Genomic DNA, 60,948 nt, shown 5'->3' on the forward strand with positions numbered 1-60,948 from the left:
CCACCTGGGGCCAACTCAGAACTACCGCTGACAGCTTCTCCAGTGACTCTGTCTTACTTCACCATTTACTAACTGCCCTGACTCTGATGTTGCCACAACCCCCTACCTTTTCATATCACCCTCTTTGGGTGGCAAGCTGTTTCAAGGCATCTGGGACACACACATAAAAGAAAATATATTCTTTTATGTTTGGGTGAAGTGTAAGAATTCTAAGTTCCTTAGAATGTAATAAAACTGTAATCCCTAATGCCTCATCTCAATCCCAATGCCCTACTGCTAATAATACCTCAATTCTTTGTGGCACTCAGATCTACCATCATCTGTCTGCTGGTTGGTCAGGAGTTTGCACGCTTGTGCTCCTCTTCCCTGAGCTGGGGCTGATAAATGAAAAGGAGCCCCTACCAATCCCGGTCATGGAATCAAAAGCTGCCCAGCAGGATAAGAGGACAATTCAAATCTTGCCCCTCTTGGCTGTTGCAGGAATCATGGCAGCTGTCGGGACTGGGATAGTAGGATAGCCATTTCACTAACTTTGTATTATCAGCTTTCTTCCCAGTTCATCCAGGACCTTCAGCAAGTGGCTTAGACAATACTAATCCTCCAAGGACAGATTGACTCATGGATTGGATCTCCTCACAGCTAAAGAAGGTGGCCTTTGTATCTTCCTCCAGGAGGAATGCTGTTTTTATGTCAACCAGTCCAGCATAGTAAAAGACAAAACCCAACAATTCCAGACAGATCTACAAAAGAGAAGGGAACAGCTCGAGGCCTCTAGATCTTGGGCCTTTGAGAACCCCATATGGAAATGGATTCTGCCCTTCCTCACACCTCTTCTGCTTTTGCTTTTTGCACCCTGCTTAATTAACTTCCTCTCTACATTCCTCCAACAACAAATGCAAAAATTCTCTAACCAAAACATTAATTAGTTACTCTTACAGGGTTATCAACCTCTGTCCACAGAACCGAATGACAATGACCCTCCAATTGACCCTGATGGTGGGGACCAGCTATACCCAAAGAATGACAATGTCCCTAGTCAGCAGGAAGTAGTTTGAAGAGCAAAGGTTGCCCCCATGCCCTCCCCACCATTACCCCTGCCTAGCTCCTCACTTTTTAATAAAACAAAAAGGGAGGAATGTTGGGGTCTGTAAGCAGGCATCTCTGCAGCCAGCATCAAGGGACCTGACAACCGGATACCAGGCATCTGTGAAGCCATCTGCGGACCTGAAACCACCTGCACATGCTCTGGGTCACCTTATAAGAAAACTCGAAGCTCCTCCTCTTCTCTCCCTCTCTCCTTTCCTACCCGGAGACGGTTTCTGTGACCCCTTCCCCTTTCTCCTTCCCTTACTAAACCTCCCACGTGGAGCCAGTCTAGTAGTGTGATTTGTGAACCCGCCATGTAACTATGTTGCACAATCCTATCACACACGGAAGCTAAACACATCTCTACTCGATGACAGCTGGATCAAGGAAGAAATAAAAAAAAGAAATTAAAGACTTCCTAAAATTCAGTGAAAGTGGAGGCACAACATACTCAAACTTATGGGACACAATGAAAGTAGTGCAAAGAGGAAAGTTCACAGCACTAAGGGCCTCCAGAAAGTTCGAGACAGCTCATAAAAGCAACCGAACGTCACACCTAAAAGCCCTAGAAACAGAAGCAGACACACCCAAGAGGAGTAGGCGGCTGGAAATCATCAAACCCAGAGCCGAAATCAATGAACTAGAAACAAAGAGACACTTCAAAGAAATAATGAGACCAGGAGCTGGTTCTTTGAGAAAATCAACAAGATAGACAAACCCTTAGCCAAGCTAACTAAAAGGCAGTGAGAAACTGTCCAAATTAACAAAATCAGAAACAAAAAGGGGGACATAATGACAGACACTGAGGAAATCCAGACAATCATTAGGTCTTACTACAAAAGCCTATATACCACAAAATTTGAAAATGTAAATGAAATGGAAAATTTTCTCGATAGATTCCATTAACCAAAATTAAATCAAGATCAGGTTAAATAGTCCTATATCCCCCAAGGAAATAGAAGCAGTCATCAAAAGTCTCCCTTCCAAAAAAAAGCCCAGGGCCAGATGGTTTCAGTGCAGAATTCTACCAGACCTTCAAAGAAGAGCTAACTCCAACTCTCTCCAAACTATTCCACAAAATAGAAACAGAAGGAACATTACTAAACTCATTCTATGAAGCCACAGTCACCTTGATACCTAAACCACACAAGACCTAACAAAAAAAGGCACACATGCAGGCTGTATACAAAATAAATAATCCTAAATTGATGCAACATTTCTCAGGATGGCTACTGCAGGCAGGACTAGAGAAGGAAGCCAGAGAGTTCCCCTCATCCCAGGGCCTGGCTGTGGACAGGGTGGTCCAGGTCTGGGTTAGCAGTGCCTCTGCGGAGGTCGGATCAAGGACCAGGAAGTTCCTAGCAAATGTTTCAGCAGGATTAAAAGGTGAAAGCGTGTATACCTCTGTGTCCCTAAGTGCTCTCTCGTGGGATCCCAAGATTTTAGAAGACAAAGAGTCTGAGAGCCACGGGAAGCCAGAGATTGCTCCCCTTGAATTTCAGATGCAAGGAAAACCCATTGCCCAACCTTTTAGGGACCAACACTGCCTTCCTGTTTGGGAAGGTCTCCCTGGGTCACTGAGGGCTTCCTGAACGCACAGCCGGCACTCTTACACACGAGTTAGACTGGTAGCCCAGAGCTCTAGCCCATTCTTAAATCTCTCCGGAGCGCAGGGGGCTGCTCCCACGCCGGCACTGCATCCTTTTTATTCACACGGAGGCAGAACACGGGCTTCCCTGTATCCCCACCCTAAGGACTCGTCCCGACCACAGCTACTGGCCTTCCTAGCCCCCTCTACCCAGTTTCTAATTCCATTGTCAGGCTTGAACAAAAGGCCCGCGGGGGCATCCTGGATTGAAAGATTTTTAACTCTGCAGTCCCAGGAGGCTCCAACGTGCAGCAGCTTCCTGCTGACTGAGATATCTGCCCAGGCTACCGAGGTTTGAGTGTGTGAGTCCTGTCCGCACCCCCTCCACTTACACCTCGCGCCCGAGACACGGTTCCTGTGTATAGTTCTGGCTGTCCTGGATCTCGCTGTGTAAGCCAGGCTGGCCTCGAGTTCAGCGAACTGCCAGCCTCTGCCTCCCTGAGCGCTGAGTTTGAAGGCGAGTGCGCCACGCCCGGCTTTGTTTTTGATTTTAAGAAGTGAAACAAGTTATCAATCGGACACTCCCAGGATGTTCCCAGAAAGGTCTTGAGATCTGGATGACATTCGTGGCATGAGGCTCTCGGGTCGGGATTCCCACAGTGTCTGCGGTCCGCGGTCCAGCTCCGTCTGGGACACACCAGCAGGGGGCGTTCTGGAACCACTGCATTGGTGAGCAAACCCTGCTCGTCCGCCATGGCGCTAAAGTTACCCTAACCTCACCCTGACCCCCACCAAATTCTCCACTAGACAGACGCAAGCGGGGTAAGAAACGTACTGGGGTAGGGGTCCACGGTGCAGGAGCCGCGTTTAAATAACACAAAAACTGCCCAGCCAGCGGCTCCTCCAGGCGGCGGCTCCGCGCCCTCTAGCGGCCGCGTGAGGTTTGGCGAGCCCGTCTCTCGCGATCGCCACCCACGCAGAGCCTGGGGACCTGGGGCATCCTGTGGAAGAAACAGCTTGGGGAAGGGAGGGGAAAGTGTCCAGTAAGTTCTGAGAAATACCAAGGGCCAAGGAAAGGGGCATTTCTAAAGCTTTTTAGCTTTTTTGTTTTGGTTTGGTTTTGGTTTTTTGAGACAGTTTTTTCCTGTTCAGCCCTAGCTGTCTCAGACGACCAGGCTGGCCTCTGCCTCTCAAGTGCTGGGATTAATAGCGGAGCTCCTTGTTTCTTTTTCACTGGATCTCTGAAATGGTACTGACACAACATCACCCTTTACCTACAGTTTGATTTCCTTTTATTTATTAAATAATTTATTTAATTAAAAATTATGTCTATTGGTGTTTTACCTGCATGTGTGTCTGTGTGAGGGTGTCAGATCCCTTGGAACTGGAGTTACAGGCAGTTGTGAGCTGCTCTGTGGGTTCTGGGAATTGAAGCCCAAGTCCTCTGGAAGAGCCATCTCTCCAGCCCCTTGATTTCATCTTTTTAAATGCAGGTCTTGCTGTGTTCCCTAGCATGGCCTTGAACTCCTGTGCTCAAGCAATCCTTCCACTTCGGCCTGGGTGGAAGTGAAGTTCATGAGCTCTGTGGCCATGACATTGAACAATAATGTTTAACCGTCTTTGTAGTTCAAATACCAGTGTGGTTTGGAGATCCCCACCCTTGGCCAACCTCTCCTTCTCTGCTGGCTTTGAGTTTGCCATCCCTTGTGCTACCTACACATTCCTCTCCTTTTCTCATGCTCAGTCAGTAAATTGTGGACTGTTAACATCCTTGTCATAGCCCAGAGCATTGCAGCAGCCCACTGGCCTGTCTGGACCTCTCCTATGGCACTCAGGACCCCAGTGGGATCCACGAGGCCTCTCTCAGGTCCTTTAGGGCCAAGTGAGTACTTCCGTCTGCCACCAGTGCTGGCTGAGGCCCCTTTTGCTGTGATGACAGTGTTCCCTGCTTTCAGCTTTCTCTCTCTATCTGGACTTTCTCTTCTCTGGCCACTCCTCCACTGAACCCAGGCAACCTCTCCCCACCTTCCATCCTAGTCCCTCTATTCCCAGCCTAAGGTTCCTATTTATCCAAAGTGTGGTGGGAATTCCTCCACTGTCATCCCTTCCTTCTCTTTGAGGTGTCTCCTGTGTTATCAGTTAGATGCTGTCACATAGCAGGCCACCACCCAGGGGCTTAAACACGGCAGCCTCAAGCAGTGAACATCTATTTGCCCCAGAGTCCGTGGCCAGCTGCTGGGCCCTCCAGCCTGGCCCTGCTCCTGCCTCTGGCGTGTATGGGGAGCTGGCAGGACGTGGCTGGTGCCTGGCTAACTGTCCCCTAAAGTGAAAAGGTGGCTGGGCCCACATGCCCCCCTCAGTAGGCTGGTCTGCCTCTGGCTTCTTCCCATGGCAAGAGTTCAAGGACTGAAGTGTGAAAGCTAGTTACAAGGCTTCTTGAACCCCAGGACTGGAACTGACACATGCTTCCTTCTACCACAGACAAGTCACAAGGCCAGGCCAAACACAGGACTGAGCAAAGAGACTTTGGTTCTCGCTGGAAAGAACTGTGGAAGACAGCAGCTGTAGTCTGGAGAGGTGGCTCAGACATTCAAGGACAGGAGACCTGCTGCTCTTTCTAAGGGACCACCTGGGAATGAGAAAAAACAACTGTGATTCTTTGAATTGAAGCCAGGTGCAGAGAGCTCTTGAAGGGTGGGGTGAACTGTTCTGAGAAACAACCAGATGTAAACTATGTAGAACCAGCTGTAGACTATAGAGCAAAGTGACCTGATTCTCAGGTATAAAAACCCTGTGCTTTGCATATTCGGGGTCGTCTCCCGATTTTGGAGGGGCAACCCTATCGAGATAGCAATACAACCTCTTGCTTTTACATGAGTTGTGGTTTGTGAGAGTTCCTGGGAAGGGTGAGATCCTGAGCAGTGAGACTCCAGGTCTTACATTTCTACACTTTCCCCTTTCTTGAGGCTCATTGCTGAGTCGCACGTTTTTAGTAAATTAATCCATGTTAAATACTCAGGTAGCATCCAGTACATAGTGTCCAGCTCAGCCTTATGCTCACAAAGAGATGGCAGGCTGCCTACCATGATTGCTGAGCTCACCAATACAACCATCGTGGCTGGTACTAGCAGACCCACGTCACCCACAACACCGGTGGCAGGGAGCATTCATATGCCCCATGGAGGCACCAGGGTAGTGGCCTTGTCTGTTTTCCAGTTCCCTCGTGGAAGCCTGCCCGGCTGGAGCTGGGACTGCTTTGCTGTCCCAGGCTGTCTGTCGCTGATCTGAGGATAGCTGCTGGCGCTTACTGTGATGTCTGAGTGTGAACAGTGACTTCTCAGCTTCCTTTTCTTGTCTGTAAGTGGGAGTGGCCGCAGATCCAGATGCAGCTCCAACTGGGAGGCTGGAGAGCCCGTGTTTAAAGGGCTTTGGAACCTGGGAGGTTGGAGAGCCCGTGTTTAAAGGGCTCTGGAACTCGTACATGGGGAGGCACCTGCTGTGGAGGAACCCCCCACACACACCTGAAATGTATGTCACTCACACAGCCCTTTCATAAACTCTCCCCTCTCAGCCACATAAAATGTCACAAGGAATGCATTACAGGGAAGACTTAGGCCCTGCAGAGGCTACTTTAAAGTTTACCCTGACTACACTTCCTGGCCCTGCACCCTGGTTTAATTTTAAACCCAGCAGCTCTAATGTTTAACTCAGGGCTTGGCGCGGTAGGTATCTGGTGGCCAGTCTCCTGTTAGCTTTGACACAAGCAGGGTCGTTTGGGAAAAGGGACTCTGAGTTGAGAACAGGCCTCCATAAGGTTGGCCTGTAGGCAAGTCTGCAGTGTGCTTTCTTAATTAGTGATTGACGTAGGAGGGCCCAGCTCGTTGTGGGAGGGGCCACCCCTGGACAGCTGGTCCTGAGTGGTATAAAACAGCAGGCTGGGCAAGCCCTGGAGAGCAAGTCAGTCAGGAGCGCTCCTCCACAGCGTCTGTTCCGGTTTCTGTGCTGCTTCCCTCGGTGGCGGAATTATCAGCTATAAGGAGAAATAGGCCCTTTTCTCCCCGAGCTGCTTTTGGTCACGGTGTTTCTATTGCAGCAATAGAAACCCCCACTATAACGGTGCCCAATAAAATCCTGAGTTTCAGGACAGCCAGAGCTACGTAGTGAGACCCTAAAAAAGAGCCACCCAGACCAGCCTTGCTGATGTCCATGCACCATCTTGCCTCTGGGGGCCATATTGATGTGAGTAGACTACACCACCGCCCGAGGCCATGGTGCCGTCCCCTGGGCTGACACAGACCCATGTCTGGGTCGGAGTCCTACTTCAGTGGGGGCCGTGTTAGGTGTTTATGCAGCCAGAGACCATTGGAAGCCCATGCTCCCTGCTCCCACTGAGTGCAGGCAGCAAGGAGGCTACTGCTGCGATGATATCAATGACTACCGAGGCATAGCTGATAAAGAGGGGCGAGGAGGGCTTATTCTACCCCAGTAAAGGAGAGCCTAAACAGGAAGTCATCGAAGAGAACTCTAAAAGTGTGAGCCAGGCAGTGGTGCACGCCTTTAATCCCAGCACTAGGGAGGCAGGCGAGCTCCGTGAGTTTGAGGCCACCCTAGTCTATGAGTCCAGGACAGCTAAGGCTACACAAAGAGAAACCCTGTCTCAAAAAAAAAAAAAAAAGTGTGATAGGGACACTGAAGAGTAACTTTTCACAACTGATGGCTTCTGGTGGAGTGCAGCGGGGAAGGACTCAGTTCTTTCTAAGGGACAGGCCACTGAGAGTTTGACCATATTTCAGTGGGTATATAACACAAATTGGACGCTTTTGTTTTATTTTGGGGGGAGGTCACAAGGGTGGGAGGCCAGATATGGAAGGACTGGGAAATGAGTGTGATCAGGGTGCATGATGTGAAATTCCCAAAGAATCAATAAAAATACTATTTTGAAACAAACAAATAAACAACAACAATTCCGACCTACCTAATCTCTAGGTATAGGGTTCTCGAATAAGCTTAGGAAATTCAGGTTTAACTTGTTTGTAAGATTCGTTTTGTTTTTAATTGTGTGTTGGGGCTTGTGTCCATGTGAGTAGAGATGCCCCAGGAGACCAGCAGAGGATGCTGGATGCCTTGGACCTGGAGTTACAGCCTGCTGTGAGCTGCTCAGCATGGGTGCTGGGAACTGTATTTGGGTCCTTATAAGAGTGGTATATCCTCTTTAACCACTGAGCCATCTGTCCAGCTTGAGAAATTCAGGTTTTAAATGTGTGGCTCAGGTGACCCCTTAGGGCCCAAGATGACTTTAGTTGAGTGGATAGACTGAGGGAGATTCAGCCCTAGGCACCCGAACTTGGGGTATCAGAATGGCTGAGGGTCTAAAAATCAGGTTCTGGCCCTTTGTTGATCCAAGGTGGCCCAGGGGTCAGCAGTGTCAGGAATTTGCTCAGATGATTATGATGATCACTTGGTATTGGTGCTCTGGGAGGGCATTAGCAGAAAAGCAAGTTTCTAACCTGTGTTGTCTCCCTTTCCTCCCTTTGAGAGTCTGTCTTCTCTAGAGTCCAAACTCACTTTGAGCTGGATTCTCTTGTCTTCCCCCATCCCCCAGAACCACCATGCTTTGTGACACAGCCTTTTAATGCTCTGCACAGGGAACCCAAGCGGGCCTTGGGGAAGGGAGGTGATGGTGGACACTGTTTCAGAAAGCTTTTGGACTGATGAGAACTCACCAGGTGAGTTCTTCCATGAACTGAATCTGAAACATTTCCCCACAAGCTCATGTGCCGAATGCTTGGTCCTCAGTCGGTGGCACTGCTGTGTGCAGTGACTGAGACTTCAGGAGGTGAGGCCTCAGTAGAGGAAGACAGGACTGCATTCTTCTGTGGGTTTAACCTGGTCCCGGGTCCCTTCTTCCCCTTCCCAGCCTACGTCTTTCTCTACCTTTTGCCACCGTGATGTTTTTACAACGAGTCAGAGTCAGCAAAACCAAGGACTATGGACTGAACCCTCTGAAACTGTGAGCCAAAATAAATGTTTCCTCCTTTATGGTGTTTGGCTGAGACATTTGGTTACAGTGACAAAACAAACAAACAAACAAAATAAACACAGCAAGTTAGCTGAACCAACCAAACAAAACTCATCTGAAAGCCTTCTTCCCTCTCCCTTACATCTGTCCACATCTGCCAGCTGCTGTAAGGCCTTAATCCCTGTACTCCAGAGACAGAGGCAGAGACAGGTGAATCTCTGTGAGTTGGAGGCCAGCCTGCTCTACAAAGCAAATTCTAGGACAGCCAGGGCTGTTGACACAGAGAAATCCTGTCTTGAAAAACAAAAACAAACAAACATAAAATGTGAGCAGACACAGGGACAGAGACCCACCCTTTACCTGCAGCCCAAGCCTACTGCCGGGCCGGGCTGTGCCTGCTAGCCAGCACCCTGGCTCTGTAGGCTGCATTTCTCATGGTGATCCCACTTCAGGGCAGCCTGGCTCCCAGCCCCTGGTCCTCAACCTCATGGGAAAGAATGTATCTCTTTCCCATGTAAAACAGTATCTCGGTTCTTATCCAGAAATAACACTGGGTGCCATTTATAATCCACTTAATATAAAAAGGGGCAGAAGTGTGGAGCTAAGAACTATTTTCATAATAAAATATATTATTTTATTTATACTTCTCCACTCTTATCTTTCCCTTATGGGTACAAAGCTAAGTGCTTTGGGAAAGCATAGTTGATAACACAATGGACCCGAATTGCAGAAGCAAACAGGAGACTCCATCTGTCCTTTATTAAGCTAGACTGTAAGAAAAAAAAAAAAAGGCAGCAATATAAAATAGTGCCATACTTAACATTTTTTTGTTCCACAAAAGATATTTTTCTAAATAAACACACATGTAGTGGTTTTATTATTATAAGCAGTAACTGTCTCCTAGAGTCTCAGTTTTCACTCCTAAACTGGTAAATGTTGAGAGGTACGACCCCCACAGTCCTCTCAGAGGTCGAGTATAAAGCATCAGTTCTCAACCTGTGGGTCAAGACCCTTCTGGGGAATGTGTGTCAAACAACCCTGTCACAGAAGTTGCCTAAGACCAGCCAAAAACACAAACATTTACCTTATGATTCATAACAGGAGCAAAATTACAGTTATGAAGTAGCAATAAAAATAATTTTGTAGTTGGGGGTCATCATAACCTGAGGAACTGCATTAAAGAGTCTCAGTGTATATACCACTGGTATAAAGGGTTCCTGAAGTTGAGAAGTTTGAGCAATGACATCTCACTCTGCTCTCTAGCAACGAGGGACTCACTCAGCTCTTTAGAAAACCTAGGAAAGGAGCAACGTAGCTCCAAACGCTGGAAAAGTCAGGGATCTAAGCCACAACACCTGCTCTCAGGGGAACCCTGGTTTTGAAGAAGATAAGGACAAGCCAGCTCTGCACATGAGATCTGAGACAGCAGTGACAGCAGCTCCCATCTTCCAGCTCCCGCTTTCCAGGATCAGCTCCCTTCTCCTTCCTGGTGGTAGTTAGCCTCTGTGTAGTCTTTCTCCCTCAAGTAGCTGGATGCTGGTCCAGCATGATGGCCTCTCCTTGGTGAGGGTAAAGAAAGGTCCTGGATAGCCTAGATAAACCTTTCATAATGTTTATCTCTTGGTAGTTAACTACTGATCATCCCTGTTCCTGTACCTGCCCTTTAGCTGGGTTAGGAGTCCTTCCCTTCACTAGCCCCTTTGTAAGTGGCATAGGGAGCCTGTGACAGTGGGTAGAGCCTGGGACTCCTATCAGGGCCAGAGAGCCTAGTGGGCAGAAAGCCCTGAGTTCAGTCACCAGAGAATGGAAGGGGGTGAGGGGGAGGGGAACTAGAGGGGACAGAGAGCAGAGCGTATTCCAAGACCTCCAGTCTACACAAGCTTTGCTCATCCCCAGGACAATGTTGACTTTACAAATTAAGCGCAGTGAGAGGTTAGCTGCCAGAACTACTAAGAACACCGTAACAATGTACTGCTGTGAAAGTAACGTCTGCCTGGAACCGGCCATGGTAAGTATTTATGCTTGGGGACCTTTGGGGACCTCTGGTGAGTGAAAGAGAGCGCAGAGAATGCCGTATGTGGAGCCTACTGAGTGTACCGAGCCAGGATCACACTTCTTGCTGATGGGCTCTGCAGTGAAGGTGATGTTCAAAGAGCCCTGGGCGTTGGGAGCTGAAGGGTGATCTACACGGGAGTCAGGTTCTTTTAAGAGGGAGTGAAACACCAGCCCTCCGAATCTCTTTGGCTCAGGCTGGTCACGTGTTCAGTATCCTGAGGTTCTTTCAGCGATGTAGGAGCCTCTCTTGGTTGCAAACTGGCTTCAGATTGGGAATACAAAATCTCAGAATTCCTCAGGGTGAGTCTGCTGGTTTACATTTCATGGGATCAACAGAAACAAAGTGAGCCATAAACAGAGCCCTAGAAACTCAGAGCAAAGATATCTTCAAACCAATCACAGTGTTGAAAGCCAGAAGGGAAACTCAGAAGCAATGTAATCCTGGGGACCAGCCTGTGGGCTTTCCTACAGTTCTGACCCAGAGCCCACTAGAAGGAATTGCCCCTGCCCTTTATGCAAATCCAGCTTAGAGCTGTGGTTTCCATGGTAACCTTCAAAGCACAACTTTTCTACAGATGTTTCTCTGGTCACTTTCAGGCACAACTTTAGAACTACATTCTAAACCAATACCATTCCCAAACGCTTTAGTGCCCCCTTTCAATCTATGTTCTTAAGAAAGTACAAACTGTCAGGTTCAAAGGAAACTCTATTTCCCCAAATTCTGGCAGTTAGACGACAGCCAGAATTCCTCAGGAACTTGTGAAGCTGGTTCCCTTCTATCAAAAGATGCCATTTCCCTTATCACTGGCAGAAGGGACATCTGTGGTGTCTGTTAGCATACAAAAGCACATGCTGGCCTCCAGGCTGCCTCAGAGACGCAGTATTACACATACATACATACATACATACATACATACATACATACTACATACATATATACATACATACTACATGCAGACAAAAGGCATATTCAAAATTTGTGTGTAGAGGGGTGGGAGTTTGGTTAGACAGCTCAGCTCTTGAAGATGCTTGCACCACACCTGGTGACTGAGTCGAACACTTGGATTTCATGCAGTGGAGGGAGAGCTGATTCCTGAAAGTTACATGCAGCAGCAGCAGCAGCAGCAGCAGCAGCAGCATTATAGCAGAGCCATTGTATTCTGGAGTGATGGCACCTGGGCTTTAAAACAGCCTTTTGTAAATACAGTCAATAATTGCTATTAGATTTTATGAAGTTTCTCTTCCTGAAGGATTCACAGATACACAGGGCTAAATTGTGTAATTTAGCCCTGAGACGTAGATGGCAAACCAGGAAGTCTTACATGGCTGAGAGTTGCTTAGGTTCCTTCAGACAAGCTCTAGATCAGATAGGAGGTTTTCGGCATTTGGAAACTGACTTGCTAAAAGTGAGTTTTGTGAGCGCGAAAGACAGTTCAGCCCTCCCAAGGCTGACCCTCCTGCCGCTGAGAAGCCTAAATTCATCCTGCAGTGTCTCTCTTTGATCATGTAACTCAAACACCTACACACACACACGCACACACACACTCATACACAAAGAGACAGACAAAGAGAGACTAAACAAATAACTATAAAACATTAAACTTTTCAGAATTTCCAAAAAAAATCTGGTCTTAGAAGACTGAAACATGGAAGCCTTGTTCCCCCGTGTTCCTTTTAGACAGAGTTTCATGTAGTCCTGTTATACTGTGACTACGTGACCTCAGTTGGGATTGGCTGGTGCCATGGAGGCCATGAGACTCTGATCAGGACTGGTAGGTGCCTATGGAGGCTACATGACCTCAACTTCAATTGGGATTGACCAGTGGCTGTGGAGGCGATGGGGGTCAGGATTTAGGCACGTTCCAAACCAGTAGTTACAAACCTTTTCTTCCCCAGGCTAGCTGTTTCTGATTGGTTGCCCCCTTTGTGTGGTTTTTCTTGTAACTCTTAGGCCTGTTCTGTCTAGCAAGAAAATGAACCCTATCATGGAGTTGGTCAGACTTATTTAGCCAGGCTCTCTCAGTCTAGGCTGTCCTAGAACTTATTCTGTAGCAGAGGCTGTCCTTGAACACCTGACACTTCTGCCTGCAGTAACCAAGTGCTGGATTTAGAGTGTGTGTACCACCATGGTTGGTAGAGACAAACAAAAACAAAAGCAAAAAGCCATTTTTATTTCAAGTGTGGCTAGCATCACCTGAAACTTTAATTTTGAAGCACTTGAAAAAGATAAATTGTTAAAGTGTAATGAATATGTATACACTTAGGGGAAATAAAATTACTCACTAGTTCCTTTTCCATAGATAGGACTTTTTTTGTTTTTGTTTTTTCAGAGAGGGTTTCTCTTTGTCACAGCTCTGACTGTCCTGGAATTCACTCTGTAGACTAGGCTGACTTTAAACTCAGAGATCTGCCTGCCTTTGCCTCCCAAGTACTGGGATCAAAGGCATAAGCCACCCTGATGGGCTGACTTTTTTTTTTTTTTTTTTAATGACTAGCAATCTAAGAGTGGTTTTCACATTTTTTTGTTGTTTGTTTTTTTTGTTGTTGTTGTTATTTTGTTTCTAGAGACAGGGTTTCTCTGTGTAGCCTTGGCTGTCCTGGACTTTCTCTGTAGATCAGACTGGCCTCGAACTCACATTGATCCCTTTGCCTCTGCCTCCCTGAGTGCTGGGATTAAAGGTGTGCACTTTAAAACTCTCCTGGTTTTCATGTTTTTAAAGGGGTGAAAAATGGGCAACGTAAATGAAATGGTGAAAGGAAGCTTCGCTTCCATCCCAGCAGCAACTGACAAAAGTTATAGCCTCCCAAGTTGTCATGCCAACGGGAAATTCGGCTCTTAAAATAGGAGGCTGTGCACAGGCGTTTGTGGGGTGGGTGAGCTTGGAGGAAGTTTGTTCAGATGGACGAGGAGAGAAGATCGCCCAGCTGGTGACAACGATTCTTTATCCTTCTGGCAGTGTGAGGTGAGGAGGGGACAGCCCTGGAAAAAGAGATCTGAAAGGACAATTTCCATCCATAGATCAAGGACAGATTGGTTTTCTCTGTTTTATGTCTAGCCTAAGGAAATTCCCATTCCTGCCTCTTTCCTGCAGGGAACAGACTTAAGAAACTGGCCACTGTGGTACAGCATGCCTGCCTCTGAGGCTTTGGGTTATTTTGGAACACACTGGGGCAGGACAGAAAAGGGGTCCCTTTCCTTCATGCCTGGGCTGCCTTTAGAGTTATGTCCTTTGGAAGCTACATGACAGCCACTGCAATCACAACTGGATCAAACTAAAAGTGTTTCTTAAAAGCAGGGTGTGTTGGAACATGTCTGTAATACAAGAACTTGGAAGGCAGAGGCAGATGTATAAAATGACAGGACCCCTTTGTGTTACAGTCAAGGAGAAGGTTTTTATTGTAGATACGGGGGAGAGAAGAGCCAGAGGCATCAGAAAGGGTCTATGGCAGAGAAAGTAGTAGACTGAACATGGCTAGCAGACTACACCTGGCCATAAGAGGAGAAAGAGGAGGAGGAGGGAGAGAGAGAGAATCAGAGACACACACAGAGAGAACACACAGACAGAGACACACAGAGAGGGGAGTAGGAGGGAGACAGAGAAAGAGAGGGAGATGAGACTGAGAGAGAAACACAAAGTGTGAGCAAAAAAAAAAAAAAGAAAGAAAGAAAGAAAGGAAAGAAAGTATGGCTGAGAATTGGTGGTGGGTGGCGGGGGCCAGAAGACCATGGGTTGGAGAAGTTTGGTGTGGGGAGAAGGTAGGAAGAGCTAGGATGTTGGGTAGACTCTGGTGTCTAACAGGCACTAGTGAGACTGAGGGGCTGGAGGCCAGCGTGCACTTTGCCATGCTAACAGGCACCACGTTTGTCCTTTTTGTCAGTGACAAGGGAAATGGTTCGTTTTGGTAGAGAGGAACCAGCTTCACAAGTTCCTGTGTTAGCTTCTTTGGGGGAAATGGAGGGTTTTTGTTGTTCTTGTTTTTTGTTTGTTTGTTTTCTTTTCTTTTGATCTGACAGTAAGAAGATCAGGTGTTCAAAGCCATCTTTGGCTATAGTGCATTCAAAGCCAGCAAAGGCTACATGAGACCTTGTTTCAAAACAAACAAACAGAAAAAGTTTATCAATAAAAATGTGTCTTTAATGTAAGTAGACCAATCTCTCAGCCATCATTTTTCTATCAGCTATCTATCTATCTATCTATCTATCTATCTATCTATCTATCTATCTATAGATACAATATAAAGACCTATATAGAGTTCATTTTCTCTGCTAATTAAAGACTTAGTTTTTGTGGTTGTTGTTGTTTTGACACAGGGCTTTTCTATGTAGTACTGGAACTCATTCTGTAGACTAGGCTGGCCTCAGACTTGCAGAGATCTGCCTGCCTCTGTCTCCCAAGTGCTGGGATTAAAGGTGCGCACCCATTCCCCACAGGTTTAGTCCATTATTGTCATGGCGGGTTCAAGGCGGTACGTTGGCAGACATGGTAGCTGAGAATTCTACATCCAGATCTAAAGGCAGCAGGAAGAGAGGAATGATGGGGCTTGCTTGAGCATTTGAAACCCCAAAGCCCACGCCTCAATGAAACACTTTTTCCAACAAGGCCACACCTCCTAATCCGTGCCAAGCAGTGCCACTCTCTGGTGACCAATTATTCAAATCTGTGAGCCTATGGGGGCCATTCCTTTTCAAACCACCACACCCAGCCATGGACCCTCTCCGTAGCTGTCTGCCCACCAGAGAGCCTAGTCTCTCACAGGAACTTGTTAGGTAGTCCAGGTTGGTCTGACCATATTCCTGCCTCAGCCTTCAGTGCTCAGACTGCAGGTGTGCCAGTAACACGTGGCTTAACAAAAAAAGTGGATATAACATACAATTTACCCCCTTACCTCCTTCTAACACCACATTTCACTGGGTTAAATTCTTGCAGAGTTGAGCAACCATCACCTTCTGCTCAGTTCTGGGGCATCTGTGCATAATACGTGATTCCCCAGTCCAGCCGCCTCCTACTTGCCAATCAGCTCTCTGTGTCTGGGCATTTGACCAATTTTGGTAGCTCAGTTAAGTGAAATCATACGGTATTTGCTTTGTAGTGTTTGGCTTATTTAGCTGAGGTTTAGCCGTGCGGCACAGGTCAGAATTTCTTTCGTTGGCTGTTGTTTTCTGGTTTATCTGGGGATTGGAGTCTTGCTGTGTTGCTGATCCAGGTCTCCTGGGCTCCTGTGACCCATCCCAAGTAGCTGGACTCTAGATGCATGCCTCTGGGACCCAATGTTTCTGCAGCAGTCAGTGGGGCCTAGCAGGGAGCAGTAGTTGGTGGGTGTTATAGCAGGGACTTTCAGGGTAGCCATGATAAGTTGAGAAGAAAACCAGAACAGACTGTTAAAATATGTCAGATGGACTACCAGACATCAGAAAGACTTTCCGGTTTGTGGTTTGTGTCCTGGGATGGACAAGGCTATTGTCCACCATGACACGATGGTGGTCGAGAAGAGAACCCTTCACAGTGTCAGGGTCCTGGAGGCCTTGGGTAGGTCCAGATCACAAGGTCCAGATCACAAGTGTCGTACATATATAATCCATTAACACAGTGAGCTTATGCCACTACCCACATGTGGAAACTGAGGCACTAGGAACTGAAGGAATTTCCCAGGCCCACTCAGCCATATGGAAATGGAATTTGAACACAAGCAATTTGTCCTCCTGACGTTTCAAAGGAGGAGGCTGTGACAGCCAAATGAGAGATGGCCTCCACCACACAGTGACTGGGGCCCCAGCCCCAGTGCTGAGAACTTTCGGAAGCGCTGGTTTTGGACTCCTGGTACAGCCTCCCTTTTCTGAGTTGGGTTGGCAGGTGCAGCCTGGGAGGTGGGCTCTATTTTATGGCTCCTCTCTACTGTGGGCCTTCATTTCATCACTATCCTTGGGAACATCTGATCTGAAGTTCCAGCAGGGCCCATAGGAGGCCACTGCTTCCTCTGGGGCTGATTCTGCTGTTCCAGCCAGCTGCCAGGGACAAGAGGAGATGACCTCTACAACAGAAACAAAGCCATGGGTAGGAGGTACTTTGGTTTCTGTCTTTAGCCTGGTGCTCTTGAAGTATACTCAATAAAACTATTTTCTTTCAAAAAAGTTAGTTAGCTCTCAAGGAAGGGCCACACTGTGCTGGGCCACCCACAAAGGAAAAAAAAAAAAAGAATAAAAAGAAAGCTTTATGTATGCCACCTCTGTGCAAAACACATAATTAGAAGTGGATCTGCTTTTACCCCTTTTACTATGGTGTCAGCTCAGTTCTCCTCTGCACATATAAGGCTTTAAGTCTTCACTGTGGTTTGTCTTCTCAACACACAGTGCTGACTTCTAGTAGACCCAAAGAGATGGTTCCACAGTGCAGGTGCTGCCAAGGGTCAGTTCAGCATTAAGATTGAGAAGCAAGAGCCCAGTGGGGCTGAGGGCATGGCTCTGAGTGATCCTGGTCACCCAGTTACCAGCCGGAAAGCCAGGTGGAGGCTTTCCTCTTGAGAGAGCCACATGAACCCTCTTTGTTCATCTCCCTGCTCCTCCCAATGCACCCATAAGGTCCAAAGGAAGCAGGAATCTAAATGATGCTCCTCAGATGATTTCTACCATTTGAAGGGGACAGAAAAGTGGTTTTCACTTTTCTTGGTCAACTTTTCCAACTCCTTTTCCCAAATCAAGTATCAGATTCCAACTGGAAGCTCAGAAAAACAAAGGCCTCCCTTGGGCATGCCTCTTCTTAGAAGGCAGGTAACTGCAGACTGGCAGCTTCCCTCATCATCATCCGAGGTGCATTCTGTCTTGTCTTCCCAGTACTGGATGGCCATCCCTTGAGGGCAGCACCCGTGTCCTTTCTGTTCTTTGCAATGTCTTGCGCTATTGACACAGTAAAACTGATCAGACAAGTTTGTTCAGAATCAAACTATTCAGGAGGAGATAGTTTCAGATTATTATTTATTATTATGGTATTATCTTCATGCCAATGAAGAGGTCCTGGATGAGAGAGCAGGGTCTGGGTGTCTCAGTTGCATAGGAGTGACTTAAAACAGTTCCAAATGTCAGTCTAATGAGCATTTGCTGTGAGCAGTATTCAGGCTGTGGTGCGCTGGGATGCACAAAGGTGAAACAGTCACTCTGCCCACAAGGGCTACACTGAGTGAGGACAGAGAGAGACAGACAGAGAGACACATGCACACACAGCTGGTATCAAACAGTGGAGCACAGTGGGCTGTGTTTGAATAAAGAGCCCCCAGATGAACCTGTGTTGATGTGGACATTGAGCCAGGGAGGGCTTCAGAGTGGAGCAGGGTTCCTACAGGAGGTAGGATGGGAGTAGAGGGTTTGGTGGTGCAGGATTCCAGCTCTGCTCCTGTAAGATGGGTACCAGACAGGTTTTAGCTTGGGGTGTGGCATGATTTTTTGTGCTATTTTCTCCTTCCATCCATGCCTGGAGGACAGGGGACAGGATGGGTGGCTGCCTTTGAGATACTTGTCCGTCAGTTCCCCAGGTTTCTGACTTCTGGGTCCCCACAGACCAGGAGGGAAGAAAAGAAGATGGAAGAAGAGAGATCCTTCATGTGAAGGAATGAGATGCAGCTGGAAAGCCAACACTCACCTGGAGACAGGATGAATAAGAAAGAAAGCCCTACACAAATACTTCTGGGTACTGGCTTCGATTTAGGGGTGACCACAGAGAGCAGATGAAAGGATGCTCTGCTTCACTGTTGGCTCTGATAGTCCTCTGGTGTTTGCCAGCGAACCCTGGTAAAGCGTTCCGTAATTAAAGGCCAGTTCTGGGACCTGCAATTTAGAGCATTATCAAAACATGACCGGTGGCTGGAGGTAAGAGCGTGAACAAGCCCTGCTTTCAGGAGCTCAGTGAAGATCACACGAATGGAGACTTTGAAAACTCGGCCTCTGTGGCCCCGCCGCCATCCAGCCAGCCCACATGGGTGTTCGCTGTTTGGCAACTGGCTACATTTTCATCATCCCAAAGGAGTGTGGCTGGAGGAATAAACTGGCTCTTTTTAAAAAAGGGTGATGTTTGAAAACTGAGTTATAATTCTCATAACCCAAAATGACTATTTGAAAGTAAGCAATTCTAACTGGGTATAGTAGCCTATGCTCATAATCTCAGCACTTAGGCAGAGGCAGAGGCAGAGGCAGGGGGATCATCACAAGTTAAAAGCAATCCTGATCTACACAGCCAGTTCTGAACCAGTCAGAACAAAGAAAATGTGTCATTTTGTAGTTTTGGGTACCTTTACAATATTGTACAATCATTCACTAAGTTCAGAGCTTTCTTTGCTTTGGGGAAGAATCTCAGTGTTGCTCTCACTAGCCTTGAATTCACAGCAATCCTGCTCAGCTTCTCAAATGATGGGACTATAAGCATGAGACAGCACACTCAGCACATTTTCATCACCCCAAACGGAATTAACTGTCCATTGCTGCTGTCACGATAAGCATCACAGACGCAGTAATGAACGATAGGAATGAGCCTCACACTTCTGGAGGCTGGGAGGCTAAGCGGGTGCCTGGAGATTTGGTCTGGTGAAAGGTGAATCACGAGGCGTGTTAAAAGCAGAGATAACACACAGATCTCCTTGCCACAGTGTGGTCTGGGCGGCCTGTGAGGTGTGTGGGAAGACTGAGTTCAGGAAAGCAGCCATGCTGGAACTCTGGCATTTCTAAATGTTACTCAGTACTCTTAACAGTATCAGCTGGGTCTGGTGCTTTACAACTGCAATCCCAACACTGGAGAGGTAGAGGCAGGAGGCCTGCCTACATAGTGAAAGCTTGTTTCAAAAACAAACAAGCAAACAAAATCACAAATAATAACACATCTCTTCCGCTCATATTGTGAAGGCTGTCCAGCTTTCTACAGGAACCCTCTTCTGACCGTTTGTTGGTTTGCTGCTCTAACTTAGGATAGGAAAAATCATAATAAATGCTTGTTTCATATATAGCTCTCAGGAAAAAAAAAACAACAACAGTAAATTGGCTTAAAATTACAAGATTTAGTAAACTTAGTAAATGTCAAAGACCCAGGGAAAGGCAACATGTGTGCTGTGTACAAGACAGGAAGATGATGTGTGGAATTTGGCTCTTCTCAGAGGACATTCAGTTGACAGGGTGTGCTCACCCCTGCCTGACTGGGCCCCGGGAAGACACAGGCTCACCAGCATCCTCAGAAGCCAGTACCCAGCACAGCCCCAATCCCGCCTTCGCCTTCAGTTCAAGGACTACACACTGGCAGCCTGAAATTGGCGGTGACAAGACATCGGTGAGTACCGCCAGTCAGGCTTGGAATTTGGGGAATGGGGAGTAGCTAATTTAGTGGCACATTCCTGCATTGCATTCCTTGGGCTGAGATGGGGTGAGCAGCTCTGTTCCAAGCTGAGAGCTGAGGCTGCTCCAGGCTCAGAGGGTTGAGCCTTGGAGAGCTGTGGCAGCAGAGGAATTGCTTCCTATTCTTGCACCCTGCCTTTTCTTGCGGCTCTCTGCCTGGAGGCACCAATGACTCCCGAGGAGACACCCCCTCCTGAGGAGATTCTTGCCCCATTTCGATTTCGTGCTGGGCACAGCTCTTTGGTTTGCTGCAAGGCTGGAGTTAGGCTTATTGAGTGGGGAGGCCTTCGGGAGCTGGGTGAGCTCTCACAGCACAAGAAAATAAAGACTACACTTGACAAGTGAATTTTGGGCAAGGGGGGCCTCTTAATCCATTAGTAAATGTGGACCTCGCTAAAACTGCCAGCACGGATGAATTTGTGGTCTTCTTGTTCACCTCTTGCTCCCAAGGAACAGGATAGTTCTGGAATACCCCCCTTTCTTCTTTTTCATTCTTTCCTTTTTTTCTCTTTTTTTTTTTCTTTCTTTCTTTCTTTCTTTTTTTTCCCCCCAAACTAACAGAGGTTCACCCGCCTCTGCCTCCCTGAGTGCTGGGATTACAGGGGTGCACCACCACGCCCAGTTTGCTTTCTTTTCTTAGCAGGCCTAGCACATCTGGAAATAAAGACCCACTCAGAGAGGAGACAAGGATGAGCCAAGAAGAGCCAGGCTGTGTGAGGACAGAAGGCCAAGGGAGCTGCTGGAGCAGCCTTGGGGAAGGAAGAGGTGGGCGGAGTCGGGGAGGGGAGTGGAGCGAGGTTGAGGGTGCTGAACTTACCATCTCATCATACTTGAGGGTAGGAAATGCAGGCACGGCGTCCATGCCTGAACCTACCCCCTCCCTTCTGCACATGGCTGCCAGCTCTTCTCCCTAAAGCAACCTCCAGGGTCAGTTCTTTGCACATCTTTCCAGAAACACCCAGGGGCAGGGGGCTTACTTTTTCAAACAAGCGTGGAGCCCAGCCGAAAGGCTCTCTGTTGGGATGTGGGCACAGCTGGTTGGGGTGGCGCTTTGAGCCGCAGCTCTAGAGCATCCATAGAAACCCTTTCAACACTCTCTCCCTCTTCTTTTCTGGAGTACCCTGAGCTGTGTACTCCCAGCCATGAAAATGCCACCAAAACCATTCCCTAAGAACTGTGCTAGACACAGTCCAGTTTCCTGCTGGGAGCCTTTTTGGCAGTTTTTCTCACCCTTGACTTCCAGAGGTGTGAGGCCCTGCTCAAAGATCACTTCCTATCAGAAGGCTTCCTTGGTTTTCTCCCTCCCCCGGGAAGAAACTGCAAACCCCTTTAACCTTCCTGGAATGTTTGTACCCTTCTGAGCCCCTGCTAGGTATTATAACAGGGTCATAAAGTGAGGCTTTCTCTGTCTCCACTCACTTACTTTGATTGTTTCTAAGGAAATACTGGATCCAAAAATGTGTTCTCAAGAGCTCAGCAGATGTATAGCTTGGGTTTCATGACCCTTGGCCCATCCTCAGCCACCCTGAGAGTTGTGCAGTAGCTGAGAGGATCTGAGACCTTCTTGTCTATGCTGTCCCAGAGCAGAAAGAGAATCCAAATGCATCATTAGTTTCCCCCGGGACCTAGAGAGCCCGTTCTTCAGCTTGTCATTGTTCTCTGCAGTTGGGGCCTCCTGGACCAGGGCCAGACAGTTGCCAGATGGTGGGAGGGACCCAGCCAGTCAGAAAGAGGAGTGGCTGCCCTCCTCCAAGGGCAGGGTTGGGGGGGGGATGACAATGGAAAGCTTGCAAGGCTCCCACTGTGGGGACATTTAAACCCCTGGTGGCCTATGCATAAAGGAAACAGGGTGTGGACTTTGGATTTTTTTTTTTCATTTGTGGTTGAGGTTTTCATTGGGCCAGGGAGGGTATTCCCCCCCCTTTTCCTCTTTTCCTCTCCTTTGTCTTCCTTCCTTTTTCTTTCTCCCCTCCTTCCTCTTCCTCTTGCTCCTCCTCCTTTTTTGAGACCATATAGCCCAAGCTGACCTTGAATTTTCGAACCTGTGCCTCAGCCTTGTGAGTGCTGGGACTGCAAGAGTGTGCCGCCATGCCAGGCTAAGGTTGTCCTCCTGATTGTTAAAGTAGCACATGTGCGCACGCACACACACCCACACACACCCACACACACATACGTGCACACAAACCTTCCTCCAGAGCAATTTTCTCTCACATTGTGCTATAAATGTTAGGATATAGCTCATGGCACTCATGCAGCCTTCTTGGGCCTGGCACACAGCAGATACCTGCTCCTCTACTCTTCCACATGTACTAAGAACTCATGTTCATGGCTAGCTATAGAGCAGGAAATAGAACGGATGCTCCTTTTGTCCTTTGGGATGGAGCTGGCTGCAGGACAGCTGTAAGAAAAGTTTCTGTAGTGCTTGCACCAGCTTAGAGAGAAAATGCAGATTCCCAACCAGCCGCAGCCAGGACTAGGCTTCCATCAAGAGTCCCACCCTGGACAAGTCAAAGGTGTGGGGCACGGCTGGCAGCACCCACTGCTGCCCTGTCCTTGGGGGGGGGCAGCTCCTCTCTGTTGCCTCTGAGAACCCAAACCACAGTTGTCAGGCTCTGCCATCCTGGCACACGAGGATGACGCAGAACGAACTTGAGTTGGGGCCAGCCTGGGCTACATAGCAAAAACGCATCTAAAAGTTAAATAAAAGCCCTGATTTCCCATGTGAAGTGCCCCAAAAGTTCACTGATGGGTGAACTGAGGGGTAGGAAGGGCCTGCTCTGAGTTCTTCAGCACTGGTGTGCTTCACTGAAATCACCCACATGTTGTCAAACTCTGCCAAGTCACCCTAGGCTTGAGAGGAACTGTGGCAAGCTATGCCAACTGTGACTTAACCAGGAGTTAAGTCCATCATTTGAAAACAGTGACAGGTCTGGGGACCAATTCCTCCTCGGGGGGTGCCTTTGCCTCATGCCCCAATGCTGTTAGTATCTCACGGCCAGGAGCCTGGCTGTGGGAGAGTGGGGGGTGGATGGGGGGGGGTAGGATTGGCTCAACATTGAACTTTCCAGAGTTGTTAAGAATTTTCCTCTGGCTTGCTGAATCTTTATACCTAGTTCAATCCCATGTGTTAACCTTTAAGCTGATGGGCTGCCGGAGAGCAGTGATTTCTTCCAGGAATTATTTTTCTGTGCTTTGAGACACAGATACTCAGGCCTAGTCAGGCAAAGTTGCAGACAAAACCTGTCATGGAGTCAGATTAGCCAAACAGATTGGAGCCCTTAGGGGGTCTCTCGGGGACTTGGAGCTATTAGACCTCTCACAACCCTTTGAACATTTGATTGCCACCTCCCAAGAGTCTCTGGGGCATTCTCAGTCACTGTGGGAGGACAGCTGTTTTGGGGGATAATTTGTTGCACAATAATAAATATTAGAGCACTTTTTTTTTCACTTTCAGATTCTATGTAATGTACATACAATTGGTCTTCCAAATCCATAGGTCATAGATTGGAGATCCAATTATCTGAGGATCAAATGTATTTACAAAACAAAATGATCTCTGTATTGAATAAGGACAGATTTCCTCTTGTTTTATTTAACAACAGCACAACAATATGTACAGCTACTTACACACCATTAAGAATTTAATGCAAGTAGTGATACAGAGATAATTTAAATATACAGGAGCGTCAGTGTAGACTGTACATACTGTAACAAATTATATAAGGGGCTTGAGCATTCCAGGTTTTGGATCCGTGAGGACCCGGCAATATACCCCACAACGAGACTGGGTAACGACGGAAAATTGCTTTACCACCAGGAGAAAAATACTTTTATTGCTCAGTCAAGGAAACACAAGCAGATAATGGTCATGGGCGTGGCTGTTTTGTTCCCTAGGTCTTGAAGCTCCCGGGAAGAACCTTGGGACCAGTGGAGCTGAGAAATGACTTTTTTAATTTTCCCTCTTTGGTAAAATATTCTCCAATAAGAACGGAGGAAATCTGAGGTTGTTAAAAGAAAATGCAATGATCATGTGCCTTATGCATAGCAAATGCTCTTCAAATATGTGGCACGTTTGCTATTTTGGGATCCCATGAAGTCTGAACGCGAGCAGCAAGGAAGGCTGTTTCCTCGCGTCGCCGCCGGGTGGCGCTGCGTCTCCAACCTCCTTTCCCCTGCCGCCGGGTCCAGCTGGCGCTCGCGCAGGAGGAAATCAGTCCCCTCCCAGACTTCCAAGGCTTGCGTGTCGGGTTACCCAGAGCAACCGGGCAGCAGGACACTAGCCAAGCATTCATCCGGCAGATAATGAGGAAACAGGCCCCAGCTTTGTACCCATCTGTAAGGCCAAAGTAAGGGCCGCACAAAGAGCTCAATGTCGACTATCAAAGTCGTCCTGGAAGCAGGAGGCTCCTGTTGGAGGTTGTGTGTGGATGTGGAGGGTGGAGGGGCGGGGGCGGGGAGTTAGTGTCTACATCGGTTCTCAGCGCTGAAGTTCCGCTTTGCAGGCTTCCTTCACTGGGACCGGGAGGGGGGGTGCGGTGTGCAGCTAAAAAAAGAGTGGGGAAGGTTGGTTGCTTGGTTTGTGCTTGGCTGTATTCCCAGCTTCAGTCTACATTACGGTCACCAGGGGACTAGTTACACAGAGGTTTGGCGGTTCACCGGCTGCCTGGCCGGTGGCCGGAGAGTTTTCGTTTCAAACACGTTTCCAGGGATGTTGTGGGCTGGTTTACTCCTTGCAAAGTTCCCTGAGTCCTGAGCCCCCTTAGTCCACACCAGGGTACTTAGAAGTTATCATGGGCAGGATCCGAGGCTGGCCTTCCCTGCGGTATCCAGACAAAGACGCAAATGGCGACTCTCAAAGGCCCACTTGCCCCACTGCAGGCACCAGAGCTTTGGAGAGACTCTTTCTATCCAATGCCACTGGCCCCAAATATCGCTTTCCCCCAGATATAAGTGGATACAGCAGGGGTCTGCATGGTCCTCCCACACAGAGCCCAGACAACTTAGGGGGATTAGAAGTAAATCAGAGGCACGAGCCAGGTTCCTGTCCTCAGTGCTTCTGGTACAGGGCCTCTAGTGACCTCACACTGACCAAAGCCTGTCTGTTCTTAAGCTCCAAGCTTTGCCATTTATCCCAAAAGGATTTGAAGTTAGGCCTGTTAGGACCTGTAATCCCAACTACTCTAAATTCTTAGGCAGGAGGACTGCAAGTTCAAGCCTGACTGAACTAGAACGAGTTCAAAGCCAGCCTGTGCAACTTAGTGAGACGCATCACAAAATTATAAACGAGAGAAAGAGTGGCCCGTGGCTGTTGCATGCACAGCTGGTAGAGAACTTGCCTACCTTGTACAAAGCCCTGGTTTGACCCTCAGCACTGAATTAGCACATGCCTGTAGCCCCAGCGCTTGGGAGGTGGAGGCAAGAGGACCCAGAAGTTCAAGATCACCTCAGCAAGTTCATGGGCAGCCCAGGACACATATGACTCTGTCATTAACAACAAAAAATAAACAGTATAAAGAGGACTGGTTATGGCTTTGAGGTAGAGTACTGTCCTACAATGTGCAAAGGGACAGAGTCTCCAACAGGCCATCCATCAGGAAGACAAGGGGAGTTGGGTTAGACAAAAATAACAGGTTAAAGAATAGGTTGTTGCTGGTCTTTGTGGGCCCTTCTTTCTTCTACCCTCCTTTCTTCCACTCCCTCTATCCCCTAACACTAGATAAGAGAGAAAAAGGATAGTGGAAAAACAGAAAGAGATTCTGAATAAAGTTAGGAGTCAGAAAGGGGGTAACGTTATCGTTAGACTACTTCCTGCTGATTAGGGGCAAGTTTGATCTTTGTTGTCAGGATATTTAATTTCTTATTCCATCTTTGTGAATGACTATTTAAACTGAGACCAAGGACAATCAACCAACAACAACCATCAAGCCGCCCTGCCTCTTGGGGCCTAGCATTTCTCTACCCTCTAGAAAGCCCTCAGAATTCTAAACATCACACAATATGTAGCTGGCAAAGATCTTGACCCTGCTAGAGATGAGGCAAATGACAGTGCTGCAAAGCAGCCCCACATCCTCACACCTGGGATTAAAATGAAAACACATTCTTAGAACATTTCTTTTTTATTGTTTATTTTATGTTTATGAGTGCTCTATCTGCATGTACACCTGCACATCAGAAAGAGGTCATCACATCACATTATAGATGGTTGTAAGCCATCATGTGGTTGCCAGGAATTGAACTCAGGACCTCTGGAAGAGCAGACAGTGCTCTTAACCGCTGAGCCATCTCTCTAGACCCATTTCTTTGTTTAAAACAAACAAACAAACAAACAAAACCCCAAAACTCTAAAATTGTCACTACAGTAGGTGCTTCCCTGAAGTTTGGGAAACACTGGCCCGCAGAGACGTGCTGGAACATGCCTGGATGGGAAGCACAGACGCTGTGGGAAATTCTGGAGTGGGTTGGGGAGGGTCTTGCCACAGCCTGTAGTCATCTGAGTCATACAGAAAATGTTTTTCATTCTTCTCCAATCCAATTATTACTAGCCACACAGACTTTTGTGTGTGTGTGTTTTGTTGTTGTTTTGTTTGTTTGTTTTTTCATTTCTAACACAAGATATAGACTTCTGGATCCACCAATAGGCCCTATCCTAGACCACTAACTCTGTTTTGTTCTGTTTTGTTTTCTCCCACCCTTCCTCCCTCTCTACCACTGAGCTATTTCCCTAAGCCCGCTAGTTCCTTTTATTACTAAGAAGAGTCAGCCTCTCCTAATGAACACCCCAAACTCTAGAACTGAGAAGTCTATGTAAAGGTCGCACCCAGGGATTAACAAACACCAGGGGAACACATTTTAAAAAATGATTTCTTTCATGAAGATTCTAATGTGAAGTGGGACAACCAATCTGAGGACAATTTTTGAAGTCTTTTAAAATATTAGGCACAGATCTGATATATACACCAGCCATTCTGAGTATTTACTGTATCTACCCATGATAAATGAAAACATAGGTATCACAAATATATATGAATGAATGTTTGTAATCGCCTTATTTAGAATGGCCAAAACCTAGAACAGTCACAATGGCTAACAAGTGAATGAGCACACACATTCAGGTATATTCAGGAGATCAAACTTTCAAAACAATGATACTAGCCGGGAGGTGGTGGCACATACCTTTAATCCCAACACCTGGAAGGTAAGGGCAGGCAGATCTCTGAGTGCGAGGCCAGTCTGATCTACAGAATGGATTCCAGGACAGCCAGGTCTACACAGAGAAACCCTGTCTGTGAACAACCTAAGTGCCTTTAAAATAGTGGGAGGCTAGGTAACTGTGACATTTCATACCATGGAATAATACTTGATAAGAAAAAGAAATGACCACTTGACACGCCACAGCGTGGATTCAAACATAAGGAAGTGACATGCTGCAAGATTCCATTTGAGTGTCATTCCAGAAAAGACTACTCTATAGTTGTGAGAAACATTTTTTTTTCTATCAGAGGGAACCTCCCCTCTCTTGTGGTATGCCCATTTGTCCACCCCTTACACATTCTTAAGACTTGCCTATCACAGCCTTCTTTTTTCTTCCAATTACCCACCCAGGAGTAGACAATGAGGCTGAACCTCAACCAATGAGAAACCAGCCAAATTCCCTGTTACCTTAGGGACAAAAGACAGAGGCCATCTTGGCCAAGCCCTTACTAATTCGGTTTTGGGGGAAAAATTGCCTTGCCAGGTGACTCTTTCTTTTCCAGTGTGTTTCTTTCTGAGATGCCAGGATTAATATTTACTTGCAGTAGTGATGGTGAATATCAGGTGGGGTACAGAAAGATGATTTTTTTTTCAGTGTGGTGCTTTGAATGAAAACGACCCCCACTGGCTCATATATTCGAACACTTGGTTCCCAGTTGGTAGAACTGTTTGGGAAGGATTCAGAGTATGGCCTTGCTGAAGGAGATGTGTCCTTGGGGACCGTCTTTGATGTTTCCAAAGACTTTTGCTATTCTCTGTTGGCTCTCTGAGCCTTCTGGTTGGAGATCAAAATGTGAGCCCTCAGTTACTACTCCAGCACCATGCCTGTCTGATGCCATGCTTCCTGCCATGATGGTCGTGGACTCTAACCTTCCAAAACCGTGAGCCCCAAATCAAACACTTTCTTTCCTAAGTTGCCTTGGTCATGGTGCCTCTTCAGAGAGCTGGAAAAGCAAGTAAGACAGCTGGTTATTGGACATGTGTTCCTCCTGATTTGATGGTGGGTACACAGTCTACCTACACATTTGTCAAAACTTGTAGAACCACACACCAAAGAAACTGAACTTTACTCTGTGAAAATAAAGATATGTAAAATCAATGTGGATTGTTACAGAAGCATCAGACAGTATAGGATGGAGAGGTAAAGGTGCGAAGGCTTTTTACACAGGCACAAATCAGAGCTTTGAGCTGCTCCTCAGCACTCCCTGATGGCAGTGGCAGAGTGTTTTGTTAAGCTACTTCCTAACATGACACAGGAATGTACGTAAGTATTTTATTTTCCCAGCAACAAGGTTATCTCATGTCTATGGACCTGCATCTGCCCCTTTTCTACACTCCTCAGGGCATGGAGAAGTAAAGTTGAGCTGGCAAAGCCCTCTATTCTCAAGATGACACAGTGATTGTACTGTCCCTGGGACCTGGGTCTCAGGAGCAACTAGCCAGGGTTTCAGTCATTCAGATGGCAGTCCTGAAGGGAAAGGTTTCACCAAGTACCTGTCTCCCTGTCTTTTTGGGCCCTCCCTAGGGATCATGGTCAGTCTGATAGAGGGAGTGAGGGGCAAACTCTCCCCGGACCTGAGGGTCCTAGATGAAACGCCTTTGTGGGGACTGTAGCAGGACACAGAGCCAATGTCACTTTTCCAAGTGAGGAAGGAAATTTTATCAATAAAGCAATTACCTTATCTTATTATTTGCAGCACTAAGAAATAAGGTCCTCACACTCTACCAACTAAACTGTCCCATGTCCCTTTTCTCATTTCTATACTGAGATAGGGTCTCAGTGAATTGCCCAGGCAGGTCTTAAACACTTCAATACTCCGGCCTCAGATTCTCAGGTAACTGGAATTACAAATCACACACCTTGCTGGCAGAATGGTTAAGTCTGTACTTTGAGACCCTAGGAAGTGCTGCCTTTGCTGTGACACTGCAAACCATGCTCCGGGAGTGGGCGGTGTGGCGATGTAGAGAGATACTGGGCTCTGTAAGGGGGCAGCGTGGGTTGGAACCTGACTCCTGACTTTATCGGGAGGGTAACCTTGGGCAGGTCACATGACCTTGCCTTCTTGCACAGGCTTGTTGCAGAGATCAGTAATGGCATGTGGCGGTTCACCAGCAGGGTAGTCAGCTTGCCTTGGTCTGCTTTTCTGTTACTTCCTTTCCAGGCCTTTGACCTCGGTCTGAGAGATAAGATCCCACTCTTGAGGCTACCAAACAGGTGTTACCAACAGCTGGTCCTCTCCCCAGAGGCATCTGGGGCCCCACTTCCACTTTTTCCATGTCAGCACCAACAAACAGGTGAAGCCTGCTGTGAGATCTTGGCTAGCCTGGCCTGTATTGATTTTGCTCTTGAAGCCTTTCAAGCGCCCGCTGCCTCTGTGATCTGGCTGCAGTGGCCAGTTACAAAGCCAGCACTGTTCCTCAACCGCTTTTGGGGGCTTTTGTATTTCCAGAAAGGAACCCAGAGCGGCCGAGTCTCCTCCGGTGGGTGCTCACTAGGGCCTAGAGCCCAGAACCTTCTTGAGGGCATTCCACAGCTGCGTGGGTCGTGCCTGAGCAGCCTCAAAAAGTTCAGCACCTTGCTTTCAGCGTCAGAGAGCAAACATTGGTCCCGCCAGCTACGTGCACGGGAGCCAAACACAGCACCCCCATGACCTTTACCACCCACCGGGTTGCGGGCCAGGTCCTGGGTGACTCAAGGGAAGGCGGCCTTCGTGAGATCCCAGCTTGTCCCTGCCAGTATTTAAACTAGGTCAATTCTTCCGGGCGAGCACATCCTCTGAGTCTCTTCGCAGCTGCAATATTGGCTGGCTGGTGGGCGCCAGTGAGGTAGGGGCACCACGGAGGGCTGAGACCTCACATCACACTCAGATTATAAACATAAAATGAGATCTTAAGGTGCAGCCCTTCCCCTTCTTTTCTTCCCTGTCCCCGCCCCGCTGGTGTCTGTACAGCGGGTGCAGCTCAATGAGTAGAAATTGGACTGTCAAGCTGGGCATGGCAAGAGACAGCCAGGATCTTAGTTCTTGGAAAGCAGAAACAGAAGGATCAGAAAACCAGGGCCAGTTTGGGATGTACAACTAGTTTCAGGCCAGCCTGAGCTACATGAGACCCTGTTGTAAAAGAGGGAGGAGCTATTGACTCGAAAGATTGTGTTTTGTATGAATTTGAAATGGAGAGGGTCAGCGAGAGGACGTGGATCCTGGAAGGAAACTCCTGAAAGCTGACCTCTGACTTCCTGTTTGTGTTCTGTGGTGCTAGTCTGCCCACATTCAAACACTCACACAAGCACACACACAGGTACACACACACCCCACAGTGATAATAAAAAAACCAAAAACTCAATTGAAAATTTGTATTGGAGGAAAAGTCAAGAGCAAGTGGATTTTTATTTGTTTGGGCTTAATTTTAAACACTTTTAAAAATGACTTTTTTTGAGAGAGAGCCTTACTTTGTAACCCTGACTAGTCTCAAACTCAGTGTAATCCTCCTGCCTCAGTCTGTGACTTCAGGCTAAACTTGTACACATACGTACATACATGCATGTGTGTGTGCCATACAAGGGCATGGATGTCTTCATCACTGTCCTCTTTACACACGGAAGCAGAGGCAATAGCCCATTCAACGAGGATTGTCTCTGGGATCCCTGTCTCCTCCTTCTGAGTGTTGGATGGAGTGGGTCTTCGCATCTGCCTGGCTTTTATGTAGATGTCAGGGAACTATTATGCTTTTGTGGCAAGGGTTTTACCCATGGAGCCATCTCCCTCACCCTAAACCACTTTTTAAAAAGCAGCTAGAGGCTGCTGAGATACTAAGATGGCTCAGTGGTCAAGGTACTTGGCACCAGGCATAGTGACTCGGGTCCAGAACTCCCGTGGTGGAAGGAGGTAATCAAGTCCTACAAGCTGTCTTCTGACTCCACACCCGTGCCATGCACATGCAGACCCGTGCCCAACAAAGGAAAGCCAACCCTAGAAAACAACAGTCGTTTCCCTTCATTTGCCCCTTCCGAGAAGTTCCTGAATGTGTGCCCTGAGCTAAAGGCTCAGCCACAGCCGGCACTGGCCAGTGAGCCATGTTCTTGTTGGGGGTGACTGACAGCTTCAAGGCCGTTCTGCCTTTTCAGTCTTGGCCCAAGCATGCCACCATTCCTAGTTACTTGTTAGCACAACCGGTAATCTGTGTTGATTAGGAACCTCCCGAAGTGGGGCAGACAGCTTGATCACCTTTTCCCTCGAGTAACAATACCATGAAATAATAGTTGGGTTTTGTATATTTAATTAGAAAGTTTTATTTTTATTAAATTTATTCAATTTCATATAATTTCCCCTTCTCTCCAGTACTTTCTGTGTCTTCTCCATTTCATATTTATGGCTTCCCTCTTTGTTAATTATTATCACCTACATGTATTTATATTAATTAATAAACATATAAATGCAGAAAAAAAAAGAAATAATAGTTGGGAAAATAAGGTAGAACATTTTAAAGGATTCATCACCATGACAGACCTGCACTGTAAAACAGTGAGACAGCACTCTCTGCCAATTAGAGGGAGGAGGGGAGAGTAGGCAGGGAGCCTGGAGGGTCAGAGACCATGAAAATGTTCTTCGGGATCTACAGTTGTGGGTGCCTGTCATCTTCCTACTTACAAATTCACACCACAGGCAACAGCAATGCACTGTGGCTGTGGGTCAGTGTCAGCATGGGTTCACTGTTCATAGCTGGCGTGCCGCACGGAACTCTAGCTTCCCACGTGGAACGGCATCCCTGGAACACTGTACTTTCCACTCTGTTTTTGTTCCGAACCTAATGGTGCTCTAAAAATCTGTTCAAATGTATGTCGTGTGGTGGTTTGGGAGAATTCAAGGGCAGTCTCTGCACATCTTGTTGGAGATGATCCACAGCTTCAAGGCCATTCTTCCTTTCCATTCCATCTCTTCCTCCAGTGATCTCAGAAGGTGAAAGACAAAGGCAAGACAATTGACAAAGTTAGAGGAGGCACCATGGGCTGCATAGTGAGCTCCAGGCCAGTTGGAGCTAAAAAGAGACACCCTATCTCAAAAAACAAAAACAAATCCCCCCAAAATGAGTGAATAAATATAGTTATGATACTCACCAACATTTTACCTTTTTCTTTTCTGTTTTTTCTTTCTTTCTTTCTTTCTTTCTTTCTTTCTTTCTTTCTTTCTTTCTTTCTTTCTTTCCTTCCTTCCTTCCTTCCTTCCTTCCCTTCCTTCCTTCCTTCCTTCCTTCCTTCCTTCCTTCCTTCCTTCCTTCCTTCCTTTCTTTCTTTTTTTCTTTTTTTTTCCAGATGATGGGTTGAACCCAGTGCCTCACGTGTGTTAGGCAAGGACTCTAAGTACAATGTCTTCTGTTTTCTTTCTCCTTTTGACACAGCCTGGCTTTGAACTTGCCAGACTTTATGGTCAGGGTAGGTCATGCATTTAGAGAAATAGACGGTATAATGCTCTTTTCACTACTGTGGGATCTTGCTTAATCCCCTCGTTACTGGGTCATAAATACTTTTCTATAATCGTGCCATGATTCATTGACTTTTATTTCTGGACACTTAGGCCACTTCCTGTGTGTGCTGGTGTGCTAATCAATTCTGCATTTATTGAGAGTAATTACCAGGCATTTGTTACATGCCAGGCTCTGTGATGTGCACATTACAAACAGTAGCAAGTGGTTAACCTGGATAACAAAGAAACTGTTTTACTCCCTGTGTGGGGACATGAAGAGAGACAGGCCCAGAGAAATGCCGAGCCTTAAACAGACAGTCTGGCCCATGTGTAAAGGTGTGCCTTTCCTGTGTTGCTGGCCATTTTTAGAGTGAGTTTCTGAGTGACAAACAAGGGCAGTCCCCCGGTGGTCCCGCAGTGAGTGTTCTAGCCGTCCTTTCTGACCTCAGTCTTAATTCCCTGCCCCCATTTGAGTCATCTCACTGTAGCACAGCCCACATGGAATATTCTGTTCATTCCCACTTCAAATCTCATAAATGAAAACTGTGGTTTCATGGTTGTTTGAATATTAATTTTTTTCTATTTCTGATGCATCTCAGCATTTTCTTGGGCTTATTGGTGTTTTGTATTTTCCCAGTGAGTTATCTGATTTACAGTAAAGTTTAAAGTTTATTTTGTAAAGCTGAATGATACTTTATGCACAAAGCTAAGCAAACTTCTTTACATTTTATTCACTGCAACTATTACCAGTTTGTAAAGTTTCATTTTAAGACATCGTTTCATGTACATCTCTTTCTGCTTTCCACGAGCCAGTGACTTCTTCTCCCAATTATGCTTTCTTTCTTATGCCATCTCCATTCCAGCCCCTTTAGATTCACACAGGCATTGTGAGTTGGGAGCTGCCTGTGCTCTTGGAGGCTTTTAACAGAGACCAGATCAAGTGAGACTCGGCTAGCATGAGCCCAAAAGAGGAGCAAGGGGGATCAAACCCTCCCAGAGCTGGGATGGAAAAAGACGAGGGACCTGGCATGGTGGTACCCTGTAATGGCAGCACATAGGATCAGGAATTCAGGGTCATCTTTGGCAATGTAATGAGTTGGAGGCTAGTTTGGGTTACAACCGACTTTTGTCAAAAAAAAAGAAAAAAGAAAAGAAAAAAATCCTTAGCAACCTGCACTCAGCTTTTGAGAGCATGCTCATGGCCACTGAGAGCCAGGACCAGGGTACAAAATGGGAAAACAGCTGTCCTAGGAGCAGAAGCACACAGCCACGGGAGGCAGCGTGTTCTACCTTCACTGTCCCCGTCCACCTGTGCCCCACCCCCACCCCCAGGTCTCAAAGGTGACAAAGCTGACTCTATGGGAATTTGAAGTCTGCAGCAGGTGCATCCTTTGGCCACTTGCAGCTGACATTGAGGCGGGCAGAGAGTGTCCAGCCTTGGTACATGGTTCAGTGTCCAAGATGTCAGCAAAAGTCCCACAGAGGAGCTAGCCAGCCAGTCTCTGAGCCCAGGTGGAAGCTGTTTCAGTGGCAGCTGATGGGCGGGGGCATCCTAGGGCAGCAGGATCTCGGGGTGTAGCCTGACCCCAGTTACCCTCAGCAGCAGCCACAGTGTTGGCAATGTCTAAGGACAGCAGAGGATGTCACAATGTAGGGGAGGGTGCAACTGACGCCTAGTGGGTAGAGGCCAAGGATGTTGCGTAGATCCCTCAATTCAGAGGGCAGCCCGTGCCTTAGGCAAGACAACGCCAACTGAAATGTCAGTTGTACCAAGTGTAGAACCCTTGCTTTAGATAGAGGTCCCAAGTGTGCCTGCTTCCATAGGACAACAGACCAGCCTAGACACCGGGCTAGAGTGAGGGTGAGGCCTGGCAGCAGGGATGGCAGAGGTGGCAGTTCTGTGGAAATAGGGAGGGAGGATCCTGCCATAAGCAGGGAAGGTTCTGGGCAGCGCAGGATAACAGGCTCAGGCACAACAGCTGCAGGGGAGTGGCCCAACCACACCTGTCTGGCCCAGGTCTGTCTTCAGAAGGGGCAGGATGCCTGAGTCAGGGTTAACAGGGACCAGGAAGGACTCTGTGAAGTTAGCTCTGCGGAGGACCCAGGTAGGACCGACTCTCCATTCTGACCTTCAAACCAACACAATTTATCCTGGGCTGTTTCTCCACTTAGATTGTGACCTTCTTAAACACACAGCTGGGGGGTGGGGCGGGGGGGAGCGAATAGGAATACAGGTCTCCGGGGAGGCATGAATTGGGAAACAAGACAAATGTCAATTTGTTTTCAGAACACAAGAGAGACAAAAATGAATGTTTATCATGCTCTCCTCAGCTAATGAGATAATGTCTTTGGTAAACTCAATTGCCCCAAGTCTCTCTGATTTCTCACAGGCTACCAGAAAGTGCTAATTTTCACAACATATCGTATCTTGACAAAATGCTTTTTAAAACTTTTTTGGGGGGACTTTGCAAATTGCAGCATCTCAGCAGTACTGTATGGAAGGCGTTAGAGCTGTCATTTGAAAGGCAGGAAAACTGAGGCACAGGAAATCCAGGCAGCCCACCCAGAGCCTGTCCCCTACTTGCACTTCTCTAGTACATGCTGGTAGTGGGGACTTCTGCAAGTCCCCAGGCACTGTGGCTGGTTCTGGGTGTTTTACTTTGCAGTGAGTCCCACCGCTCCTGAAAACTTTCTCACACTCAGATTTGGCAGCTTCTCCTTTGGGGGAAAAACAACCTTTTAGCATCCATCTACTTGTTATTTCTCTCACATGGCAAGAAGCTTGTAGAGGCCACCGCTGTTTGTGAGATGCCAGGTTAGACAAGGGAATTGGCCCTGGACTCAAACTGAAGCCCGATGGGTAGGGGGCTCCCGGGAACTGGCCTTACAGGAGCCCTTTCTTTTAATAGGTCAGCGGCAATGCTATTATGAACATCTGTTCAGTTTTTCTTCCTTTGATATATTTCTTATAATCCTAAGATTATTGTTGAATTGTTATATAATTATTGTTTGGGGTTGCTACCATTCTACTCTGCACTATAGAAGAGGCACATATTTTAGCCCTGGGAACTATTTTCAGGAGGCAGAGATGGGAAAATTTCAAGTCTGAGGTTAGCCTGGGCTACCTAGCAAGGTTAACTATGTGGATGAGTACCAGAGTGTGTGAATGCATGCATGTCTGTCTGTCTGTCTGTCTGTCTCTCTCTCTGTGTGTATGTGTGTGTGTGTGTGTGTGTGTGTGTGTGTGTGTGTGTGTGTGTTGAGACAGGGTTTCAATGTATAGCCTTGGCTGTCCTGGATCTTGCTCTGTAGACCACACCTGCTTTCCTCTGCCTCCCAAGTGCTGAGATTAAAGGCATGCACCACCACCACCAGATTGCTTTGAAGCTTTCAAGTGATAAAACTGTGGCAAGCACCTTACATCCCAGAAAGCTGCGTTCCCGTTTCCATAACTCACATTTCTGAGAGATGACACTTTACTCTGTAATAATAATTTTAGTAGTTTCGTTTAGCTACAACTGACGTACGGTGAACTACACACAGGGATTGTGCGGCCTGACAAGTGACAGACACACCAGTGACAGCGTCACCGTGAAGTCAGTGTTTCCATGCCCCAGTTACCTTCCCACTCCTGCCCTCTCTCACCTTGCCCCTCACCTCCCATGTAATGCTGGCTGATCTCCAGCACCAAGGAGAAACAGGTCAGGAGTAAGGGGAGAAATTTAAGGATGCTTTTGAAATATACACACACACACACATATATATTCATTCATTCATTCATTCATTTACTCATTTTTGGAGGAGAGGGAAAGCTGGAGAGAGGGCTCAGTGGGTACTAGCACTGGCTGGTCTTCCAGAGGACTTCAGTTGAATTTTCGGCAGCTTCTTGGTGACTCACAGCTGTCTGTAACTCCAGTTCTAGGGGGTGAGGGGGATCCGACGCCCTCTTCAGGCTTTTGAGGGCACTGCAGCACATAGTGCACGCACCATCATACATGCAGGCAAATCACATACGTTTAAAAAAAATTGTTCTTTTATGTCAGGTCTCACTAGATAGTTCACGGACCTTTGCGTTCTCAACCCTCCTGTCCCAGCTTCCCAAATGCTGGGATTACAGGCACTCACCAACACACCTGGCAACATGCAAGTCTTCACAAGGCTTTCTGGTGATTCTGCAGCACTTGAAAATTCAAAATCACTGGCTTCCACACTGCCCCAGGCCGCCACAAAACACAACCCTCACCTCCAAGCGGGTAAGAGATAGTGTATTCTGGAGCCAAATATGAGTGACCCATGGCTTGCGAACACAGATCTAACACAGATCTAGGTTACGTCAAATAGAATGTTCCAATGTGAAGTCAGTGTTGTGAAGTTTTTTTTTTAATTGAGCCCTTGTTTCACATCATGCACCCCTAGTCCCACTTATCTCCATGTCCCCCCATATCTGCCCTTTGCCCTGAAAGCCTCCCCCCCAAAATAAAGTACACAAACAAACAAACAACAACAAACAAATCATAGAAAACGCCTCATTGTGGAAGCTGTAGTATGTCGGTGTGTCCCACAGTATATCCCTCTGTCCACACAGCTTCACTTGCAAGTGTTCATCACAATGAGTCATCAGCCTGGATCGAGATCTCTGGCTTCTGTGACACCATCAATCCTCACTGAGACTCCTCCCTTTTATCCTGTTGTTGAGTCATAGCTATCCTGTAGCTTTGTATCAGCAGACTGGCCCCTTCTTGTGTCCCAATCATCCGCAGATGATATAGATTTTGAGGTGGGCCAACTCAGAGCCCTGGATCTGGGACTGGATGGCAACTAAGTTGGTCAGCTCTCCCCTATCTGAACCACCAGGGCCAGCTCTCCAGCACTGCTCTGGCTAGGACATTCAATGCCACTAATCTGCAGGATGCAGGGTCAGCTCTCCTGCTCTCCTGCCCTTGGAGGCAGCTCTCCGCACCCACACCTCCAGAACCAGCTTCACTGTGCTATCTAGTCATGGCACAGCGCCCACTCTCCTAGGTGCTGCAGCCTGTGAGGGGCTGGAACAGCTCTCCAGCTCTCAGGCCCTCCGGGCTGACTCACCTGCCTTCTCCATCAGGGCTAGCTCCACTGTGTTGCCCAGGTGAGGGGCAGGGCCTGCTCTCCCAAGTGCTACAGCCAGTGAGGGGCAGGGCTACCTCTCCCACTCTCATGATCCCAGGGCCAGCTCTCCCAGCCACTACAAGTGGTGAGGGGGAAGGCATCACCCTAGCACCCATGCCGTCTTATACTAGATGAGTAGTGGGGCAAGACCTCCAGTGCTCTAGCCTTTGGGGCTGGCTCACCTGGGACCCCTCCATCAGGCCCAGCTCATCCACTCTCATGTCCCTGGGGTCAGTTCTCCCGACTGCCACAGGTGGCAAGAGGCAAGGGGGTCATCTTCATACCCATACCACCTCACAGCAGACAAGTGTGGGGCTAGCCCTCACATGCTCTCACCCTTGGGTCTGGCTCACTTGCGCCTCCACTGTCAGGGTCACCTCTGCTGTGCTGTCCAAGCAAAGGTGTAGGGCCTGCTCTCCTGAGTGCTGCAGCTGCAGCTGGACAGGAATAGCTCTCTCAAGCTCATGACTGGAGACGGTGTGTAAAATTAAAGTAAGGGTTTTCTAATACCTGCCCTAGCTCCTAAATAATGACATGGAGACCTATTATATCTATAGTGCTTCGAGCACTAAAGCCAGGCAAATAGTGAACTATTCTAACTGCTTACGCTGGTCTGGGCTACTTCCCAGCCACGTGCCCGTTACCTGCCATCTTAGTCTCACCCTGGCTGCTCTTGCTCCATTCGTGTCCTCATGGCCATTCCCACGTGGCAACTTTCTCATGGTGACTCTCCTCATGGCGATCCTCTTCTGGTGACCTCCTCATCTCTCTCTCCTTCCCCTGGAACCTCCTCCTGGGATAGGAAGTCTCACCTTAATTCTCCTACCCAGCTATAGGCTGTTCAGCTCTTTGTTAGCCAGTCAGAGGTGAGGGAGAACAATTTTTACACAACATTGAGAGAGGAGACGCTTTAATAATAATGACAATGACAACCAGATCTCTGGGTACATGCCACCCCATGGCAGACAAGTGGCAGGGTTAGCTCTCTCACATTCATATGCCCTCGGGCTGGCTCACCATTCCCCCACCACAAGGCCCAGCTCCAATGTGCTGCTTGGGTGAGGCACAGGGCGCACCCTCCTGAGTATTGCCAGTGGTAAGAGATGGAGCCAGCTCTCTGAAGCATCCAGTAAGGAGTGGGGCCAGCTATGCAGTCCCTGGACCTGGTCCCCTCGTGAAGTTTTTATAGTATCAAAATTACGAAGGCCACACATGGAGGCTTTTTGGAATGCATTGGTGGAAATGTAAGGCAGGTGGATTAAAGCAACATGGGAAATCTCTGTCAGAGGCCTCAGATGCCAGCTATCTGACAGTGTTTCTAGTTTTTTCATTGGTTGGAAACTTTTGCTCTGTTAGTATATTTAAGTGGTTTGCCAAATGATCATAAAGATATTAGTTAGGGTAATGCAGAGGGCTTAAAATGTCCTGAGATAATTCTACTCTGGGCTTGCAATTCCCCAGCCTCTTCTCAGTCAGTGAACCTCTAATCAGTCAATCAGTCTGGCAGCCGGCTCTGCTGATTCAGCGGCTTCTATGCAGGGACTTGTGTCACGCTGACTAACACAAGTCTGGCTTTGCTCACAAAGGCACCAGCTCTCTTGGGGCCAGGGCATTAAAGTCACAGAACAAGGCTTTTCTGAGGAAGCTCTCTTAGCCCTGGCGTTTATTGCCGTGCGCTGCTTTTCCATCTTCCTGAGGACAAAGCACCAGAGGGCATGCAACCATCCTGCAAAAAGAGAGCATGTGCCGAGTGCCATGGGCATATTTCTGCAGGGAGCAGAAATATCGACAGAGCTGCCCCCAGAGGGATCCGAGGGCCTGCCACACCAGCTATGACCCAAAGCTAGGAAATGGAAACCCCTAATTTGGTTAAGCTGATGTTCTCAGACTCATGTTATTTGCAATTGAATCCAGCATCTGTGTAGAGACTTTGGCTCTGAAAACCCAGGCTTGTCCCAGATAGCACAGGCGCTCACATAGGGGAGAGCCAAGGTTGAGAGCTACATTTCTGTTGTCACTTTTTAGGCAGAGCCAGAGCAACAGAGAGTGTGTAAGTGTAGGGGATGGACATCTGGTGTCTGTTCCTTCACTGCCAGCTTTATCACATTCTCTAGATTCTGGAAGTGGGCAAGTCTGTGACAGGAAGTCTCCGGAGCCAGTGTAGGGCCTCAATGGTATCACTAAGGACCCTGGCCATTTTTTTTTTAAACTCATTCAGTGCAGACTTGCAGAACATGTGGGGTGTGTGTGTGTGTGTGTGTGTGTGTAAAGGCAAACAAGTTCACAGGGGCGAACACTAACACGTGCTTCATAGAAGGGAAAGGGAATGAAGTGAAGACAGCATTTACCTCAGAAAGGCTGTCTGGAAAGGCCGGGCTGGAACTGGGGGTGTAGAGCTCCATGGTAGACTGCCTGCCTGGCACACATCGGGCTCTAGGTTCAAACCGATGATCCCAACACTCGGGAGGTAAAGGCAGGAGGATGTCCCAGGAGTTCAAAGCCATCTTAGAAAGCACTTAGAAAGTTGGAAGCCAGCTAGGGCTACAAAGTAAGGCCCTGCCTCAAAAAGGAGGGACAAAGAGGGAAGGAGATGGAGAGGGGAGGATGAGGATCAAGAGGAATAGGGATGGGAGTACAGGGAGGAAGTTGAGGGCACATGCCTGATACCCAGAGCTGGGGTCTGGAGGTGAGCCAAGACCATTCCAAGCAAAGCATGGCATGCAGAGCAAAGACCTCAGGGACAGAATAAGCCAGAAGGAGGTTGGAAAGCCATCTAAACACTTGAAGCAAAAGAACAATAGGATCTGCCTTAGGTATTTTGTGTGGACCTTTGTGTGAGAAATGAACGCCTCTCCGTTCCTGCTCTGCAGATGGCCAAGCAGGCTGCAGAGGAAGGTAAATACCGGGAAACAAATTCCTTCACCTGCTACCAAACCTACGGTTAGGATTTGTCCGTGTCTTCTTCTCGGGAGAGGTGGCCTTCTACCCACAGAAAAGTATTGACTGGCTCCTCACCCAGCTCTCTCACACTTCCTCACCTGTTTCTAACTTCTTGCTTCCTCAACACAAACTGAGCAAACTCTGGTTCTGTGTCCATGGAACACAGGTGACCCATAGGGGCGGGGCAGAGTGGTGGGGTTAGAATTAACATTGCCTTTGTGGAGCCGGAAGTGTTTGGGAACTCCACTGGACAACAGGTGTGCAGCACGGAATGTGCTTACTGCCCCTGAGGGGGACACTCAAAATGGTCACCCTCGTAGTTCTTGAAAGTGTGGGAAGATTCTGTCTCGTGGTTGCCAGATAACTCAAGCCCAGTGAGTCTGCAAATGGGCTCACCAACTGGCCTGTTGTCCCCTACATCAGTTAGCAGTATCCAGGCAACAGCATGCGGTTCTGCAGTTTATAACATTTCATGAAAGCCTGAGGTAAATCCATTGCACGGCTGTGCCCATGGCTGTAGCCACCCAGAGGCTTTCTTCCCAAGCCTCGCAAAGGTGCCCATGACTAGCAGTGGCTGCAAGCGGAACCAAACGATCCTGCCGCTGACCCTGAAATGTGTTGGAAACCTGGTTGTTATGATGAGGTGGGTTCAGGAAGGATTAGGAACAAATAGGGTGTAGTGGGAGCAGGAGGCTCAACTCTAGTGAGTTGGTGTTGATATCACAGAAAGGAGAGCAGGTTAGTTGCCATGGAAGCAGCTTAGCTATCACAGGGGTAGGCTGCCGATAAAGGAAAGGCTTGGTCCCCTTTCTTGCTTGCTCACTTGCTGTCTTGCCATGTGCTGTCCTTAGCAAATGATGAGGCAGCATGATGTCTCTCCTTAAGGCTAGCCTGGGACTGCTCAGAATGACCCATGCTCTCTATGACTTATCACACCTGCAGGCTTCTGTTATAGTTGCACCCAACTGAGGTCCCCAAATCAGACTCCAGGCCTCCTCCTTGACGTTGGTGACTCATTGAATCACCCTCAGCACCACTGATGAGTAAATCCTGCTAGCTCTTGTGCCTCATTCCAGTGCCAGCAGCTATCCTCTCTAACCTATGAGAGAGGAGAGCATGGATCTCTTGTCTTCTGGTTTCTCCTAGTAACCCAAAGCCCCAATCAGCCCCTTGTGACCCAGCTCAGTGATATTTGCCCATCCGGTTGAAATTAAGTTATGAAAAGACTGTTAGCAGTGCTGGGAATCAGCCTTTGTCTCCCTCTTCACCTTGGACCACAGCGAGGTACTAAAACTTCAGGGGAGATCCACGCAGATGCAGGCTGCAGGCACCAGGTCTGCTGAGACAACAGGCCAAAAGTGCCAGGGAGCCCAGTGGGCCCTCCTGGCAAAGGCACAGCCTCCAACAGTGTGGAGGCCCACTCCTTAGCGGCCACCTCCTGTGTCTGCTTGCATAATATGCCATGGTCCCCTGGAGCCCAGCAGCCTGCCCACCTGCCTCAATGTCAAAAGCAGTGTCCATTACCCCCACCAGTGCCCAAGGGAATGTCAGCCTGCGGCTGTCAGTTGTCCTTGCCTTGCCTGGAACTGCACTCTGGCATCCCACTGCTCCCAGAGCAATGTCAGACCCTGGAGCAGGCCTGGAAGGACCCTTCTTGACTCACTTTCCACATTTCTGTGGACTCAACTCTTCCCACAGCCTCCCCTGCCCTCCTGACTCTGCAGGGCCATGGAGTGCTCCTTGGGTGGTGGAGGCAGGAGGATTGTGATTTTAAGGTGGGCTACATAACAAAATACTATCTATTTTTTTAAAGATTTATTTATTTATTTTATGTATATAAGTGCTCTGTCTCCATGTACACCTGCACGCCAGAAGAGGGCATCATATCCCAGTATAGATGGTTGTGAGCCACCATGTGGTTGCTGGGATTGAACTCAGGATCTCTGGAAGACCAGATAGTGCACTTAACCGCTGAGCCATCTCTCCAGCCCACAAAATACTATCTTAAAAAGTCAAGTAAAGCTGGGTGGTGGTGCACACCTTTAATCCCAGCATCTGGGAGGTAGAGCCAGGTGGATCTCTGAGTTCGAGGCCAGCCTAGTCTTACAAAGTGAGTTCCAAGGCTACACAGAGAAACCTTGTCTCAAAAAAAAAAAAAAAAAGGACAAATAATTAAAGAGATCAAGTTATGCCTCGCTCTGCCTACCTGTTCGTGCATGGTCAATAAAACAAATCTATAGTGTGATGAGTGTAAGGACTACATGCAGGCCGTGAGCACAGACTCCTTGGAGCATCAGGAGGGCTCCTGAGGACAGAGGGCTGTTGGCCAGGCTGAGCAGGACCTTCCAGGCAAGAGGGCAGCTCAGCTGCAGGGCCTGCACCCCTTACGGCTGGCAGGCTTTCTGTGAGCAGAGGCCACACACAGCTGGTGCAGATAACGCTTTAGTGGTGCCAGGGTGAGAAAAATGATGCTGAAACTGTAGCAAGCACCGGGACTCGGTTTCTCCATTCCCTCCCATCCAGTACGCCATAGGGCAGCTCTGTCCCAGAGCCCTGGTCTGGCATCCAGCACTCCAGTTTGATTGTGAGAAGAACTGTCAGGTCACTGGGTACTAACGATGTGCCCGACTCAGGGCTAAAGCTGTACCTCACCCTTTCTCATCTGTCAGCAGCGTCACCTCTGACGATGGGGCTGTGCGGGCTCTCAGATGGGGAACCGGGCCCAGAATTCAGGCCACCTCCTGCAGCTGAAAGGCATGTGGACCTGTAGCTAAGTCTGAAGCACCCACACTCGGCTCCCTATGGCCATGGGCATAAAGTCCTCTCTACAGGTTCTTGTCACATGAGGGCTGGGAAGGATCTTAGAAAATTCCAGCTACTCCCTAGAGCCAGAACTGGAGGGCCAGGGCAGTTTCAAGACTGCTGACTGCTCTTTCCTGCTCCCAGGTCACACTTAAACTCGACAAAAAAAAAAAAAAAAAAAAAAAAAAACAGCCATCAAAGCCATGTGGTCAGGGACCTGGCAGCACTCACCTAAGGAAGCTTGTTGCTGTAACAAACCTTACATAAAGCAGTGTGGTTCACACAGCAGAAGCCCAGCCATGGTGACTTTAGCGTCCTGACCACACTGACAGTGCCGGCTTGCCTTTGGTCACACTACCACTGTTTTGCTGGCTAGGGTGCCACATGCTCCCGTGTGCTTACCACTCCCTTGCCACTTTGGCAGTTCCTCCGGAGCTACTGGCAGTGTGGCACCGAGCTGCGACTTAGTCATTCTCCTCCCTACAGTCCATACCACAGCAGGGACCACAGCCAGCCCGCCATTTTTTCTACACAAGTGAAAGCCGCAACCCAGATGATGTCACTCACCCAAGGCCCCAACACTAGCTGGTTGCAGAGTCTAGGCAAGGACCGTGGTTCTCTCTCCTTGCTGAACCGCTGCCACCGGTCTACTTCCCCATCTGGTGAGCAGCTGCTTTTCTCTTGGACCTGACAGTCCCCTCCCCTGACTTTGCCGAGGTCCCCGTACTAGTTTTCCCATTATAATCATGTCTAGTTGTAGCAGCAACCTCCTCACTCGTCTCTATTACTGCCTTTACAAGTAATTCTCCACCTGGAGTCTGGAGTACCCCTCCAGGAAACAAAGGTAGTTTCAATGCTGGCTTGTAAAAGCCACAAGCTCCTCCCCAAGCCCAGTAGGCAGATGCTTAGCACCTGGGAATGGGTCCTCTCCACTATGAGACAGGCCTGCACTCAGAGCTAGGCAGGACACTGGGAACATTCACCAGAGCATAGACAAAACCGGCAGGAGCCACTGCCTATCCTAACCAGTCATCTCCACCTGGACTCAGATGGGCTGATGTGCAAGAGTCTGACTTGGGGGGATGGTTGAAATATATCCAGAAGAGAGCCTTGAAAGAGTCCAGAGCTTCAGGGGAGTCTCCTTGAGCTTCCTGACGAAGACAGGCAACTACCTGTACTGTGTTGGCAACTGTCATTTCATTCAAGTTGTCTTTTCATCTGTCTGCCTGTCCATCCATCCATCCATCCATCCTCCCACTCAGAAGACATTAATGTTGTCTGTTCCTCATGCTTATTTCTAAACAAGACCCTGTGGGAACGTTACAAATCAGGCAAGCAAAGTTCTTGTCCTTGTTATTGTAGGTAGGTGGTTTTATTGTAGCTTCTGGGGAAGATTTCCAGTGTATGGAGAGGTGCACAGAATCACTCGATCATCTGTCACCAGCTCCAGTGAACATTCATTCACCTTTTGCCACGTTGACCTGTGGGTTTTCAGTTCTTCTCCTCTTTCTCTTTCTACTCCTTTTTGCAAAATGGAAGGTGTAGTTGAAACTGCCCCTCTTAACTCATTGCCTTCCCCACCCCACCCCTGTCAGCTCCTCCCAGCTGGTGTGTAGTCCTCTGGGAAAGTCAGCTGGTACTAGCTGCTGTCGGGGTGGATCCCACAGTGGTATAGTGAGTTGCTCCATGAACCCCACGGGAGGCTCCAGGACATTGGAAGCTCTCTGGATTCCATGTGCATGATATCTTCCTGCAACTTACTTTTCAATTTTATTTGACTTTTAAGGTTGTGTGTCACCAATGCCTATTGAAACATGCTGAACAAAATAGACACGGATCAGGGCAAAAGCAACCATTTTTCTCTGCCCAATTTCATTCCACATAGCCACTGTCAACAGTGGACAGACAGCCTTCTGAACCCTTTCTTCTGATCACACAAATACACACAGGGGCTCAATGCTGAGGGAAAAGCCAGGGAGAGCTCAGGACAGGCTGGAGTGCATGGGGCTGGCCACATGCCCGGTCTTGACTTCTGTCATGCTGCAGAAGTTGAGAGGAACAGCAGTGAGATCCTGTGTAAACTCGCAGCCTGGTGGACTTCCCCACTCACAACCCACTCACACACTTACACTCCACTCACACCACATACACACCCCCTTCACACTCCACTCAACCTGGTCCTGGGATCCAGTGTTTAGGGGTAAGCTGATGCATGAGCAATGTGTGTCCTTGAGCTGGACCTGGAAAGGGGGTGGAGGAAGGCATGCCATTGGCCAGTTGGATGACCACCACAAGCCAAACAACCTCAATAGCAAAGGGACACAGGCCTTTGAAGCCCTCCCTGGTCAACCATTCTCCATAGAAATCTAGAAGACAGATAGTCTGCTCACAGGTCCAAGCGTGTGTGACCCAGCTGGAGGTTAAGTTGACATGGCCTACCATGGCCACTTCTGTAGCAGACGAAAGTTCAGGGTGCTGCTTGTGTTCTCACTGCTGTAAACCGGGCGGGAGAGCCAAGAGAAGCTCCCCAGCACTGGCACTGGGCTTACTTTCAGAAATGGAATAGGCCTAGACATGTCTCACGCCAAGCTAGAGAAAAATGGTTTTCTTTCCTTGCCTGCTCCCCTAAAAATCCAATAATTAGAGCTTACTTATTTTCCAAATTAGCTTCATGTTTCTGCAAAGTGTACGTAAGACTTGGCTCAAACTTTCCACCCTTGGCACTAGAACAGAGATAGAAAGTTGTCTGGGACTTGCATATCCGGATTTGAAATGATTCTTGGATCTGTTAAATTCTATGGTTCTGTTATATTTGTGTTATTTTTTTTAATACCTTCTTATCTTAATACCTTCTTTAATGCCTTCTTATCTTAGAGCTTGCCAAGAAAGAAATTCTCTGACCTGTCTTGTCTGACAATAGAGTGTAAGATCACCCGGGTCTAGAAAAGTCCTGCCCATATCCGGAAAAACATATACGCTGAGTAGGCCACGGAGAATGCAAGCAGATGAGCGTCAGTGGGTGGGCCCCTCGTTTATCTATATCACATACTCTCATGTCTGATCACACTTCTGCATCCTTCTGCAAGCGAAGCAGAGAAACTGACACTTCACTCTGGGTCCTTGTGTCTTCCTTCTGAAGGCCCCCGGGTCATGAAGAACTGTGACTGAATACATCTGCTGTGCCTCTCTCTTGTTGATCTGGCCTTTGTTGTGGGGATGTCAGCTATGACCTCTTTTGGTAGCAGGAGAAGGATCACCACCTTTCCTCCTGGGTAACAGCATTCTTAAAGCAGCAAAGTTTTTCACAGGCCTTGTTTTCCTTTCTCTCTTCCCACTGGCCTGGCTGACCCTGACAGCAACAGCCTAAAGTCTTCATGTAGGCCTGGTGGCTATTCAGTGCTTTCCATCAGTGCTTTTTAGAAATGGAGGCACAGACCCCTTAACCTGTCCACTGGGGGCTTTTCAAGGCACTTCCAGTGACTCAGCACAGCTCCAGCCCCTCCCCCACCCAAACCCCAGCTCCAGGCTCCCAAAGATGAGAGAATAAAGACTACTAACCCAAATCATCATGGCCAAATTAATTAAAGCAAACTTTTTATTTGTGTACAGGAGCTGCCTCCTCTTAAGGTGGGGTTTGAGAGGTCAGTATTAGATGTGAAGAAAACAAGGCTTTTATAGCTCAAGGGTAAGGGGTTTCCAAATGAGGGATTTGTCAGGCAAAACAGGCAGGGTTTCAGGAGCAGGACATAAGCATAGCAAGTTAGTTATAATGACCTCCTGAAACAAAGACATGCTTGCAAGGTTGTAGTAACAACAGGTAGCCAAAACAAGATAGGTATAACAGCCCTTTTGAAATAAAGGCAGGGCTGCAAGATGCCTATTATACTTTTTGAAAGAAAAATATGGTTGCCATTCCTGGAAGAGGCAGTACAGAACCGTTTGTAGTTATAGGCGGGGCATAGCCCTATCTTTGAGAAACAGATTTAATCACAAACAGGAATAAGCCTAGTTTGTCTTCACAATAAAATGGCTGCTTTTAAGGTAAGATGGAGGCAGGCTGGTTCTTTACCTGGCCAATCTTTCTGAGACACTTTGATTAGCAAGGGAAAGTTTCTTTGGTGTTGTCACCCAATGCCTGCACATTTAACAGAGAAATCTCTTTTAGGTTTCTTTCTCTCCAGTGCTGTCCTTCCATCTGAACCTGTTCAGATCCTGCAAAGAGATATTGTGGGCCTGAAGGTGGGCCTCCTGCTGATCGAGGCATTAGGCTGTTCCAACAAACTCCCCTGGCAGCACCAAACTGACAGTGTAAGTATAATAGATTATCTGAACTGATTAGCAATGTTAGGACAGCTGTTAGCTTTAGTAATTAAAACAGGGAAAATGTTACTTTAAACAAAGAGGATGAGCTTGCATGCACACGGTGCACATACATAAATACGTGCAGGCAAAACACCTACAACACATAACATTAATAGTAATGGAAGAGAACAGAAAATGGGAAGGGGAAGAACTGGGGATGGGAAGAGGGGGAGAGAGATTTGGGTTGGATGCATTGGATACAATGTATAGGTGTATGGAATTGTCAAAGAAAAATATATTTTAAAATCAGAGAGATAATTAATGCATTTCCAATCTCTCCAAAAGTCAAACTCTCTCAATCACAGAAATACTCAAATATGTGTATAACAGTTTGCCCAGGAGCTGCAGATAACAGTCCCTATACATAAATAATTGCATTAATGAGCTATGTGTGTGACTGTTTCATCTCTTGCATTTTGCTTCTTGTGGCATATGTTAGGACTGTATAACTTTTCTCCTTTTAAATTTTTTTTTTTAGAAAAAGCTTCTTAAGTTCCACTTTACTCATGGGCTTTTCAAACTTTTTGCAAGATATGTTCACAATATGTAGGAGCAGAAGAGAAATGAGAGCCGCTCTGCCAGGAGAGCTGAGGTGCGTCTCCTGGCCTGAGGTTCTAAAGGTATTGCTGGAATTTGGATTGTGACAGTGTCAAAGAACAATCTGGCGTGTTCAGAACAAATGTTTGGAGAGTGAGAGTACAAAAGTGTCCAAAGAAACACTAGTTCCCATTGAGAAAAACCACCCACACACCACTTTTGGCTAAATGGCCCCAGCTCATCTAAGGAGCAAAACCAACCTCACAGTCACACTTAAACACTTCACACTTGCACCAGGGCCAGGCTACCCTGCTCAGACTTGAGAAGCCAAGTGTTGCAGTAGGCCTGCCAGGGAATCAGGCAAGAGCTTTAGTCTTTGCTTGAGCTGTGGGATGCAAGGAAGTTAATTCACTAAGTCATGATGGGGGACTGATGCTCTGATCAGCGCACCATAGAAAGGAAGACTGAGGCCCTGGCCTTTGGGCTTCCAGAATAGAGAAGAGAGACTCTGGAGACCTCAGGGAAGACTGTTTCCACCACATAGTGTATCATTATTTTTTGAAACAATATTAAATAATAATCATTTAAAACTGATTAAGTAGTAAATCTATGCTGTCATTTAGCTAGCTATCTAGCTAGTTAGTTGAGACAGGATCTCACTATGTAGCCCAGGCTAGCCTTGAACTTCTGATCTCCAGGCTCTGTCTTCTGAGTGCTGGAACTACAGGTATGTATTGCAGAATTGTTTACCTCATATAAAGTCTCTCTCTCTCTCTCTAGTTATTTGAGACAGTTTCTCTGTATAGTGCTATCTGTCCTAGAACTCACTCTGTAGACAAGGTTAACATTGAACTCAGAGATCTGCTTCTCTCTCCTTCCTGAACTCCACAACCTCCTGGCTTCAGTTAGGGTAAAATAAGATTAAAAAATAAAGACTGGGGGATGAAGCACTAGGGAAATGGCCCAGCTGGTAAAGGCACCTGCCACTAAGCCTGATGATCTGAGTTTGATCCCTAGACCCACAGGGTGGAAGGAGAGAACTGATGCCCACAAGTTGTCCTGCAACCTCCTGTGTGCTATGGCAGGTGCATATCCACACCATAAATAAATAGAGGTAACAAAAACTGACCTATAAAGGAAGAGACTCCAAGGTTCAATGTTTCCCCTAGGAATCTGTACAAGAGTATCTTCGCTCTGGCCCCGCTGTTGTCAGGGTGACCTCTGGTCATCAGGGACTGCAGTAGGGTCTTTTACGTAGAAGGCCCTGGTCTGAGATGTGGGTCGGCACTTTCCTGTTCCCACTACTCTGAAAAACATTGAAGCACTGTGAAAATGGGTGGCTGTGGAGGCTTCTATGAATGAAGAAAGAAAATGATAGTTTCTGGTTTTCAAGGTGCTTCAAGAAGAATTCATGGTGCCCGCCCCCACTGAAATGATGATGCGCACAACAGATACTATGTGAAAGAGGTTTATGAGATGGAGATGGAGAGAGAGAGAAGGAGAGAGACATGATGGAGGGGAGGGGACACCCCTACAGAGAAAGGGGAGAGGGTAGGAGAGACCAAGTGAGCACAAGAGCGAGAGAGAGGTAAGAGGCAGGGGTCCATTTATAGCTCCTGTGCAGCTGAACTGCGCCTGCCAGGTACATCTACCTGGTGGCCCACACATGATGTCATCATAGGTTACTAGGCAACCCAGAAGCAGGCTGCCTAAATGCTAACACTCACCCTTACAAAAAGCATTTCTTGCTTCATGGAACAATTAATAGACTTAAGGCAAAGTTGTTTGTAAAAATAAGCATTGATTTTTCTTTCTGTCTTTTTTTTTAGACCAGGCTGGCCTCAAACTCACAGTGATTTGCCTGCCTCTGCCTCCTGAGTGCTGGGATTACAGGCGTGAGCCACCATGCCCAGCTAGAGTATTGATTTTTCTATGCCTCCTCTAGCTCCTAAATAAGGACACAGAAACCTATCACATTTAGTAATAAGCATCAACACACTATCGCTGGGTAGATCCTCATCTACTTTAACCTGACTACACTGGCCTGGGCTATTTCCCAGCCCTGATCCTCATTACCTGCCATCAAGTCTCGCTCTCGCTGCTTCTTCTCCATCTTTGTCCCCAGGGTGACCTTCTAACTGGGCTTCCAGATCCTGCCTCAACTCTCCTGCCCAGCTATAGGCTGTTCATGTCTTTCTTAACCAATCAGAGATGATGGATGATAAGTTTTATACAACATTGAGACAGGAGACTCTTCAATAATGATGACAATGTCCACGTCCAAACTGCAACCAGATCTCTGGGCTCAGGAATCAGCATCTGAATACACAGTGCACAAGACCATCCCCCAACAGCTGTTTGGTATGTGTGTGTGTGTGGTGTGTGTGGTGTGTGTGTGTGTGTGTGTGTGTGTGTGTGTGAATGTGTATGTGTAGGTTCATAAGTATACCATTGTGCAAATGTATGAGGAGGCCATGTCAAGTCTCGTCCCACTCACTCGCCTCCATATTTTATTTCATTAATTTCTCTTTATTTGAAAGGGGAACGGGTATGTGCATGGCACACTAGAGGAGATCAGAGAACAGCTTGTGGAAATTTGTCCTCTCCACTATGTGGGTCCTGTGAGTCACCCAGCTTGTTGGACTTAACCTGTTAGCCAGCCCCTCCACCAGAACCTGAGCTTCACAGACATGACTGGGTGAGAACAACAGGTCAGAAAAGCCTGGGGATCCTCCAGTCTCTGCCTCCTCAGGGCTGGGGTCATAGGTGTGCACTACCACACCCAGCTTCTCTGTGGGTGCAGGTCCTCATGCTCCGACAGTAAGCATTTTGCCACATGCTTCATTGCTCCAACCCATAGGCTTCTGTGTTCTAAAGCCTGAGCTCAAGATGGCAGAGGAGTGAGGCCAGGGTGGACCACAAGGAATCTCTAGATGACAGAGGTATAAGGACAAGTATTGGCTCAGGACCCCCAAGTCCAAGTTCTCAGCACAAAGGAGATTTAGTTGCTCCAGAGGGACAGAGGGAAGGGAATAAGAGACAAAGACAGGAGGTAGAGGGTGAGGGAGAAGGGGGAGGGAACAAAGGAAAGGGGCAGGAGTATATGTCCTGGAGTAGGGACAAAAGACTGCCTCTGGATGGAAAGGAGACAGATGTGGCCCGCAGGCAAATGGCAGTTTATAAAGGTACAAGGGGAAACTGTGTGTTAGAATGGGGTGTTTAATTTTAATTGGGCATGTTAATTAGGGCAGCCAAAGGGGGCTTTTAATTGCTGGACCTTAATACTTTGATAGCTGGACCTTGGTTGTCAGCCTCAGGAGAAGAGACTGGCAAAATAAGGGAATAGATCTTGATGGCTAGCTTCAGGAATGTGAACTAACAGTTTTTAGCAAGGCAGAGGGAATGGGGGAGAAGGGCAAGGCCTGCCAGAGCCATGTTTACCATGCTCAGGCTGGCTAGAGTACCTTCAAGGGGACCCTGCCAAGGGAGGACACTGCAGGGACAGAGGCTGTGTATGTCCCCTTCAGAAGCCAGGGGCCCTTGAGATCTGAGAGCAGGTCTCTTGCAAGCCTGGCAGTAGGTGGCCATTCCTTAGGCCAAGCATTCCACCACTTAGCATCGCGTAAACTCCAGGAGCCCTGTCACAGTCGTGGCAGAAGGGGCTAGCTAATGTCATGGCTTCCTTGGATTCGCCATTGGTTGGTGTGAGGGTGCTCACAGTTTGATGCATTGATTTTTTTTTTTTTTTTTTGGTAAGAAAAAGTAGGATTTTCTCATGCCTAAGGTTGTGAGGTAAATTAATACTTGTTGTTCTTGACTGTGGAGAATGAGGCCAGGCAACCTTCCAGCAAGCGACAGACCTTGAAGGAAGCCACATAGCAAAGGGGTTGGTGGATTGACCAGAGAACAAACCCAGGATGGATACACAAAGATTCTTTTTGCCAAAAACAAAACAAACAAATGAAACTAATAACAAGGGAGACATGCAGGAGAAAGGCAAAAGCAAAATGCTAAGGACTCCTGTTAGCATGGAAAAATCCACCAGGCCTTGTGTACTCCGTGGGATTCAGAGAACATAGATGAAGGAGCTGGGGCTGAGTGGCCTTACGGGTACTTGGTAGCCAAACACAGCCCCTACTGAGCTCCTTTCAGTCAGCCCTGTCATCTGACTAAACTAGGCTGGAAACGGGAAGAACAGTTATTGCTCAGTGAGGGCACAGGCTCTTCCACAATGGACAATGTGGCCATATTGAAGGAGACCCCAACTCAACCTCAGATTCCACCATTTATGTCAGTGAAATTGAATGTGCTCTGTGCTGTGCTGTCAAAAGAGAGTAATCCAGTCCGGTGTAGTGAGTTGTCTCAAATTGAAGGCAGTGGTAGGCATATACACTCTGCTATGCCCAACTCAGAAGCAGCCCTGTTTGTACCTCTTGCAAGCAAAGGCTAAACAGAGGGGTCATGCAACTCAGGACATGCCAATAGGCTTCCTTTTCTTGGTAATACCCAATTGGGAGTGACTGATCCATTGTAAAGTGGACCATTGTTAACCTTGGGGTATAATGTGTCAACATGAGAACCCTGTCAGCAATCCTGTGGACCAGAGACACAGAGAGCCAGGCTGCAGGAAGAATGAGAAGGAAATAAAATTGCAGAGACAGGCAGAGACTAGGAAGCATAAACATTGGCCTTCAAGTTCCTTTGTTCATCCTTTCTGAAACCTCTCATCATTCCTGCCCCTGGGGTTCTGGGATACTCCCCAGTAAATTTGTCCACTTTTGTTAAAAGGAGCTTTCACTAGTAATTTGCAGCCAATGAGTGCTAATTACCTCACTAGTAATAACACTCCACTCACAGAACGGACAAAGCAAGTGACTCACCACATTCTTTCTCATGTGGTGTGGTGCGCACAGCACAGACCCTATCCGTTTCACCGTTTTCAGTGCCTGGCATTGCAGAACATTCGCTCTCTGCTGTGACTATGAGCCAAAACTTCTCTCCATCCTCAGAATGGCTCACATTCCCTCCATCTGATTTTCCATGACGAAAGTGCTGCCATTAATGGGTGAGCGGTGATGTACGCCAGCACCGAGGTGACGTCAGCCTCACTTCAGGCTAATTTCAGTTTAGTTTTGGAGACTCGCTTGTTTCTCACAGTATTTGAGTTTGGGAACATCTCATGGTCACTTGAAGGTTCAGTGTTCAGTACAAAACAATCGATTCCTATCTCATTTAACCATTGCTTTGATTTAATATCCCTTTGCAAAACTCTACAAATAGCTTTATTCTTGGATCTACAACCCTAGGTCCCATTTTACATTTTTAATGATTTTTAAAATTTATTTTGCATATCAGGGTGTTTTGGCTGCATGAATGCATGGGCACCACTTGCACGCAGTGCCCCGAAAGCCAGAAAAGGCGTCAGATCTCTGGGACTGGAGTTACAGAAGATTGTGAGCACCGTGTAGGTGCTAGGAGCTGAACCCAGGTCCTCTGCAAGTGCAGCCAGTGCTCTTAACCGCTGACCGACTCCCCAGACCCTCCCCCTGCTTTACATTTGACAAGAAAAAGAGCTAAGCATTGATCTCTCCAAGCTAAGAGGAGTTTCTTCAAGTATCACACGGCCCCTTTGTATTGTAGACGGCATGTCAGGGGGATCAGTTAAGGTTGTGACTGGTAATTCGGTAATTCATGTGCCAAGGACAAAGGTTTATTTCACACGTGTCCTCCTGCTCTTCAGCAGCCAGTTTAGCCCTGTGACAGTCACCGGACTCAATGTATCTGAACATTGCCATCTCAGGGCAATGGAAAAGGAAGGGGTGAGTGAGATATCCACTTGCAAAGGTATAAGTCACTTTCATCCTCCTCTTGACCAAAGCAAGTCATATGCAGAGAGTGTTAAAACCTGGGTGTCCTCTCTGTCAGCCTCCAAACGGGAGATTTTGGGCCCACTAGCTTCCACACTCCAGTGAGGCAATTCCTTAAACCAATCCTCTGCTGTTCTCTCATTAAAAGTGCAGCCATTGACCCTGTATCCCTGAGGAGTAAACCGCTGTGTTTGTGCTTTGTCCGCTTGCTTTGCTTTTCTTCACGAACACAAACATCAGCTGCCATTTGAGACACCCAAACCTCACCCCTCCACCCCTGCACCCGGCACACCTGAGGATTCGGGTCTACTCAGACTGCATCAGGTTTCCAACAGCTTTGCTTCTTAGCTGTTCTCACGAAACAAGCTCACGGTAACTCTCCTGCCTGAGCTTCCAAGTACTAGGATTTTTTTTAAGCGTTTATCATTTTATTCTTAGAACATCTGTACAGCAATGTTTATATTTGTATAAGTTTTTTTTTAATCTTGTTTCTGCGAAAACCAAGCTGCACATGCATTTCGTAATGTATACGTGCCACATTCTTGTTTTGTTTTTAATTTTAATTTATTTTTTATATTTTATTCCTTTACATCCCGATTATAGCCCCTTCCTCATCTCCTCCAGGTCAAGTGCTAGGATTACAGGTGTGTACCATCATAACTACACTTGTTATGGGCCCAAGATGAACATTTTCATCTTCCAGCTTAAGTGCTGGCAAGATGGCTCCGTGGGTGAAGGCACTGGCTGCCAAACCCAACAGCCTGAGCTCAGTCCCCAGGACCCATGGAAAGAAAGGAAGAGACCCAGTCTTACAGAGTTGTGCCCTGACTTCACACATGCAGTGCCATGTGCACTCCACACACACCATATATATTACAAGATAGCAATACATTAAAGTTTAAAGTTTTTCCCACAAATGTAATAAATACACCAGTGGTAAAAGCGACTAAACTGTAGCACAGAGAGGTCACTGGTAAGTACCTCTGTCAGCTTGTTGTTGAGATTTTGAGTTTGGAAAGTGGCACTCACTTTAGCAGTCAGTTTAAAACATGCAGATTTTGTATTGGTATTCTTTATTTAAATTATTATTATTTCCCTAGTTAAGGTTTTTATTGCTGTGGTTTATACCATGACCAAAAGCAACTTGGGGAGGAAAGGGTTCATTTGGCTTACATGTTACAGTATATCACCACAGGACAGGAACTCAGGGCAGGAACCCGAAGACAGGAACTGAAGCAGAGATCATGGACAGATGCTGCTTACTGGCTTGCTCCTCTTGGCTTGCTCAGCTTGCTTGCTTGTACAATTCAGGACCATCTGCCCAAGGATGGCAGCGCTCACAGTGATCTGGGCCTCTCCACATGAATCATTAGGGTCTGTAGGCCCACAGACCTGCCTACAGGCCAGTCCGATGGAGGCATTTTCCCAGTTGAGGTCCCGTCTACCTGTGTGACCCTAGCTTGTATAAAGTTGACATAAAACCTACCTAGCTCATTATTGTTCTATTTGCAGTGGTAGAGATGGAACCCAGGGCCCTACGCCTGCTAGGCAATCACTCTACCCGTGAGCTGCATTCTTCATCCTTACTTTATTGAGACAGTGTCTTGCTCTGTAGATCAGGTTGCTGTTGGACTTGGATTTAGCCTGGGGTTTGTTTCTGTTTTCTTACTAGTTTATTTTGTTATTTTATGTGTATGTGTGTTCTGCCTGCATGCCTGCGTGTATGTCTGTGCACTACATGCTTGCAAGCCAGACCAGGGTGTTGAATCCCATAGGGTTGGGATTAAAGCCTATTGTGAGATACAATGTGGGTGCTGGGAATTGAATCTGGGTCCTCTGGAAGAGCAGCTGGTGCTTTGAACCAACAAGGTATCTCTCCAGCTCTACCTGGATTTTTAGAAGCCTAGTCATCACAACTGAAGGCAATCTATGGCAGGTAATAAGGAGGGGCAGTAAGTCTACAGAGAACTTTGAAGCTAGACTCAACAAGTGTCTGAAAAAGTGCAGAGGGGGGGTTCCTGAGTGCCTGGAGCAAGGACAACCATGCCTGCTTACAGAGAAGGGTGTCAAGAAAAGAAACTGGTCTGGATCTAAAAGGGTAGAAAAAATATTTGAAGCATTGACAAGACTTCTGGAGCATTCTGAAAGTCATTACGTGCTCTTTCCCTCCCCTGAGGTTTAGATTGACAAGAACTCTAGAAGCTAGAAGCCAAAATTGTGTCCATTATCTATAGAGTTGTAACAACAAGCCCAAGGCCTAGAGCTCAGCTTCTGACTTGGGTGTTCCCTGGTTCAAGCCCTACTGGGCAAATGGTTAACTCTACACAGTAGGGAGTTCGGAGGGTCCAACCAAAACACAGGCCCTTCACAAAAGACAGCTGGGGCTGAGGCCAGCACTACCTGCTCTGTCTCTCAGACTAGCCTACCAGATGCCACTCTGAGAGGAAGGCTGAGGGGGACGGGAGGGGAGTCCAGGCGAGGTGTTCATGTGAAATCTGAGGAGTACGGACAATTGCCCTCTGTAACATCACCCGTCTCTTTGTTCTCCCATTGAATTAGATTTCTCTACCAATTATGCCCCGAGCCACAGATGCTGTGATCCCCTCAGGAAGAGGTGGCAAAAGCCTAGAGGATGTGGCTCCTCCTTCTGAAGCCAGAATGTTCCCCCGGAACTACTGCCAGCCTATGTAAACTTTACCCCAAGAAGTGACATAGGTGACCCCAAGAATTAATAAAGCACGTGAAAATATTAAATCACTTTGTTCCTTCACTTCCTCCCTCCTTCCTTTACTCCCTCAGCCTTCACTCAGCCTCTTGCTGTGTTCTGGGGCCTGCGGTGTTGCTACTGAGTAGAAGAAATCATTTTTTTTTTCTAGCAAGACCTTGGATCAGCCAACATCTAACCCAGAGGTGTCAGAAAATAACAATTTACTATTATTTTTGCTCTCAGTTCTGGGGTTGCCTGGGCTCCATCTGCAGCTCTCCCCTGGCATCTCTGCACCCTGACTCGGGCCCTGGCCAGGTGGATTCACTCACTCCCGGCATCTGAGCCAGGAGAACTGAAGCCAGGCTCTGAGGCAGCCCCCTCCACCCTGTGTGCTCTCCCTTCCTGTCCCTTCTGCTGTCTGGCCTGGCAGGGCTCAGGGTCCCTAGGTGTATATGGTGGGGAGGGCAGAGCCTGCCACTCTGCATCTTCTTTTGCCTTAGTCTTAGAATTCCCATTATCATTCCTGCTGTCCTCTATGGCAACAGAAACCCAGCTCCTAGTGGGAGAGTAGCAAGGCCTGGGAGGGGCATTTGGCACTGGAAGCAATGATTTGGGGCCACCCCCCCCACTTTCTTATTGTAGTATAATATTTTTAACATGAGCTAGGAATGGTGGCACACACCTGTAATCCCTGCACTTGAAATGCAAAAAGATTGCTGTGAGTGGAGGTCAGCCTGCCCTGCATAGCGAGTGACAAGTTAGCCAGTGATACATAGAGAGATCTTGTCTCAAAAACAAAAACAAAAACAAAAACCAGTGTCAGGAGATGGCTCAGTTGGTAAAGTGTTTGCAGTGCAAACTCAAGGACAGGGGCAGGGACCAGGAGAGATTGCTCAGTGATTAAGAGCACTAACTGCTCTTCCAAAGGACCACAGTTCAATTCCTAGCACCTACACGGTGGCTGTCAACTGTCTATAACTCCAGTTCTAAGAGGATCTGGCACCTTCTTCTGGCCTGTGTGCAGTGCACACATGTGGTACACAGACACATTACAAAGACATTTATGTAGCCAAAACACACATGCACATGAAATAAAAATAAGTATTTAAAAAATGGTAGAGCGATTGAGGAAAGACATCAAATGTTGACCCCAACACACACACACACACACACACACTTTTACAAACAAACAAAGTATTACATACACATACACACATGCACACACACTTTTAAAAACAAACAAAAACATCACACACACACAAACTAAAAATTACCATTGCACCATTTTGTTTGCTCTTAAGATAGGGTCCTGCTTATTTCAGCCTCTTTAAGGGGCAGGAATTGCAGGTAGGCACCAGAGTGTACAACAAGTCATAACCATTTTTGTGTGTGCCCTTCAATGGCACTAACTACCCATGTGCTGCACCACCAGCATCCAGAACTTTCTCTTCCCACTCAGACTCTGTGCCCATTGAGCAGGAACTCGCCATTTATGCCTGAGTCTATCTGCTTTATGTCGTTCATTAAATGAAACCACCCAGCAGCTCACCTTTCGTGTCTGATTTATTTCACTCTGGGGCTGATTTTATGAAACACAATTGGCCACAATTCAAGGTCAAGGTCAGATGAAGTTTATTCTTTTTCCCATCTAAAATCACATTCAGCTACATTAAAAGTACATTGCCGAGCACAGCTCACCACTTGTTTCTTCAAACAACTGGACAACAAGATAAATTCCAACAATAAAATTCTAACAGAGAGGGCTCAGATGTCAGTGTGGATATCCCTTGCTATTATCAAATTCCAGGGTTAAGGTAAACTTCTGAAAATTACTCCATTTAATGCATTGTAATAAACTTGAAATAAAAAAATTAAGACTTATTATTTTATTATTTTAAATTATCTGTGTGTGTGTGTGTGCGCGCACGCACAGGCATGCACATATGAGAGTGAGTACTCATGGAGGCCAAAGGATTTGGGCCCACCTGGAGCTGCAGTTACAGGAAGTTGTGAGCTGCCTGATATTATGCTGAAAACCAAACTCAGGTCCTCTGTAAAGGTAATATGAGCTTGAAAGGGTTAGACTAACTTTGTAACCTGTATGTCTTCTAAAGCCTATAGTTTTGAGTTTTAGGTTCAGGTTAAGCTAAAGCCTCTTAGTACCTTTCCAGAGAATAAAAAAATGTGACCCTATCTATGAGGACAGATAGAAAAAAGGCAAGCAAGCAATGACCTTCACTCAGCAAAAAGAAAAACTACTGTCTTTGAGATAGTGTTTCTTAGCAACGAACCCAGACTTCTTCTGAGTAACTTTTGACCTCCAGCCAAAAGTCTGCAGCCCCTAATCTTCAAGGATGAGCTAACCACCCCCACCTTCAATTGCAGCTGCATCCACACTTGGCAGGACTGGCCAAGCTTGAGCACCTAAGACGAACCAATTATCTTACTTAATAGCTTCCTCATCCAATCCTAAATTGCCAAAACTGCAACTTCAAATTTCCTGAAATTTTTCTTTTAAAAACCTAAAGGCCTTTGTCTCCCGGTGCCACTCTTTGCTGACCGGCAGGGGTGACCCCATTGCGCAATGGTTAATAAACCTCTTGCTTTTGAAACGAGTCGTGGTCTGGGGGAATTTCTGGGAAGGGCATGATCTTGAACTCCTGAGCTGTAAGACCCGAGGTCTTACAAGCTCTTACTGCTGAGCCATCTCTCCAGCCCCCAAAGTCAAAAGAATTTAAGTCAGTATCTAAAGGAATTAAAGTCTTAAATTATTATCTGACCCCAAGACTAAAGCAGCTCTAACATTCTGGGGCTTGTCAGAAAGACAGTTGTGGAAACCACTGCCTTCAGGCATCTGTAATAAAGTGCTTTAGCAGGCTAGGCACCGGTGACAGAGTGTTTAGTGCTGTATACGATTGTCACAAAAACAAGGAGGACCCGCTTCTCCCTGGGCTGGAGAACAGAGGGTCTCCAGATCCTCCAAGAAATGTGATCTTGGGGTTTTCAGCTCAAGGTCCGTATTCAGAACCGGGTCCTGCAGCCACAGGGAAACAACATCCAAGGGCTGATGGCGGGACTGGACTACAGTGCAAATCCAGTTAGCCACAGCGGAGTGCCTCTTTTGTTCAAGTCTGAGACTGGTTCTCGAGTGGGGCCCCGAGCAACAGAACTGGGATTAAGATAGATGGGCAGGATTCCATGGAGCTGGGGGCTGTAATTTGGGGCACCCTGCCAGTGGAAGCTGCCCGCCACCATCTCTGGTTAGTCCCCCAACTGCAGGTCACATAAGGATCCTCTGAAGGCCCCACCCTACCACCTCACCTTCCTAGATCTGTAACGAACCCCAAGCCCTCCCAGTCCCAAGGGGCACAAACTGGAGATGTACACACGGAGACAGTTACAGTTTGCCAAGTCGTGCCTGCCCGTTTGCCAGGTCCGTGTAGACAGTCTTTGGAGGAGAGCCGCATGGCCCCCAGGGTAAGCACCCCATGGTGGGAAGGACCCAGGGGCGGGACCCCGTCAATGTTACTCAGCCCCACACATCCAGAGTCCTGCCTCTCATACAACCTGGGCTGTCACCAAAGGTCATTTCATTCTCTGGGTTGGAGGAAACTTGCTCAGTCGCCAACTCAAGGCCTGAGATTTCCCATGCCAGTGCTCAGCAACTGCAGCTGCCAACAGTCAAGTTCTGTGGTGGTCAGCAGGCCCCAGGGGGCAGCAGGAGGTGTGGCCACTGGCCACTGAGGCAGCTGTGAGCAGAGGA

At 47.6% G+C, this 60,948-nt stretch overlaps 1 long non-coding RNA gene across 1 annotated transcript; it reads left to right on the forward strand.

The window, feature by feature from the left end:
* The first annotated feature begins 19,929 nt into the window (after nt 1-19,929).
* On the forward strand, nt 19,930-57,215 carry LOC132646770 (uncharacterized). The gene is made up of 4 exons (XR_009585015.1): nt 19,930-20,050; nt 47,878-48,020; nt 50,737-50,972; nt 57,038-57,215. It is a non-coding gene; the product is annotated as an uncharacterized LOC132646770 (long non-coding RNA).
* The last annotated feature ends 3,733 nt before the right edge of the window (nt 57,216-60,948 follow it).

This window comes from Meriones unguiculatus, chromosome 12 (genome assembly GCF_030254825.1).
Source record: "Meriones unguiculatus strain TT.TT164.6M chromosome 12, Bangor_MerUng_6.1, whole genome shotgun sequence".
NCBI lineage: Eukaryota > Metazoa > Chordata > Mammalia > Rodentia > Muridae > Meriones > Meriones unguiculatus.